At 37.6% G+C, this 72089-nt stretch overlaps 1 protein-coding gene across 1 annotated transcript; it reads right to left on the bottom strand.

The window, feature by feature from the left end:
- Positions 1-2332: 2332 nt before the first annotated feature.
- On the bottom strand, positions 2333-56442 carry LOC149256385 (Prefoldin chaperone subunit family protein). Its single transcript, XM_089457416.1, has 4 exons — positions 56229-56442; positions 56071-56124; positions 17699-17768; positions 2333-2817 (listed from the first exon to the last, which is right to left on the bottom strand). Exons 1-4 carry the CDS (start codon positions 56298-56300, stop codon positions 2777-2779), a joined length of 237 nt encoding a protein of 78 aa, XP_089313542.1. The 5' UTR covers positions 56301-56442; the 3' UTR covers positions 2333-2776.
- Positions 56443-72089: the final 15647 nt, after the last annotated feature.

Raw genomic sequence — 72089 nt, forward strand, 5'->3', positions numbered from 1 at the left:
TTTCCCAATAGGCAGGCATTGGTCTAGAAATCCTTGGTGATCACCTTCTCATTGACAAATCTCTTTTTCTTCACCTTCTTCTCTCTTTTTTCCTCGTCCCTCAAGGCTAAGGGAGCCTCTCTAGGGCTTGGTGTGAAATTTTAGGGAGGAGGAATTTTTGGATTTTGTCCAGACAAGACTCTTCCTTAGTGTCTCCTCTAGGCATCCACAAGTTTTGAATGAATTCTGACGGTTGAATCTCATTTTATTTGATGCCCTAGCTATCACACCAAGTGGGAACCCTTGAAGTTGCCCTTCAACTTAGGGATTTCTTGAAGGTTTATGCTTGAGTAGATTATCACTTGAAAACTTTTCTCCCAACTATCTTGAACTTGGATGAGCTCCCAACTCGTCAAATATCTCAACCGTAGGTCTCGTATAGTCTTTTCTCTCAAGGGATTTTTCGTGGAAAGTCATCCTAGCTTCTCCCAAAGCTCACACTTTAATTTAACTTTCCATTGAATGAGCTATCCTTGCCTCACTTCAAACCCCATCATAGACACATTAACCACAAGTGAGGGGCATTGGGACTCCTCCCTTCAATGAAAATCCGAGAAGACAAGGGGACATAGGTTGTGGTGACAGTGGGCCTTTGTCCCAAATTGTTGTTGTGCTTTCTAGCTCTAGCCTATATATTAGCCCTGCTAGTTTGTGTGGCAACAGGCACCACCCTTAAGCTTGGATTGTACAATGATGGAACATAAATACATTCGACACTTGAAATGACTTTCATATTATACCACATGCTCCTTCCAATTGCGAAAGTCATGACACAAATTGCTCATATCTCCTCTAATTCCTCAGTAGGTTATAATCTATATTAATTAGACATTAAGTAATATGCAATTCAATATATATTTTGTATTCTTACAATCGAATATGGGAATCAAAATAAACTCTAAAAAGTAGCAGAAGTTATCTTATCACTATGAATTAAAAATACATTTCACCAAACGAATTTGTAACAATAGCCATAAAGAAACCCATGTAGCATGATAAGTGAGATACCTTGAGCAAGTCCACAAGTAGATGTGCAGCAACATCAAAATATTTAATAAAAAAATCTTAAATTATTGCTTTATTGAAGGTTGTTAAAAGATCATGATTCTATATGAATATGCAAGAGCATAGATCCATTGCTTATGTTTAGAATTTTTTAGAGCGTACAGGCCTATTAAGTTATGTACGGTTATTTTTGTTTTAACGTTCAGAAGAAATTCACTTTAGTGTAAGCTCAATTGCGGGTAAAAATACAAGGAGTTCATCATTCACTAGTTTGTAATATTTTTTCAAGAGAATCAGCATCCCAAGTATTTAAGATTTTAAGGCTTTTATTTCCAGATCTCACAACAATGACGCCACACTATTTTCTATGAGAGTTAATTATGGAGGTTGAGTGTCAAAGTGATTCACAAGGAATGCATACAAATTTTAATATCTGTTCCCAACTGCACATGCGATCACTTTTGTGCCATGGAACTTGGAGTTCGTAATCCATACAGAAAAATTTCTAGAAACAATGTTTGGTGGAATTCACCAATAATTTTTTCGTGGATGGATAAGTTTAACAGCAGTCAGTGGACTGTAAATCCAAGAAAATGTTAGTTAACAGTGAACATTTTATAAGAGTTACTTCAAAGGCTTCAAATATTCAGGTGTGTTCAGAGGCAACCTGACAAATATCATAGAGACCTCAAGCAGGTCCTTGTTAGAATTGTTTCTCTAGAATTAACATAGTTTTTACTCAAAGTGTGTCACATGGACCTGGGAATAGTTTGGTGTCTTGATTTGCTACTACTGAAACCTTGTTGGCTTGACATCATGATGGTTAGGACGATTGAGGCATAATTATCTCTGTTATGTCTTTAAAGAAATCGGCTATTCAGCTATGCACTCATCCTCTCTTTAATTGAGTTAAAATTTAACAAAATCCATATGTCACTAATAGAAAGTCCCTCCACGATTATGATGATGTTGAGAGGACGAAGAAAAGGCATTTTTTAATGCACAGCATTCACCCATTCGTATACAAGCCCTAAAAGACTAGACTCAAAAGTAAGCTTAATAATGTTTTAGAAACATACCGATAACATATAAAGAGAGACATCTTTAAACACAAATAATGAACTGAATGAGGTACTATATCCCATAGCATAAGGCAAATCCCGATTAACCTTTGGAGAACAAAACTGTAATTAATAAATTGTCCCAATCACGTCAACCTGGTATAAAATACATATCACGGACAGCATTTGAAAAGCATGCAGACTAGTGACTAACTGCTGTACAACTCTAAACCAAAACATTATGCGATCAACTGAATTTAGACAAGAAACCAGAACTAGGATTTAACCAATGGATAGGCTTTCTTTCAACCTCTAATCAGAGAAGGATATGCAGTTAACTGTACTTCCCGAACAATTCTCTGGTTAAACCAATTGTACACAACGTCAGAACAGTATTTCTCTTATGTATTTTAACATAAATAATAGGTGTATATTCCTACCTCTAATGACAGAAAGAGGGATTTAGAGAGAGATAGCTAAGCTCCTGGTTGCTCAGAGAGATTGTGTCAAACAAAAGGATCATGTTATAATGTCAGTAGGAGAACAACAAAACATGTAATTTGTCTCTTTTGATGAGCTTTCACACCTAAAACTTTCACGATTACCCATGATTGCCATATGCTCAATATTGAAACACCCGGTTCTGCCACCCAAGTATCAACACATATAGTTTACATCTTCTGCAGCCGCGCCTTAGTTTTCTCTAGCTCTCCTGATCAAGATAAAACATGTTCACTTTTAGTTTCCTTCCAAAAAGATCTTTCCTCCATCAAAGCCTAATGTTGCTGTAAACAAGTGTGTTACTACAAAGAAAGGTTGCATACATAACAAGAACAGCAAAGAGGGAATTTTTCTTATAAATATGAAAATATAAAGCAAATATAAACAAACACAGGATAACGTCAAATGAGTTCTCAACAAACACCATGCAGCTGATAGGAACCCAAATCTGTTTCATCAAAACTTCTCTAAATATGTGGAATTATTCTTAATACCTCTTCCTAAAACTGACCTAAAAACTGTAAAACCACTGTAAACCATTAGCTGCCCTAAAGCCTGAAATCTACATATTTTAAACCAGCATTTTGATAAATTCATTATCCATGTTATTGCATAACTGAAAACCCAAACATTTATCCCTAATATCACTGTAGGCCTTGAGCATGAACACATTTTATATAAAATAGGAAGATGTATGAATTGACTTATGATTTTTGCAATATCCTATAAGGTTTCCTAGTTTGATTTGTGTTAGATTTCCAATACAAGCCCAGATTTATTTATAACTCAACAATTATTTATTCCCAAAAAATTATTAAATAAAGTTCTGAATTGTTGTGAAGATAAAATCACTGGTAGTTAACTTCTCGAATAAAATATTTGCAATCGAAAAAAATAAAACCAAAGAGATCAATCACATCACAACAGTAAGTATAAAACCATAACGATTTTCCTTCATTAAAGTCCTCAGGAAAATCGGGGCCTAGACCCACAGAGAAATGCACTGCAGGAACCTGTAATTCAGCCCCAGTGGAAAACTCAGCCCAAGGAATTTGGCCCACCAGAAAACCGACATCCTGAATAATTCGGCCCTGTAGAAACTTGACCTTAACCACCAGCAAATCGGCCCTCTCCTTTCCTCGTATGGATCCTGTGCACTCAAGAAAATTAGCCTCTCCACAACTCGGCCTCCTCTACGCTTCAGAGACTCAGCCTCTCTTACAAACGAAGTTCATATACTTTAGAGGAATGCTCTGATACCAATGTTACGAACAAAGTTCGTATACTCAGAGGAATGCTTTGATACCAATGTAATGAACAAAGTTCGTAAATGCTCTGATACCAATGTAACAAACAAGGTTTGTATACTCAGAGGAATGCTCTGGTACCAATGTTATGAACAAAATTCATAAATGTAGCAGAATACTTAGAATGTCTGGTATATAAGAATGTCCATCATGGAATAGGTAATATAATATAGAAGAAGAAGAAAGAAGTAGAAATTATTTTAACGCCCACGAGGCTAAAGATAGCCTACGGGACAAATCGCTTCTTCGTTTGCTTGATGTATTCGGCCCTTTTTCTGTGAAGCTTCAAAATAAATGCTCCTTTCGACAAACCCCTCGCTAAATAGATAATCCCAAGAGATAGCTGTCAGCATATCTGCAAACTTTCCCTATTGTCTTTGAAGGCTTCACATTCTAAAATGAAGTATGTTTTTGTTTCCACTTTTCTGGAAGAACAAAAAAAGCATACTCTTTCCTCCCACACTTCTTTTAGCCTTTTCCAACGCCCTGTTTCACAACGGAGTTGATGAGAATTAGTCCTTAACTGAGCAATAAGAATTTTGGCTCTCCAAGAGATATTAGCCTCTATGTATGTGTTTGGTTGATGACTATGAGTGGGATTAAACACTTCAATATAGTACTTTTTCTTTCTTCCTAGCTCCTTATCCCAAGTACGCTTGTGGAACTTTTCCATAACAAAAGCTTTTATCTCTTTGTTGTTTATGGGACACGCATTCAAGCAAATACCCCATTTACTAAACCATTTGTTATTTTGCTGCATCCAAGTTTTTTTTCTCTTGCACAATCTGTCATTAAAGACAACCTTAGGCCATCTACCCTCTTCCATTTGCTCAATTTTTTTTAAATACCTTATGACTCGCACCATAGCAATTGCTTCAATAGGAGCAGTCCCTGTTTCACTTAACAAGATAGCATAAGGAACTGCACTTTTAATCTTGAATTTGTTTGTAATCAAACACTTATGAATTTTCTCAATTTGTCTCCACTGCATGTCGGATGTACTGCTAGCCCATAGTTCACAACCATAGAAAATCACCAGAATCACTAGAAGCCCAAAAAGAGTTTGAGTGGTTTTCCAGTCCCATAACTCTGCCTCTCTACACCTATTTTGAAAAGCATAAAATGCTTTCCAACCCGCCAAAGTTCTTTTCTTTCTACAACCATTCCAACTTAGATTTTTGTTGAAGTCAATTCCAAGGTATTGGTAATCCGCAGCTTCTTCCAGAATGTTGCCTTCAAAGTAGAACTTATGCTCGTTATGTTTTCTTTTCTTAGACAAAACCACTACTTTCGTTTTGCTAATATTGACTTGCATCCCCACACTTCTACAAAAATGCTCAAGGGATAGTGAGTGCTCTTGCAAACCAAGAGTCAATTTAGCAATCAGAATAAGGTCATTTGCATACAAAAGAAGCCTTATAACAAACTTGCCCAAATAGATACCATCACCCCCTTGCGAATTTAACCACTCAAGCTTGTGGATATATAAACCAAAAAGGTAGGAGACAGTGAGCAACCTTGCTTGACCTCGATATCGCTTCTAAAACTTTCAAAAATGCTTGTTGAAATTCTAATTTTGACTTTGCCTGCTGAAGTTCTAATTTTGACTTTCACCTCTTCATAGAGCCTATGCACAGTTGCTCTCAAATGTTTAGGAACCCCAAGTTCCTCCATTCTATGCCAAAGCTTATCCCTAGGAACCGAGTCAAACGCTTTTATGAAATCAACAAAACAACAAAAGACTTCTTCCTTTTTCTCCTAAACTTTTTCAATGATGTGCCTTAAAGTTATACAATGATCAAATGTGGAATGTTTAGGTGCAAAACATGTTTTCCCTTTAACACGCTTATCTCTTTCTTCTGCCCACTTGCTAATTTTGTTTTCTAGCATGCTTCCAAATAGCTTTGCAAACAAAGGGTTTATCATGATGGTCCTATAATTGGAGGGATTATTGACGTCACCGCTCTTGAAAAGAGGTATTGCCAAACTAGTTGTCCAATTTGTGGGGAGCCCCTGTTGTATGATGTTGTTGAAAATTTTTGTAATGTGAGGTGCAAGAATCTTTGAGCCCCAATTTAGATATTATGCTTGGAGTTCAACTAAGTCTTTTGCTTTTCCAACACCCAACTTCTTGATACCCATCTCTACCGCTTGCACCGTGAAGAGTTTAGTATTAATGTTGACCAAAGGGGGAGGTCAACCTTGGGATCCTGCTCATAGAGTTGTCTTGCATAGTCAAACCATTTAGAAGTTGTAATACTATTTCCAGTTTGTATCTTTTTCGATTGGAGCTCCTTCCAAAATAATCTGGGATTATTTTTCCCAAGGAAGATTACTTCTTCCCTCCTTGAAACCATGAAATCGGCCCTTTTTTTGCTTAATAACTACTTGTAAGCTTTGAACTTCATATTATCCTTGTTTGACTCTTTCCATATTCTCCTTGCCTTTTTGCATTTGTCATCAAACCAAGCATTAAGCGGAAAGCAATTTGTTTTAGACTTCTTAATTTTTGCACTTTGCAAGTGCGCATTGAATTAAATGTGTTAATTAATGACTATGATGGCTGTGAATTGTGATTTTCTCCTTCTCGAAGAACCTCCCTAGCGTCATTTTGAAGGTATTACAATTTTCTGAGCTCAAAAGAATTCTGCCTTGTGGAAGATTTTGTTGGACATGCTGAATTTTTTACTCTAATTGTTTCTTTCCAATCCAAGAGAAACATAAATAAATTGGCTTGTGATCTGATTTTAAGTCCCATAGCTGATCTCCAATCAAAACTTCCTCCATTTTCTCACACAAACCATGCGAGCAAATTACATAATCTACTACACTTGCTCCATTGTAAGTATTGCAAGTGAAATTACCAGAATTTTCCCATTTAGTCAAGCCATTACAAATGACTAAATCAAAGGCCCCACATAGAGTAAGCAATTGTTCACCAAAGAGATTGCAGCCCTTGTCCTCTGAAATTCTTTCCCACTGATGATTACTCTCTTCTGTAAGCCAAATAGGGTCGCAATCATCTTTACAGCAAAGAATGCTAGCTTGCTCACTTGCAGTCCTAGCATTGAAATCACCCACTATAAGGACTTCACCTAACTACGAATATGTTGCAATATCCGATTTTAAGGCTGCAAATGGATCTTTGTGGTCAAGCCCTCCACCTATGTAGATTTTTGAACCTTGCGGTGCGAAATAGCATGCTGCAATTCTGATGTGGTTTCCATTTTCTGATATTTTAAACCAAATGAATTGCTTATTTGAGTCTTATTTTTCTAACTGAATGAGACGACCTTTTTTCTCCCTTGCTAAAACCATGATACCCTCGTGCCCTTTAACATTCCCTGTTGCCTTGTTCCACACTGCCATCTTCCAGTATCCTTCAAACATAGGTGTTTTGCACCCTTCATGCTCATGTGTTTCTATGAGGCAAATTATGTCTCTATCTTCCTCAATAGGCCCTAACCCAGGTCCTCATCTCCATGTATAACCTCTACAATTCCAAAAAACTATCTTAAATACATGTGAGATGATGATTACAAATAAGGGTGAGAGCTTGCTTATATACTTAGGCAGGTACCCTTTCATGAGCGGCCATGTCTCCTTAGACATGCCCCTTCAGTACTAATTATTATTTAAGTTGTTATTATTATAATCATTATTACTATTTACATTTATATTATTTTTATATAATTTATATTCATCACATTGCCTTCTCTTCAGAAAGTTTTGTCCTCAAAGCTTATTGCTAACAAGGCGTGTCATATGTTTCTTTTCTTGTAATTTGTTCGCATATTTTACGAATTTTTGGAGTTGTCATCTTTGTTCTTCAATGATTTCTTATCATCCTTAAGTTTCTTAATCTGATTAAGCAGATTTTGGTTATGATTTTTTAAAAATGAAAGTTCTTCGTTTTCTAGATTGTTGACTTTATTCTTAGTGTCTTTCTCATCTTTAAATTTTTATTTGTTCAAATAACCTTTGATTAAGGGTTTTTAAGCGCAAATTTTCTTCTTTCTTCTCTGATAGACTCTCATTGAGTTTCTTCTCAGAACTTTCATTTTCTTGCTTTAATTTTTGCTTCTTAACCTTGGACTTCTTGATTTGTTCAAGTAATTTTTTATTATGGTCCCTTAGGCGCAAAATCTCCTTGTCCTTTTCTTTTGATTTATTGTAAAACATGTCTTCGAGATTTTTATATTTCTTTTCTGATGCATTGTTTTTTAGTTCAAGCTTTGCGAATTCTTCCTCTAATCTTTTCATTTGTGTCCTTGTATTACCTTGATGTTCTTCGGTACTAAATAATCTCCCACATGTTGGACAACATAATTTGCAAAAAAAATTAATATATATATATATATACCCAATTTCCATTAAACAAAATGGACATTTAGTCCAAAATGTTGACTTGTTTATGGAACTCGTCTTTTGTTCCTTCTCGACTTCTTTAAAATATATTTCTTGCAATTTATAAATTATTTTATTTATTTATTAAACTTTGTACCTTGTTGTTTTAATATTAACTTAACCAATTTCAAAAAAAAAAAACTATAATTACTCCTTCCTTTAACATTTATACCCTTTAACTATTGGATAACTTTGAATAACCCCTTTCGTAATTCAAAACTTGAACTTTCAATGACTTGAATGTTTTTTTCTGTAAATATCCCTTAATTTTAGACTCTTTTATGAATATATTAAAACTATATTATATAACTAATGTATATGACTTATATTATATAACCTACGAAACATAAGTCGATAATAAATATCAATTATATTATGTAACCAAGCGGGGCTTATATATTATGTAATCCAAAGTAGGGGATACAATGGAACGGATGGTGGATACGAAACAACGGTTGGAAGGGATTGTGGATACAGAACAACAATTGGACAGCGGATTGATCAGGGTTGAATTGTGAAATGATGGTGGCGTCTGGCCAGCAACTCCGATGTATATGACGCAAGAACTAAGCGCAAACAGGACGGTAACTGGTCAATGGGTGAGACAGAGTCGTAAGGTTGTTCCATGACTGTGCAGAGAAGAGGTGTGGTTGATGGTGGGGTTGTGCCAGTCGTGCGGCTCAGCAGTTGCAAAATGTTGTGGGTTGTCGTTGAGCCCAGTTAGAGGTATCTCAGATGGTCAGTTTGTCGTCTTTGATGTACCGGTTCAACGACGGTGGGTCCAGAGGCTCTGACGGCATATGGCATAGAAGCAGTTACAGAGAGGGTTGGGTCTCCAGTGGCGGCAGCACGGACAGGCGGAGTAGCAGGGGAATAGACGGAAGGGAAGACAACCGCGACGGTGCTATAGAACCGGCAAGGCGAAACTGCAAGCTCAGGCTATGGTGGCTCGAGCAGTGGCATTTGTGGTATGCCCGGTCTAGTAGTGATCCGCAAATGTGCGTTTGTTCAAAATCAACTAGGTTAATTTAATTTAGACTTCTTTTTTTGTTTTCATTTTTTTATTTTTTTATTTTTCAATTTTTATTTTGTTTTTCCTCTAACTCTTTTTTTTTAATATACAGTCTGTCTTCCTTTCCTTTCCTCTTTTGTATTTTTTTATTTTATATATAACTTCCTTTCCTTTTTTTTCTTTTTTTCTTCTTCTTTCTTTCTTTTTTTTTTAATAAATGTATAGCCAAAGGCCTAAATCACGAGCTAGCAGCATGGAGAAACTCCATATAAACTCTATAGCGAAACGCTTTGATCACGATGATAACCACGTTGATAGAGACTTTAATGGCCAATTGTCGGGATCGGAGAACGTGGCTCTAATACCAATGTTACGAACAAAGTTCATAAACTCGGAGGAATGCTCTAATATCAATATTACGAACAAATTTTGTACACTCATAGGAATGCTCTGATGCCAATGTAACGAACAAAGTTCGTAAACACTCTGATACCAACGTAACGAACAAAGTTCGTATACTCAGAGGAACGCTCTGATATCAATGTTATGAACAAAATTCATAAATGTAGCAGAATACTCAGAATGTCTTAGTATATAAGAATTTCCATCAAGGAACAAATACTATATTATATAAAAATATTTGAATACAAGTGAGATGATGATTACAAATGACGGTGAGGACTTGCTTATATACTTACAGGTACCCTTTCATGAGCAGCCATGTCTCCTTAGACATGCCCCTTCAATACTAATTATTATTTAATTGTTATTACTAGAATCATTATTACTATTTACATTTATATTATTTTTATATAGTTCATATTCATAACAACCTCTTGGAAATACTCCCGAAATTTCCCTACACTCTTCCTCCCTTCTCTTCAATCTAGTTGAGCCTCTTTCTCTAGAGAAAATCGCAACCTTCACTTGAATGTTATGTCACAGGGTTCTTCGAATTTGAACTTTGAGGTTCGAAATTCGAAAAACATCAAAAAGATTTTTCAAAGTTTGCTTATGTATGTGTATGGTAAGTGACCGCCCCAAGCATTCACAGAGGAACCACATAAATTTTCACCTAGTAAATTCACGGACCGATCCAGGTGCTATTTAATAATTGATTTTCAATCTACGTTTTAATCACTACCAAATAAAATGATGCAGAATATGTTAATGTCCCTTGACCAATTTGCCTAGTTATCAAACTGTCGTTTCCATTGGTTTGTTTTTGGACATGTCAGTGAAATGCCCTCCATTTGTATATAGCTATGTTTTGGTGTTGTTTGTTTGCATATGCAGTTGTTGAATAACTCACACTTCACCCAGTTGTCACACAGAATGTCTAGGCACCGCAACAACGGCTCAGATCGGAGGCTGTCACCCTGATCCCCAATCTCTCTGATTAAGCTGTCTCCCTACAACAGGCTAAGGCGGGTAGACCCTATGGAAAAGTGGAATGAAGAAGAACTAGTTGGGAACCAACTAGTTCGGGAGACACAGTGAAGCGATCAAGTACTTGATTAAGATTTAGCAAGACTTATAGGATTTGATTAGATTTTAAACGATTGATACCAGTGCCTTATGGAGTCAACGATCTTGCTAGAAAAATTAAGACTAAGTAATCGATTAGCAACTGCTGCTTAGATGAATGACTATTTTATATAAAATGCAGATCCTAAAACTAATGTGAGATGCAAGAATCTTGGTTAATTTTAGTTAATGCCTATTTAAATGTGAACCCTTCAATCCTTTCTGTGTTGAGCCTAATTTCGTAGTAATTGGCAGAGAGAAGATCAGGAAAAGCACACTAAGGTGTGATTAACGATACCTCTCCTGAACTTCTAACATACCTGGTGCTTCTGGCGCTGCAAAGAACTGTGACTCTGACGACTGCAAGGTCACCGTTTTAAGTACTATTCAAGCAAGCTTCTCAAGAAAAGACGGATGGAGATATCTCTGTCTATCGACCAAGCTTATGCTTGGAAGTAAATTTTATTTATGCAAAACTAACTTATATGAAAATGCACCAGATGATGAGAAGATGAGATGAAGTTAGATTCAAGGATGAAAAGATGCTTATGTCACAGAAACTTCCAATACCCAAATGAAATGTTCGCTTTATTAAAGGAAGACTCGAAATTAAACCCCTGAAGATATTACAATTAGAACACAAGCTTATTTCAAATCTTTCTGATACAGTTATAGCTCAAAGAGAACAAAAACTTCTTTGCAATTAATATCAACAGATGCTCAAAAAATACTCAGTTTTATGAAACAAAAGATATGCATTTTATCACAATTCCATGAGAGAGTACTTAATTTTCAGAAATTAATTTTTAGGACAGCAGTAAGAAAATCTTTATGACAGCAGCAATATGACAATGAAAACAGTAAGCTATCAATGAATCTTTATACCAAAAATTTTTCCAAACTTGCTCACATGAATTATCAAAAAATTTCAGCCTGTTATGATGTGATTTCTGGAATTATATCAAAACTGATATACTTATTACAGTCAGAAATTAAAACATGAAATAAGCCTAATGATGAATGCCCAACTCAAGAAATTAATTCCTTAATGTATTAGACAACTTAGGAATTGATTTTAGGCTAACCCACATGAAATTTTTCCACTGTTATATTTCAGACTTCAGAAACAGAATTATTCAGAGATAACAGTGACCCAAAATGTAGATCTAGGCCAAATTCTTAATACACATCAAACATAAATGACTTGTTAATGTATTTAGCAATTTTTTTAGTTAATTTCAAACCACTTAGATGTGTTTTTCACCATTTTTAGAAAAGTATATGACTGTTGTAGCAAACAGTGAGGAAAAATATGGTTTAGAGATCAAACCCTTAGGCCCTAGGTCTTGAAGATCACTTGCCCAAGTTGCCAAAAAAAATTCAATATCTGAAACACAAATTTTTACCAAATTTTCTGCAAAAACCCACCAATGATTAGCTTCAGAAAATCAAATATTCAAATCAGAAATGGAGCAAGGGAATCTAGGGCCAATGAGAGCTAGCACTAGGCCCAATAGAACTAGCGTTGGGCTAGGAGAAGGCAGATTTGGGCTTAGGAGCCCCAAAACTTGAAACCCTTATTCTAAAAAAAATTATTTTGCTTTAGATCTTCAAATTTATTGCAAAATCTTTAATGGTTGGCTTTGTAAAAAGATTTGGAATAAGATATTGCCCTCCAAGGCCTAGATCTGTCTCAAAACCCCCAGATCTGCTTGAAAAATCTCAGATCTGAAGATTTACTTGGTTGATTTCTCAAATCTATTCCTGCAAACAATCTTTGAGTCCAGATCTTGCCCTCCAAGGTCTAGATCTAGCTCAGATCTGAAAATTTTCTTGGCTGATTTCTCAAATCTATTCCTGCACAAGTAAAAAGAAAAAAACCCAATACCCAATATGTACAAAAATAGATAAAATCTCAAAAACCCAAGTGTTAAAATTCAAAATTATGTTACAAACATTTCAAATCTACACAAGTAAATAATAGATCTATACAAATAACTTACAGATATATACAAATAAATAACAGATCTATCAGATCTGAGAAGTACGAGTCCAACTCCGCTCCCAGATCTGATAATCTAAGGCTCTTAATAGCCAGATCTATCAAAATGTCCACAAAATATTTAAAAGATTTTGAAATTTTAGAGAGGTACTACCCCAAAAACGCCCTGCAGAAAAAATATTATCATTAGATAAATCTGGAGGCTTATATGAAGTAGGCTCTTTAGAAAATATGTGTTGAAAGTTGGTTGGTCCAACCGAGGACTATCCCCAAACGCTCAATGAGAACCTGAGAGATCTTCTGCAAACACTAGATCAACCATCAAATCAAGTAGAGAAATAGAACAATAAAATTCTGAAGAAATAGAGATACCTGCTACTTCAATCAAAATTAAAATTGTTACCCTAGATCCAACAAACTGAATAAGATACCTGTATTCAGATTATTCTGAAGGGATAAATCATTTTTCTAACCCTCAAGACACTTTACATCATGATTTTTATATTTTTTACATCTCAAGGGGGAAAACCCATCTGAAATAGACCCTCACAGACTACCCAGTTCTGCGACACAAATATAATCTAGCAAATCAAGCAATTTGTAATAAAATAACATAACCAAATAGTTAGGATTATTCCCAAATCACTTTTACATAGACTCGATCTAGAATACTAAGACTCCCCTAAGATCCCAGTGACAAAATCCATTCCGGCTTTGGGGTAACGCTGAAGAAAAACTCTGTCGACCATCCGAGAAGGGATCGGTGAGACAAAAAACCTCTCGAAAAGTAGGTTTACCTAGGTGATTACATACACGACACGCATTTGTTGAGATTATTTGCATTATACACATGCAGACTGGGTTTACATTATAAGATGATCCTCAGGCTGATGATGATAGCTGGATGGTAGGAAAACATCGATCAGGCGCTATCCCTTTTGCGAAAAAAGGGGGTATATTGCTATGGGTTGTTGACACGTAGTGGTCAACACACCCATGATATGATGGTATGTGCAATGACCACCCTTTGATTTCATATATCGGGTCACCTTGTCAAGATGTGTTCACTCTCCAACGGAATAACGGAGAATTTTAATTTTTCATTATCCACATTCATTAATATATTAATTTAATATATAACTTTTAGCACACACGACTATTGAAGTGGTTTATTAATACAATACATATGGTATATAATATAAATATTTATTATATAAGTTATATATAAATTTAAATATTATTTTATAAAATGAGTATAATATTTAATATATTTAAATTTTGGTATAGTTTAGAAATATTTTAATTAGAAAATTAATCAACTTATATAAGTTGAATATGTTGATTTTACATAGCATTGAATGTGCTCTAGCTCCGAAATTTTGTGAAGAGACTAGAACACATGAAATCTCCAAGATTTGGAAATTGTTTGGAGAAATTCCACCCGAATGAGAAATTATTGAGAAAATTAATGGGTTCCTAAGTCTAAGCTTAGGAAAATTAAAATATTAATGGGTATTAATAAAGATATGGGTGAGAAGCTTTTAAGAGACGAGGATCAAGTCTTTTTTAATCTTAGCCGTTGATTAGACACTTAAGCTCAATGGTTGATTCATCAACAGGAAAAGTATAAGAGAAGACTTGAGAGTCATTTGGAGACACACCGAGCAAACACTCAATAACCCAAGGGAAATCGATTCTCAAGGAGGAGGAGTTCGATTTCAGAGGGAGAGTTGCAAGGTGAAAGAAGAGGAGGGTTTCAGCATCAGTCAGAGACTGAGGAGGAGGTGACACAGTGCCTCAGAGAGAGTGCAGAGGGAGAGCTTTGAGAGACAGCGCAGGCAGGAACGAGATTTCATGCAGTCCTCACGCAGATGATGCAAGGAGGACGCAATCCTCACCTGCGCAAAGTCTGATTTAGCCCATAAAGGGCCTTCTTCAACCTACATACATGAGACACTCTCCCATGCACATCAAAGCCTTGAGGCTGCTCAATATACACTTCTTCCTCAATAACTCCATTGAGGAAGGCAGTGTTCACATCCATCTGATGTATCTTCACTTCATCTCTGAAGCAATAGATATGACCACTCTAATAGATGCATATCTGGAAACAGGAGCAAATGTCTCCTCATTGTCCACTCCCTCCTTCTAGGAGGACCCTCTCACCACGAACCTCGTTTTGTGCTTCTTGACACTGCCATCAGTTGCATGCTTGATCTTGAATATCCATCAAAAAGTGACCATTGACTTCCCCTTAGGCCTCAGCACTATGTCCCACCCATCATTCCTCGTGATGGAGCTATACTCCACCATGGCATCCCTCCAGACATGCTCATCTGCAGCCTCCTCAAAAGTGGAAGGCTTGGACTCACTGATGCTGCTCGTCAAGGCCAACGAACTCAAAAATCTCGTTGATGGTCTACTCTACCTCAAAGTGTTGCTAGGTGCCTCCACATGCTCCTCAGTAGTGTATAGTCTGTGTATGCAGCTACAGCAGTATGGCCTGCTATGTTTCTGCCTTTTGTAGACATCAAACTGTTCTCGACACTGGAGCACACTCAATACAGTATATGGCCAGATCTGAGGGAGTGTAGGCTGTGCATAAAGAAAAGGTAGCTACAGCAGAGGTACAGCCTTTAAGGCCTGCTGGCATCTCGCTGGTCACCTTAGCAATTCGCCCTTCTTATCCTTGAATGCAGTCTTCCTTCCTTTTGCTCTCTTGCTCTCTTCTCATGTGATCAACTTCTCCTATCTTGTCTTCTTTATGCTTTGAGAAAAGATAACTAATCTCCTCAATCATAGCTGCCACCTATCTCAATCTTGTGATATACAACTATGATTAAATCCTAACCTAAGTCACTAGTGTTCCAAAACTTCTATAACATTTTGTTTAGATCCTTGAGACTAAGTTGACTTCAAAAAACTAGACTTTCATTTTTCTTTTTCTTCTTTTCAAATGAAATTACAAGAAACCATTAGTGGCCACCTTTCCAAGGTGATCCCCACTAACATGTCTCAAACTACTTAATGTACCTGCACACTAAGACCTGTGCAAGAGGTTCCTGCTTCAGTTATATTTCTGCACAGATGGTGGGTAGCTTTCCCAAGTCACTCAAAACTAACCCCTTGATGCTTGGGAATTTGCATCATTTGCCGGTGCTAAATAACACACAGCACCTAAGCACAAGTTTTGTCTCTGCTCTTACTTTGGGTTGCTCTCCTGGAGTATCCTTTTACTCCTGAATGTTAAGCAATGGTCCAAATCAGTTGTTTGAAATTTGAAGGTGTCCCCACCAGATTTGAAAATACTATCTGGTAATACTGGTCAATTAAAACTATTTCTTTTTCTGTTTAAGACAGACAAGATTCCACATTTTGGCTGTATTTAATTCAATTACAATTATGTGACAAATAGTTATCGGAGACAGCTAGTAGCATTGTTACAATTAGGTAGAACTACAGCTTGGAAGCCAATCTCAAAACAGCATGTACATCACCCAATAAGAAACTACATCCAAGCACCAATCTTAATGGTAGCACAGTGGTTAGTCACAGAAATGAGACAACTCATCATTTCTGATGTGATAAACATGGAGAACAGAATCCGCAGAGGAAACTAAAAGAGATGAATTTGTTTGAGATTGAAATGCAGTATGAAAGCATCAAGCATAGGCATGGTACTGCCAAGTATGTAGGGAAAATATATCAAAGTCATCCTTGACTGTGCACAGATTCAACATTTGGGAGGTAAATCATAAATAGATAAAAGCAAGGAAAAGGTAGAGGAAAGGTCAATAGCCCAACCAAGATAGAAGCCTGCTTGAGAAAACTATGAAGCATTGCCCAAAACAACCTCAGCAAAAGGAACACTTGCAGAGCAGACCAGAAGTTAAACACCATGCTTTTCCTTTTTCCTCTAGTTTTCTTCAACCTAACCCTCAATTAATTGCGAGTTACCATTTTTCTCATAAAAAAGCAGAGGATAATTTCCTTTTGGGAGGTCATTTGATAATAATCCCAATGGACCAATTGGTAATGCTAAAATCTAAGGGGATCAAAGACTAGTTGTCTTAATCATGCCAATATAATACGAAGGAATTTTTCTTAATTATAATGTGTGTAAACTTATATTTTCCCCAAAATTACTAATGATGCTTTGATTGTGGGGTTCATATCATGACATCCAATAAAGTCACTAACACTGCTCAAACTTGAGAACCTCAAGAGACTGCTTGTGAGGTAACTGTTTGAGACAAAGAATCGAATTGCAACATATGGTAGAGAGAATTTCTTACCACCAGTCTCTTTAAAGCCATTGAAAGAGATTCAATCTTGAATGGTGAGTTACTGACTCACTACTATAGATGTTGATCATGCAGTACAGTATCTTTATAGCTAACAGATGCTCTATCATCAATGACTACACAGAAAAAATATTATTTGTCAGGGCTCGAGTGATTTATAGATTTGCAACACCCAGAAATCAGATCAACTGATATTTGCCCCAGGTCTGTCTTGCTGTTGACAGTTGTACCACATATGCTGTCTACAGCTATACAACATTTCCAGTCATTTTGTAATTTCTTTATTTACCCACCGCCCAGATTGAGATGCATTTTGCACTCTTCTAAAATGTTGCTTCAATATCTAGTCGTTGCCAGAGTCTAGACATGCTAAATGTCCATACCCATCATCAGCTTCTGTATCTCCCTTTCCTCCCCTACAGATATGCCCCTACCCGAGTCTCTATAATATATATCAATCACACAGACACAAACACAAACAAAAGAGAAATTTTGTTTCAAAAATAAATAAATAAGGGAATGGAGAGACTCACTTTCTTGTGAAGCCGTGGCTGATTTTATGTCTGTACGAAAGAAAAGTCCACATCTTTTCTCATAAACAGGCTGTAACAAAAAGAAATAACATTCACTGTCAGAAAAGTGTTTCAAGGAAGAACAACTGGCATAATAATTAAAACAATACAACTGATCCGTGCACCATAATATTGTTCTGAAAAATCCCTTATAGGGATGGTACATCCATAACATGACTACTGTCCACATAACCTTAAGTATATACTATAAACTAAGTTGAAAAAGGAAAATAAATGAAGTCGTATGTCCAGCTAGATGTTTCCATTTTCCAAAGTGCAATTAACAGAAAAACAAAAAAAATTGCATTGAAAAACAACCCGTCACCTTAATTACTACTGTATTATAACTATTTATGGTAAAATCCCAAATTGCTAAAACTAAAAAAGCTTTTATGGAATATAAATGGCTTTGTGATATTTATAGTCCACTGCCAAATCTACCATCTAAAGTATAGGGTAGCAGTCAGCCAAAGTTGTTTCTATCAGAAATAGTCGTTCCCTAGCTCTGATTAGACAATCATAAACAAAGTGGGTAAGCCCAAAGTTCAAAACCATGATTGAGAAAGTGATCAAGCTTGTCAAACAGTGAAGTTCTATGTTATGTAAAATTATTTTGTAAAAGATTATTTAGTGTAATTAGACGAAAGGGCATGATCATAAGAGCATGCCCTTTCCCTAAAAGGTACCCACGGCAGTATATAAGCCAGGGACCCTCATTGTAAAATCCCATCATTCAAGTAATTAACAAAATATAAATATTTTTATCATATCTGAAGTTTATATGCTCCATTTGGTATCAGAGTTGGTTTACAAGTCTCAGCAAAAATTCGTGCTGCACAGTTCACTGTTCCACGCTGCATCATCCTTCTCCATCATCCACGTCTCTACTATTTCCAGTCCCCTGTTTCTAGCCGCCGGCCATTTCCGTCCACTCTATTGATTTTTGGGTAGCATTGGATGTGCTCTAGCTCCAAAATTTTGTGGAGCGGTTAGAACACATGAGATCTCCAAGACCCAGAAATCGTTTGGTGAATTCCACCCGGATTGCATTTTATTAAAATAATTAATATTTTTAATGTTCCTAAGTCTAAACTTAGGAAAATTAAATATTTATGGGTATTAATGAAAATATGGGTGAGAAGCTTCTAAGAAACAAGGATCAAGTCTAATTTAATTTTAGCCGTTGATTAGAGACTTAATCTTGGTCGTTGATATCACTACAGAAAAAGTATAAAAGAAGACTTGAGAGTCATTTGGAGATACACCGGGCAAATACGCAGTAACCTGAGAGAAATCGATTCTCAAGAAGTACGAGTTTGATTTCAGAGGGAGAGTTGCAGGGTGAAGGAAGAGGAGGGTACCAACAGCAGTCGGAGACTAAGGAAGAGGAGTCACAGTGCATCAAAGGGGCAGTGCAGAGGGGCAACTCAAAGAGGCAGGGCAGCAAGGGACGCAGTCCTCACGTAGAGATGACAGAGAGGTGACGCAATGAAGGTTGGAGGGTCTCTTGGGTGTCAGAATTTCTCCAAAGGGTGGAGGAAAATTATCTCAGGTGTTTTCTCAGAGATTTCTCTATGTTCTACAAATTATTTCTTGTAAAGAGATTGTTGCTGAAGAATAATAAATTTACCCTCATCTGCTGCACCAGTTTTACCGCATTGGGCTTTTCTAGGGACTATTGTCCAAAAATAATTGTGTTGACGTGATTGATTCTTGTGCTTGTATTTATTTGTTCTCTTCTCTATGTTATTATGTGACAACTGCAATAGAATTTAATTTGATGTTTATTGAAGGGTTTGTAAATAACTTATTGTGGAAAATAAGTAGGAGAAATAAATCAGTTACTGCAGTAGAATTTCGTGTTAGAAATTTTCACATGGTATCGGAGCTGAGATCGAACAAGAGGATTAGAGAATCTGCAATGAGTCGTGAGCATGATGCTAGAGCAGCAACTCAAAAGGACTCACGCAATTCTCCTGGGAAAGAGGAAAGAACGAAGAATTTAATGGATAACAACAGTTCTGTGTTGGCTTCCAGACTGGAAGAAGAAGTCGTTTGCTTCGCAAGTTTTGCTTCCTCTAAGGTTTGGTATATTGATAGTGGGGATTATGTGCACATAACAGGAATACGAAAATGTTTCTCGAGCTATCAAGAAGAACAGATGAACTTCAAAATCACCATGGGAAAGTCAAAATGTACCCCTGTAGGAAGAGGTGCTGTAGTTTTTCAAACAGAATCAAAGGGTCAGCTTCGAGCTACCAATGTGTTACATGTGCCTAGATTGGGAATGAACTTACTCTCTGTATATTAGTTACATAACAAGGGCTATGATGTTTACTTCATTGGGAAGAAAGTATGTGTTAAACATCTGAGTTGGAAGAAGAAGGCCCAAATTGAAGTCAGAAGTAACAAATTGTATAAGTTACAGCTAGAATCTCCAATGGCACTGATAGGCAACAGTGATGAAAAAGATTTGAATCAACTATGGCACAGAAGCATGGGGCACTTACACCATGGGGCTCTAAGAATTCTCGAAGGAACCATCACAGAAGTTCTATCATTAAGTACCAAACGAGATGATGTATGCAGAGGTTGCGCACTGGGCAAGTACCCCAAAGCGGCTTATTCCAGAAGTAATAGTAGGGCAAAGAGTGTTCTGGGATTGATACACTCAGATATCTGCGGACCCATGTCCACAAAAGCTCTTAGTGGTGCCGAATACTTCGTCACCTTCATTGATGACCACTCCAGGAAAACTTGGATCTACTTTCTAAAAACCAAGGATGAGGTTTTTGATCGACTCAAAGAGTTTAAAGCTCTGGTTGCGAATCTGACAGGGAAGAGGATAAAAGTGTTGCGCTCAGACAATGGTGGAGAATATATTGATAAGGACTTCACTAATTTCTGCGCAAGGGAAAGCATCAAAAGAGAATGGACAGCTCCATATAATCCGGAGAAAATGGAGTAGCAGAGAGGAAGAACAGAACTATTGTTGAAGCAGCAAGGGCAATGTTGTATGATTAGGATATGCCCAAATTTCTATAGGCAGAAGCATGCAGAATAGCAGTATATGTTCAGAACAAGACTCCTCACAGGGCATTAGGTAAGATTACTCCAGAGAGTGTCTTCACCGGCAAAAAGCCTGAAGTGAGTCAATTCAGGATATTTGGGAGCTTGGCATACTGCCATATACCCAAAGAAAAGAGGAAAAAATTGCATTAAACAGCAGAAAAAGGATATCTTGTGGGATATAGCGAGAATGCTAAGTCATATAGAATCTACCTTCCGGGAAATAGAAAGATCGTAGTATGACGGGATGTAAAGTTTATGAAGGACAGAGCTTTTAGGAAATCCTGAGAAATGTCTTCCGATGAGTAGTCAAAGGATGATCCATTGGTCCAGCCACTTCGACCAGCCGGGAACATCAACAGATACTACAAGATGCAGAGGAGTTCATTGGAGCTCCTAGGGATGAGAAAAGGGAGCGTATACAACCAGATAGATACCAAGCTTTGGTGGCTCATGTTGGAGAACCCTCTAGTTTTCAGGAGGTCGTTCAACATCAAGCAGTGCCACAGGGTTCGCCGAACTTGAACCTTGAGGTTCGAAATTCGGCGAACCTCAAAAAAATTTAGGTTCGGGTTAAGTTCGATAAATTTTGGTTCATGTTCGATTTTTTGCATGCCTTATTTTACGTGTTAAGTTCGATAAATTTATGTGCATGTTCGATTTTTTGCGTGCCTTATTTTGCGTTGCAGGGTCCGTCGTATTTCAACTTTGGAGTTCCAATCTCTTCGCGTTATAGGGTTTGCCCACCATATTTCAATTTTAGAGTTCCAATCCCTTTTCGTTTGGGTTGTCAAGCATGCAAATGAAAACATGCGCATACATCTAGTATATCCTGTATGGGAGCCATCGTGAAAAATCTGACAGTTTCAGAAGCCATCGGGCGGTTCTCCCAGAAAACATGGGTTGTTATAAGAGAGCCTTCAACGTATCGGCCTTCGATGATTTGTACATAAAAAAAATAAAAAATACCATTGACGAAACAGCAATTGCTTAGAGACGCAACTGCAAACTTCGGTAGGTTATGCCCTCGCCAAGAGAGACACGATGGTAAGTTAGTCAACAAACTTTTAACTTTTTCATTTTTGCCCCTTTTTAAAAAAAAATGAATCACATTCATATACTTTTATAATTTGCTTTTAGATACGTATTCTTTTATACATACATATATATATATATATATATATATATATATTCATAATAATGAATTATATATTAAATTTTATTTGAATATATTTTCTCATTAAAATTGTTTTATAAAAAATTTACTTTATTTATTTATTATTCTTTTACATATATTAAAAACTAATATATTAATATGATAATGAGATGCATATTAAGTTCAATTAAATTTTATGTTAAATATAATAATTTTTGTGTATATAAAGGATTACAAATTTAATATATAAATATTATATTGGATTATATTAAAAATATTATATATATATATATATATATATATATATATATATATTCGAATTTAATGGCGAACCCCATTCGAACTTTATCAGAAAATTCGAATTCAAATCAAACTTAATCTTTGTCGAACTCGAATTCAAACGTGAACCATGTGACATTGGCGTCAAGTATGGGTAGATGCTATGGTGGAGGAATACAATTCCATAATGATCAATGATCTTTGGGAAGTGGTACCTAGGCCTCAAGACAGATCAGTTGTAGGTTCGAGACGGGTCTACAAGGTCAAATATGTTGCAGATGGCAGTGTGGAAAAATACAAAGCTAGGTTCGTGGCTGAGGGGTATACTCAGAAAGAAGGGATAGACTATGAAGAAACCTTCGCCCCAGCAGCCAGGTATACTTCTATCAGATCCGCGATATCCCTTGCAGCACAGATGGGGTGAGAGATTCACGAGGTGATAGAAGAAGAAGTATACATTGAACAACCAGAGGGTTTTGAGACACATGAGAAGAAAACTCATGTATGTAGGTTGAAGAAAGCCTTGTATTGGCTTAAACAAGCGCCTAGAGCATGGTACAGTCGAATTGATGGTTACTTGGAGAAGATGGGATTCGTCAAGAGTGACGCAGATCCCAACCTCTACTATCTGATTGTAGAGAATGAGCCTCTAATTCTGGTGTTATATGTGGATGACCTTTTCTTGACAGGTTCATCCAAGGTCATCAAAGATTGCAAGGAAAACCTAGCTACAGAATTTGACATGAAGGATTTGGGACGAATGCATTATTTTCTGGGGTTGGAAGTTTGGCAACAGAAGGGTGGAATTTTCCTTGGACAAGGAAGATACGCTACAGAAATTTTAAAAAGGTTTAGAATGCAGGACTGTAGACCCATGGCTACTCCAATGATTACCAACTGGAAGAAGATTGATGCATCTGAAGATAAAGAAGTAGATCCCACCTTGTACAGGCAGCTCATAGAGTCCTTGATGTATCTAGTCAATACCAGGCCAGACATTTGTTACCCTGTCAACACCCTCAGTCAGTGCATGGTGGAACCCAAGAGGGCACACTGAGCAGTAGCCAAGCATGCTCTCAGATATATACGAGGAATAGTGGAGCATGGATTAATGTACACCCGAGGCAATGATATCAGGTTGAGTGGGTTGACTAATGCAGATTGGGCTGGAAGTTCAATGGATCAGAAAAGTACCATTGGGTACAGTTTCAACATTGGATCAAGAATGACCTCTTGGTGTAGTAGGAAACAAAAATCCATAGCTCTGAGCTCAGCAGAAGCTGAATATATGGCAGCTAGCACAGCATCGTGTGAAGCCATATGGCCTAGGAATTTGCTTGTGCATCTATTCATGAGAAGGATGGAAGCAACCAATATTTTGTGTGATAACCAGAGTTGCATCAAGCTCTCTAAGAATCCAGTTTTTCATGATCGGTCGAAGCACATTGACATCAGGTGTCACTTTATTAGAGACTGTGTCCAGCGAGGGGCAGTACAGTTACAGTACACTCCGACAGGAGAACAGGTGGCAGACATTCTCACCAAGGCTCTAGGAAGAACAAAGTTTGTTTATTTCAGGGAGAAGATGGGGATGATTGAGAATTCGTTTCAGTAGCAGAAGCGAATAATGCAGTTCTTAAGAGGGAGCTGCAGTGCAATAGTTAGCAATGGCAGTGCTATGGGCAGCATGATGCAACATTTGAGAGGGAGTTGCAGTATAGATGCAACAGTGACAGTGGCAGTGTAATGGGCAACAGTACAGATTGCAGCAGCGCAGTGGATGAGAGGCAGGAGGCCGAGCATCAGCAGCGCAGAGGACCGATGTCATGGATCAATGTGATACTGTTGTTGGGAAGAATTGCTCAAGCACATTCCTCGCTAAGAGAGAGTGTTGATTTTTGGGTAGCATCGGATGTGCTCTAGCTCCGAAATTTTGTGGAGGGGCTAGAACACATGAGATCTCCAAGACCCAAAAATTGTTTGGTAAAATTCCACCCGAATTGTATTTTATTAAAATAATTAATATTTTTAATGGTTTACCTAAGTCTAAACTTAGGAAAATTAAAATATTAATGGGTTTTTAATGAAAATATGGGTGAGAAGCTTCTAAGAGACGAGGATCAAGTCTAATTTAATCTTAGTCCTTGATTAGAGACTTAATCTCGACCGTTGATATCTCAACAGGAAAAGTATAAAGTAAGACTTGAGAGTCATTTGGAGATACACCGAGCAAATACTCAGTAACCCGAGGGAAATCGATTTCAAAGGGAGAGTCGCAGGGTGAAGGAAGAGGAGGGCATCAGCATCAGTCGGAGACTAAGGAAGAGGGGACGCAGTGCATCAGAGGGACAGCGCAGAGGGACAACTCAAAGAGGCAGCGTAGCAAGGGATGCAGTCCTCACGCAAAGATGATGCACAGGTGACGTAGTGAAGGCTGGAGGGTTTCTCGGGTGTCAGAATTTCTACAAAGGGTGGAGGAAAATTATCTCAGGTGTTTTCTCAGAGATTTCTCTATGTTCTGCAAATCATTCCTTGTAAAGAGATTGTTGTTGAAGAATAATAAATAAACCCTCATCTGCTGCACTGATTTTCCCACATTGGTTTTTTTCGGGAACTACTATCCAAAAATAATTGTGTTGATGTGATTGATTCTTGTGATGGTATTTCTCTGTTCTCTTCTCTATGTTATTATGTGACAACTGCAGTAGAATTTGCTTTGATGTTTACTGAATGGTTTTGTAAATAACTTATTGTAAAAAATAAGTAGGAGAAATAAATTAGTCACTGCAGTAGAATTTCGTGTTTGAAATTTTCACATACTCGACACCATGTTTTCCCTTATACACATTGTATATACACTAGAGAATGGGAAACCTTAGCTACACGAATTCTTAGATTATCAGAAACTTGTCTCATTCAATCATACATCATGAGACTTAAACCCCATCTCCAAGTTGAGCTTGAGCTTCATGACATCACTTCTAGAGAAGAAGCAAGACAGAAAGAAAAAGATGCTGAGAAGAAGCATGAAAAGATGCAGAGGCCAAAAGTTGAAAGAGTATATCCAAGACGAATATTTTCCCAAACTGCGAACACGGATAATACAAAATATGTTCCACCACATCTTTAGGAAGGAGAAAAAACTAATGTGGAAATTCAAAGAATGGAAGAAGTTAAGTGCAAATGTTGTGGCAAAAAATGGGACCCTAAACATAGATGTGCTAAGGGAAAAGAAACCAAGAACCTGTATACATGTGAAGCAACCAATGATTCAGACAGTGAAGAATCAGACATAGAAGAAATTGAAGATTCTCCACAATTTTCACCAGAACCAGACAACGAGAATATTCCGCAAGTGTCATTATCGGCCATGACAGGTATATCTCAACGCCAGACATTAAAGTTAAAAGGACATATCAAAAAGAGCAACGTAATGGTTCTAATCGATACCGGTAGCACCCACAACTTTTTGGACTCAACTATGGCGAAAAGGCTCAACATTTTCACATTTCCTATGCACAACATGAAAGTTATGGTAGCTAACTGTAAGAAAATTGAAAAAATAGGGAAAGACCATAAAGTCGAATTACATATTCAAGACTATAATCTATAATCTTTGTTCTACACTATACCATTAGGAGGAGTGGATGTGGTCCTAGGTATCCAATGGCTACAAACCCTAGGCACTTACTCTGCCAACCATCAAAAGCAATTTATAAATTTAAATGGGAAGGGCAGAAATACAAGTTATATGGGTTCCAGCGACCTGAGAATCAAATTGTATCATCATCCCAGATGATGAAAATGATCCAAAAGGGAGCACCAGCTTATTTAGTGCAGTGTCATCAATTTGAAATGCTAGCTTCAAATCTAGTTAAAGAAGAGTGACCTGAAGTTCAAGAACTAATTCAAAAGCATGAAAAAGTGTTCCAAGACCTTCCAATGAAGATGCCTCCTAAAAGAGAAATCGAGCACACAATCGAAGTCAAATCAAGATCAAATACAGTCAGCATCAAACCCTATCGATATCCACATCATCAAAAAACTAAAACTGAGAGATTAGTCCAGGATCTTTTAAAATGTGGTATTATCACAAAAAGTAGAAGTCCATATGTTGCTCTAGTTGTATTAGTTCACAAAAAAGATTCATCATTTAGACTATGCGTAGATTACTGAGGGCTAAACAAGATAACAATTAAGAACAAATTTCCAATTCCTTTTACTGATGAAATGTTGGATGAACTAATTGGAGCTAAATACTTTTCAAAATTAGATTTGAGATCAAGGTACTACCAAATAAGGATAAGGTTGGAAGACAACAAAAACTACGTTTCATACACATGAAGGTCACTATGAGTTTAAAGTAATGCCTAAGATAACTTACATGATCAATACAATTCTTAGAAAAAACAGTAAGCTCATCTTGATATATTTCAATGAATTTTCCAATTAAACCCTTAAAAGCATAGTCCATAGCCCTTTGGAAAGTAGCCCCAATATTTGTTAAACCGAAAGGCATTTTTATGTATTCAAATGTTCCCCATGGTGTGGTGAAAGTTGTTTTATGTCGATCCTCCTTTTTTACCCAGACTTGATTATACCCGAAAAAACTATCTAACAATGACATCATCTTGGATCGCGTCACTCTTTGCAACATGGTCTCCTTTTCACAAGCTAAATTAAGGTTTCTGAAATCAACACACAATCTGATCGTACCGTTCTTTTTCCTAACAATCACCAAATTTGAGCACCATGTAAAATGCCTTGTTTGAGCAATAATGCCAGCAGCAAGCATCTTTGTGAGTTCCTTTTGGACTAAGGGGGGCAATTTTAGATTTATTTATTTAAGTTTCTGACGAAATGGCTTAGCATTTTCATCTTTTAAGGGAATACTATGTTCCATAACATCTTCCCTATAGCCTTATAATTCATCGTAAGAAAAAGCTAAAACATCCCTATACTCGCGAAGTAAGTTTATTAATTTCTTTCATCATCATTAGTACCTTTACCAATTTTAATAATTTTAGGATCTTTAGATGTACTAATGTTTACTCCAACAAACTCTCTAGGATCAATTTTATTTTCCTCTTTCTTCTTAACAGCATCATGTCGGTCAAAGTGTTGCTCAAGAGCAACAACATTCCAAGGAGTAGGATTTAAAATATCTTCATCGTTACTAGGTCTATCCTCCTTAGAATTTACTTGAAAACCCTGAAACTCATCCAAATTGTCTAAGAAGCGAATAATCTATCTTTCATCATCAAAGACCTGCCAATGCTCAGACTTATCTAGGACAGAAGGTCTAAAAATAATTTCCATCTTAATTTTATCTTCAATTAAATTATCAGATAATTGCATGGTGGAAGCATCAACAGCTAACTCATCGGCCAAACTATTTTACACCCTTGGGATAGCTTCAAGGTTAATGGCATCAAAATACTCCATGGTATCCCACACAGCATTTCTATAATTTTCTCTGATTTTTACATGTAAATTTATTTTTAATTTGCAGAATAACTAAATCCGAATCACCCTTGATACTTTGCAATTTAACTTTCAAAGCTTTTGCCAGTGCAATACCCAACAACAAGGCTTCATATTCAGCCACATTGTTGGTCGCTTCAAATTCTAACCGATTGGAAATTTTGAAAATATGACCAAGGGGAGATTTTAAGACAATTCCCGCACCTTTACCATGCCTAGATGCTGCACCATCAAAGTATAAATGCCAAACCTTATCTTTTAAATTACCCACTTTTTCTTCAACCTTAGCCTCCAAGGGAATGATAGAGTTAGACAGGATAGCATGATTCCCAAGGCTAGGTTGTTCACTTATGATTTCATTGTGGTGACTTTTAGGATCTTCCACATGGAATCTTCTTTCAGGCTCTCTTTTTAATTTAAGATATCTTTGACTATTAAGGGAAGGAATCATAGCATATGACCAGTTCATTTGTATGCTTCCTCCTAAATCAGAGGCCCATTTCCTAGACAACAGCATACCCCAAGCATCAGGCACATCAACCACAACTATATCCATGACAATCATGATATCAGGGTAGACAGACAGATGGACTTGTAAGTCTTTAATCAACCCATGAACTTCAATTTTCTTTGAACCCATGGCACATATGTTATAGTAAGGCCTAAATATCCTTAAGTTAAGTTGTTCCATGACTCTCTTAGTCATCACACAAGCGGAAGCACCAAAGTCAAGCATGCAGTTATATAAGCGATAATTGTTCACAAGCAAAGTAATGAAGAACGAAGAGTGTTCTTTATTATCAGAATCCATACTCTGCAAGTATATGGGAGCATCTTGATAGAAAGCCTCATGAGGTCCCTCTTGAGCCACATTTATCTGGGTGCCACTAATAGCATTCAATAACTTAGTCCTTTGGGAGGGCATCTTTACTATTTTGGTGACAGGGACCAAAACTTTAGAGTTATTAAACCAACCTCCTAAATCAATATTCATGCCAGAAGCTAGCCCAAAGTTAAGACTTCGAGAATTAACCAGATTATCATTTTGATTTCTCCTTTGATAAGTTAACCCCTTATCCTTAGTGATTTCAAGGACTCGCTCAGGCAGAGGTTTCTCACCAAAGAGTTTAACTAAGACACCAATGCCTTAACCAAAATTATTGATACTATATGAAGACATGAAAGGTTTGACGGGTTGACTATTTCCCTTGACCTCTTCCCAATTTTCCTACGATAAACGATATTCTTTACCAACCACGTTTATCTAGTTGCTTGTCCCAAGCATCTCATGATGCATGATTCTCTTGATAACAGGACAAGTGGCTTCTTCATGAAGCTCATAACATGCTCTACAATAAGGCGCGGTCTCCTCCACAAGATTATTTGTTTCAAGAGGGTGAGAAGGCCTCTTCTCACTAGACTGACCTTTCTTCTGCCAATTATTTCGATTATTATTATTATTTTGACCCCTAGGTTGATGATTTTGTATTTGAGCTCTTTCCATTTGAATCAACCTAAATTGTAATGTAGTTATTTCCTTAGCATGATCAACAATCATCCTAGCTTGATTTAACTACATATTTACCAACTTCTTAAGCAGTTTTTGCATAGGTTCTTCTTCGGATTCCTTTTCCTTTCCTTTAGGTTCTTTTAATTTAACAACAGATCTATCAAACCCAAGAATTTCCAATCTGCCAAAATCCCTCTTATCTTTTTCTAGCTCTTCAGCTGTGATTTGACAAGCCTTGTAGTCACCAGGCTTGGACCTCCTTAGCTCATAAGAAGTGTCAAGATTGAAAGCATCGAGATAATATTCTAGAAGCATTTTCTCAGTTGGTTTGTAATTAGTAGATATGTCTTTAAGCACACCATTAAACCTTTTATTAAATTCTTCGCACATCTCATTTTCTTTCTTTTTAATGACGCTAATGGCTTTTGCTAGAAAACGATCTTCTTTCTTATCACCAAATTTCTCTCTAAAAGCATTAAGGAGGGAATTAAATGAATCAATGTTATGATCAGGCCTATCCCTAAACCAATCCATAGCATCCTGCTCAAGGGTAAAGACAAAGCATTTCATTTGCACATCCTCATAATTATGAGCATTAGCAAATTTAGCCCACCAAGTCTGAAAAGCATATAAATGATTTTTAACAATGATTGCATTATTTCCTTGGAAGGTGGGCAACTTGTCTATATCAATATTAGGAAGGTTACAGGGATAACTCTGGATGTTAGCAAAGTTAAGAGGCTCATAGATATCCATGATGTCTGGAACAGGAGGATTTAAGAAGAGTGAATGGATGTCACAGAGAGCTTCCTAGCCGAGATTGTCAAGGAGTGTACAAGAAGAGAGCTTGTGTAATCTAGCTCTGAGAGCCCTTTCAAGATCTGGAGCAGGATTAGCCAAGCTGCTTGGGTTCCTCCTAGTACACGCCCCTGTAGAAGATGAAGGAAGTGGAGTCGCCACCCGGACAGAAATCTAACTTAGACACAGAAGATGATATGATGAAAATGAGATGAAGATGAATGGGTGAAGATGAAAGGATCAAATGATGAGAAGAGATTGAGAGGACCAAGGACAAAAAAAACTCTATCCCCGGCAACGGCACCAAAAAATGTTGTCGCACAAAGTGTCTAGGCACCGTGACAATGCTCAAAGTAAGGGTTGTCCCTCTTATCCTTACTCACTCCGTTTAGACTCTCTCCTAAACAAGTCAAGGGGGTAGTCCCTAAGGTGAATGAATGAGGATAGCTTGTGGAACACAGGCTCTAGGAGACTTAAAGATGAACAACTTGATGAATGTAAATGAGTCCTGGTTAACGGAAATGGATAGACCTAATAAAATAAGACACAACCACAAGATAAAAATGATTTTAGACCAGTGCCTTTATATTCAATTAACCATAAACTAGATAAAAACAAGTTATCCAGAGCAATTTATAAATGTGACGAAAGTGACGATCATGAACGATTAAATGTAAATGCCCAAAACTTTATCATGCAATATATTCTAGCAATTAAATACTATGAAGAATTATGAAAATTAACTACTAAGCAATGATTCTAGATTTAAAATGGTTTGCTTCAATAGCCCAAATCTAGAATTTGTCTTTCTCCTATAGTCGATCTTTAGATAGGATTCTAAAACATCAATTGCACTTGTCAATAGAGAAATCACACTACCACAAAATTTAAAATTTTACACTTAACACACAAATAGACACCAAGGAACTTTAGATTAGAATTTAATTATCCCTTAGGTAATTTTTTACATGCTAAGCTTATGAAGCAAAGTTTAATGTAGCAAATGTTTAATAAAAAATAATAATATGACCAAAAATAAAAATCAAAAGTACTTAATTAAATTTAAATTTTTTATGGGTCGTAGACCACATAAAAATTAAAAAAATTTAAATGTGAGAGCATAAATTCTCCTTTTGATTTAATTCCTTAGTAATCTAGGAGTCACAAAAATGAAAAAAAAATAGTTTTTTAGATTTTTAAATGTTTTTGAATGTTTTAAGCAAAGCAAAATCAAAATAAAATAAATGAAATGAAATCCAAACAAAAAACCCAAAATCATAAGATAAAAAAATGCAAAACAAAACAATTAAAATTAAATCAAAATAAAACAAATAATATGAAATCGAATTTTATTTTTGCAACAAACCTAAACCTAACTCATAAATATGAAACAAACAAAAAAATCAAATTTGTGTGTTGTGTGTGCAGGTGTGGCAACGGCGAAAGGGAGCACCTCAAGGGAGGTGCAATGGAATTGCAGCAGGAGGAGCTCGACGAAGCTTTGAGATGGAGTAAGGGATAGCAACGACGGAGAGTACGCGGTTTTGAGGAGGCAGTGAGCCACGAGAGGAGCAAGGGAGTTGCAGCGGGCAACGACGAGGGAGTTGAGAGAGGGAGAGGAGCACGCAGGTCGCAGCGAGGAAGGGAAGGAAAGAGGGTCGCGGAGGTGTAGTGTTGGAGGGTTTGCAAGAAAGGAACCGTGGCAACAGATGTAGCGACTGCAAGTTTGAAGCTGCAGCGGATAGGGGATAGCGAGGATTCGCGGGTTAGGGAGCAGCGAAGGATGGCAGCATTTCAAGTTGGATGCAAGTCGAAGAGCAAAAGAGGGGGCCGCGAATGGCAATGTTTGACGCTGCGGACTTGATGCAGGTGTGGCAGCAGTAAGGAGCTCGATAATGGAGGATCGTGAAGAGGAAATGGGAGGAGTTGGGAGCAGCAGAGAATGGAGAAATAAGGGGTTTCTAAAAAAAACGAAATTTGTAGCAAATCAAAAACCCCAGGCAGCAGAGAAATGGTAGCCTAGAAAACTAAAAAAAAATCCCAGAAAATTTTGATTAAAATGATGTATCCTTTTGCTTCAAATTTATCCTTGAAACACTTGTAAAATCCTCAAATCTAAAAAATTTTAAACCCTTTGGATTGTAAAAATTTTCTTAAAAAAATGTCCCTGCAAAATGATATTGAGGTCAGATCTTACACTCTAAGGCCTAGATCTGGCTTCAAACAAAATTTATCCTTCAGATTTGTACCTACAATGACAAAAAGAAAACACCCAGAAACGATATATACAATGATGAAATTATGAACAAGACAACCAAGAAAAAAAAACACAAAAACCAAGAAACCCAGTTAAATTACAAGTTGAAGGCTCTAAGTAGCCAGATCTATCACTATGCCACAAAAAGAAAAAAAATTCAAATTTTAAAGGAGGTGTTAACTCGAAACCCTTCGTGTATCATCAACAAAAATCTTGTGATAGGCCCGGAGCTAATTTAGCTAGGCTCTTCAGAAAATACGGATCAAGAGTTGGTTGGTTCAACTGAAAACTTCCCCTAACGCCAAAGGATCTAAATCAAAATTTCCCTGCAAAACTCAATCCAACCATCAAAAATAGAGTGAGAAAATAATAATAAATTCAGAAAAATAGAGATACCTGCTATTACGTTCAAACTTTAAATTATTATTCAAACCCCAACGACTGAGCAAGATACCTGTACTCAAATCACTCTTCAAAAACTATCATCAATGGCTTTAGAAAAAATTATGCATGAAAACAACACATCTTACAGTATTCCCATGAAGAGTAACACCAACAGAATTTAACCACAAAGTCTTTCTTTATTATCCAGAAAAAATTTACACCAGAGCTTTTTGTTAAACACACGACTCAAAGATCGGATGGATCGACTGACAAATGACTTCTTATTTAAAGATAAATCCTCCAATGGCTAGTTCGAGTGATCCTCGTCAAAGCAATCTTGATCGTTGATGAAGATTAAAATTTCTTTTAATCTCATCCATCGAAATATTTAAATATTGAGGAAATTCGAAATTTTTATTTAAATGCATTTTAATTAACTCAAAAATAGAATTTTTGAGTTAATTTCCCCAAAATTTTGACTTTGACTTAACCCCCAGGGATCAAAGGTTTAAAATTTATCAAAATAATTAATTTACCTTAGTCCTGGGACCTTTTAAAATTTATTTTTTTAAGACCGACGAATTTTGCCTTTGGAGAATTTAAATTTACCTAAAACCTAGAATTAATTAAACTTCTCGCTTAGGATTTTAACTAATTTTTGGCCAAAAAATTTAATTAATTACCCTATGAGGGGATAAATTATTTTTCCAACCCTCAAGACAAGTTACATCATGATTTTCATATTTTTTACATCATAAGGGAGAAAACTCATTTGTAAAAGACCCTCACAGACTACCCACTTCTGCGACACAAATATAATCCAGCAAACTAAGTAATTTGTAATAAAATAATCTAACCAGATAGTTAGGATTATTCCCAAATTACTTTTACATAGACTCAATCTAGAACACTAGGACTCGACTAAGATCCTAGCGACAAAATCCATTATAGTTTTGGGGTAAGACTAGAGAGGAAAATTCTACCGACAATCCGAGAATGAATCGGTGAGACAAAAAACTTTCCAGAATGGAAATCGTCACTAGAAAGGTACGTTTACCTAGGTTGTTACATACATGACATGGTTCCGCTGAGATTATTTACATCATATACATGCAGAATGGGTTTACATTATAACATGATGATTAAGCTGATGATGATAGCTGGACGGCACAGACATATCAATTAGACAATATCGCTTTTGCAAAAAAAGGGGTGTACTGCTATAGGGTCGTTGACATGAAGTGGTCAACAAGATAGATAAAAACTACAAAGTAGGTCGAAAAAGTATTAGGTGGAGTTATTTTATAGTATAAATTCTTACAAGATTTTTAAAGCTAAGAAAATAAGTTACACAGTTCTAAACACTAATCAAGCCATAAAGACATTATAATCGGCATTTGTGTCAACCAAAAAAACAACGCAACATTAAATTGGTAAATCAGCATTTTTCCAGCAAAGTCTCTAAACAAGCACTCTAGTTCTTCATTTACTATTTCAAAACAGACACGTTCACACCCAAAACTTAAGACAAGGACAACAAAAATGATTGTTTACAATAGTCGGCCCACAGTCATAACTCAATGCATAGAGAATGCTAGAATATAGTTGACGATGCAAGAAGTGGTATAGGAGCTTTGACCATGGTCCCAAAATGATATTGCATGGTGTGAACAAAGTGAAGGATAGAATGAAGGAACAAGAGCGAAGAAAACATATGGTTGCCTTAATCTCTCCCTTGCAACCCCAGTGCCAAACCCAATTAGGGTTTTTCTTGCATGGCAAGGTATGCATGCCAGTGACCAGATAAAAAGGGAAGGAGGCTTTTGTTATCACAGATACCTCTGGTGCATATAGCTTGGAGCTAGGTTTTGTATTTCCTTGGCAGCAAACTCAATGAAGGGTCTTTGTTTTTTGTTATTGCAGCATGTGGGTGTGCTACCTGTGGAGGGATTGCTAGGTTTCTTATCCTCATTATGTAGCATGGGATTGTCCAGACCTGGTGGTGGCAAACCATTCTAAGCCTCTGCAAGGAGGGTTTCATTCCCCTGGTTTATTGTGGATGGCTCTGTGCTTTCGTTGTGCAAGCATACTATTGGTGGTATCATGTTGCTCACTGGTTGTACAGGGGCCTGTTCTAGTGCCTGGACATGCGTCTTATGAGTGATTATGAAAGTTTCCCCTATGACAGCCCTTGTGAACTACTGTGGCATTGTTTTTCAGACGTCTCCCCCATAGATTATCTGTTGAAGAATCTAGGGCAAAGGGGTGTAGTGTGATTCTTCGTTACTTGATAAAAATTTGTGGAGTCTTTTTACTTTTTCTTGTTAGCTTAATCTTCTTAATATTATTATTATTAATGCATGTGTGTGTACTTCATAAAATTGCTACTAAAACATACGACAAGAACACAAGATGTTGGCTCTCGGCCAAGGCCAAAACCTCTCTTCTCTTGAGCGGAAAACCCTTTCGTGAATTTATCTTATTGAAACTTCTATTGATCAATGCCAAACCCTAGACCCTTGATAAGAATGTCCTCCAAGCAAAAGTCACATCCTCTCCTCTTTCTTGCACTTTGTTCCCCGGCACATAGGCTTCCTCCTTTCGGCACTTTGCTCCTCAGCACTTCGTCTTCCTTCTTTGTTTCTTGTCTAGAGATAGACCTTCCTTGAGTGAGCCTTCTAGATGAGGTGTTCCTCTTCTATCCCTTGCTCAAGTAGACTTCTTCTTTGACCAAACGAGATCCTTCTTGAGATATGGGTGTATGACTGTACTGTTGTTCTGCTGCCCTAGTTTCTCGCACGTGTGGGAGGTTCACTTGGTGTTGTATGCCCTTCTCTCCTTCGCTTGAGTGTCTTTCTTCTATGCTTGAGTAGGAGGCCTTGTAGGCCTAGATTTAGCCCCAAACAAAGATAGATGGGTGACTATGAATTGTTGTTGTCCTAGCCGCAGGGACAACCCTCTGTTTCCTCGCACGTGTGACTGTAGCTGCCCTAAAACAAGCCTCTTTATCTTTAGTTGTATACTCTTCTTCATACCCTTCTTCCTCGCTGCCCTTAGAAACCCTTTTCCTTCGCTCTTTCTTACCTTTTTCCTTCATAGATTTCAAAGAGGAGTGCATTCTCTTTTGAGGGAGTGGACAACCTCTATATATAGAGGTTTGTCCCTCCTTTAGGCCGACTTGTTAACTTGTTTGCAGGCCGACTTGCTATCTTGCTTTGGATGGCTTCTTTGGTGGTGTCACATGCTTGAAGGATCCTCTTTGATGGTGCCTTTGCATAGGAGGAAACTTGACTTTGCTTGGAGGTATTCTCGACTTTAAATACATATTCATACATGGTGTAACATGCCCTTAAGGTCTTCAACCTTTTTCTTTCTATTTGACTCGCCTATAGCACTTTAACTAGTGCTAGACCTATTTCAATGAGCAAGAAACTCATTGACATACATTATAAAAAATAATATTTCTTTTTCTTGAATAAGTACAAATATGAAAAGTACATTTATGAAGACTGAACCTAGTTACATTTCATTCAACACTCCCTCTTAACTATGGAGGTATTCATACAACATTACAAGGTGTTTGGCTATTATCAATCTTGAAGAATTCACATAAGAGAAGCCGGATTTGCAATCCATCTGTTATAGCATCATATCCATCAGCATTGTCATAGTGCAAGGCCTTGACTAACAGCTCCATCTCTTCATGAGATCATGAGCTACAGTGTTGGTGAGACCAATGATTTATAGACACCTTCATCATTGTCTCTCAAGGTACATACCCACCTGGGTGTTCTCTAAGTATGACCTTCTAGGACTATTCTTGTCTTGGGTTCCCAGCCCTCACAGAATATCGGTCCTCTTGCCTACTCTTGTCTTGGATACCCTACACATCCTCAAAGAGTATCGAATGCCAGATGATTACCTAATCCTCCCATTCTTTCTTCCCAAGAGAAGACAAGAATGTTGTGTCTATCTTGTGTCTACATTTCCATTCATGGCCTTCATCTAGACTTACGGTTGTTAGTCCTAGTCTAGTGCATGACCCATGAAATGGAAAAACACAATTGTCACTCCTTTGTAATCAAGGGTGATCCAAAACTCCCTCTTGATCAAGGACTTGTCAAAGCTCCCTCTTAACTAGGGACTCTTTCATTCATCAGCAACTTCTTCTTCGTGGGTCCTTCAGCTGCTTGATCTCCTTCCTTGCTTGATGTCATGAAGTCTTTGTTTGAACTTCTTCTAGGTAGGGCACCATCCATCGATCACTTTCCTTCCTGGTTTGTCATGTCATTGCTTCCTTCGTGGAAAGTGTCTTTCTTGTCATACATCAGGTTTTCTTGTCATCTAACTACTCATTTGTCATCTATCCATGCTTCGGAATACTTTTCTCATGGATGCTTCATTGTACTTGTTTGTTTACATGCTCCGACCTAGTAGCCCATCATGACTTCATCCTGATATTGCTTCAATATTGCTTTTTCTTTTGCTGGATGGCTTCTTCATCACGACATCTTCGTAGAGTAGAATCAGTTATCTGCATCTTTTATATCTCCAAGGCCTTCATAGGTGTTAAGCATCCTTCCTTCCTTTATTAGAGTTGTCCTGCCTTCTTTCGAGAGATATCCTCAAAGTATCTTGTCAAATAGTGATTCTTGGTGATCATGGTGTTCTTCACATGCTTGATCCCTTTCTTCATTTGCTTCTTAGATAGATAGTTCAACCATTTTATGCTTCTTGTGAGAGCATTTCTTCATTGCTTGCTTTCTGGACTAGTCAGCATTTCTTCTTGCTTCATAGTCAACAATCTTATACTCCTTATGTGAGCACATTCTTTTGTTGACCTTCATTGCATTGTAGTACATGTCTTCAAACATGTTCTTGGTGAAAGAGATTATTTCATACTTGATCATGTTATAGAACTATTCCCATGACTCAATAGTATACAAATGATAACACGACTAAACTTTGATGCATACATACTTCATCTTGATTCTCCTTTGATCATCTTAGCTTCATTTGGTTGTCCTTGGTGTGGCCCTTCTTAGCTTGCCTGCATATCATCATTTTTTGAATCCCATAAATGAGATTCCCAATGAGACATCTGCTTTGGTTCATGAACCTTCTTTTGAAGAGTCCATCATAGGATCTTAGAGACCCTTGCCTTGCAAATGTTCTCTTTCTATTGATGATGGAGGTCTCCTAAAATTCTTAATCATGATCAATTTTTCTTTCATCGTGGATGAGAACCTATACTAGGTATGCTCCTTTTATATGAATATCTTAAGCTATATTTACCAAGCTCCTATATTCTAGAAGATGTTTTTAACCATGCATTTTGTTCTTATTTATAAATGCTTCTTCTACATGAGTATTTTGAACTCTATGTACATCATGCTTCTAGATTCTGGAGGATGTTTCTAGCCATGCAATTTTATTCTATTCCTACATGCTCCTATACTACTCAAAAACTTGAAAGAAGACTTGAAGTAAATAGTTTGACTTAGTCATAGTAGAGATCCGAGGATCTTCCTTCTTTTGCTTCTTTCCTTCTTCTTTCACCTCTTGAGTTATGTGAGCTTCTTCCCTCTTTCTTTTGTTGTTGTTGTCCTTCTTAAGCTTAGGACAATTCCTTTTGTAATGTCCATATTCTTGGCATCCAAAACATTGGATTTTGGACATGTCTTTGTTGTTTGTTCTTCATGGACCAAATTTGCCAAATTTTCCCTTTCTCTTGGCTATGGTAGCAAATGTTTGCTCCTTTGATCCCACATCTTCCTTTGCTTTAAGTCTGGTTTCCTCTGTCTTGCATAGAGACCACATTTCACTGAGTGTGGTTGCTTCCTTCTTGGCATATATGCTTGATGTGAAGTTGCCCCAATCCTCAGGTAGAGCATTGAGTACTACAGTTGTCATCTCTCTGTCAGACATGACTTCCCCAAGCTCTTGAAGTTGATCTCTCATTTCAGAGATTTTCATGAAGTAGGGAGCTATTCCTTCCTTTGTTATCTTCATCTTGTACAGTTCATTCCTTAGAGATATTACTTCTCTGGCTGTGGATACCGAGAATAGCTCTACTAGCTTATCATAAATTTCTTTTGATGTTTCAAATTTGGAGACATAAGGAATGAGAGAGTCTTTGATTGATTATATCAGAATCCTTTGAGCTCTTGTCTCATCCTTATTGTACTTAGCTAAGGCTTGAGTTTGTTCCTTAGCAGGGATAGTGATATTCCCTTTGACATGTTCTAGAAGTTCATTCTCCTTGAGAAGTAAATCAGTCCTCTTCTTCCATGCAAGAAAGTTATTGGTACCTACCAATTTATTGTTTTCCTTGCAAAAATACATTGATGTATATTCAGAAGGGGACATGTAATTGATAGATTTTGAGATGTAGTGGATTTGCTTTCTCCTTGAAGACTTGATGGCTTGCCTTCCTAGGATCTTGATGTTCTTCAAGTTGCCTTCTCCAAGTGGACTTGCTTGATGATGAGATTTGCTTGATGACTTGTAGCTTGATGTAGGTCCTGCTTCAATTTGCTCTTCTTTGTAGGTGCCTTTATGTAAGGCTCTTCTTCTAGCTTTGTAGACTTCCTTAATGAATGATGGATTGTAGACCTTCTTGTCCTTGAAGTGATTGAGACTTCTAGGCTTGATGCTTCAACCTTGTAGATGTCCTTCCTTGATGAGTGTTCTTGAGATGCCCTTTCCTTAATGTGTTACCTTAGCTCTAATACCATGTTGAAGAATCTAGGGCAAATAGGTGTAGTGTGATTCTTTGTTACTTGATAGCAATTTGTGGAGTATTTTTGCTTTTTCTTGTTAGCTTAATCTTCTTCTTATTATTAATGCATGTGTGTGTACTTCATCAAACTGCTACCAAAACATAAGACAAGAACACAAGATGTTGGCTCTCTGCCAAGGCCAAAACCTCTCTTCTCTTGAGAGGAAAACCCTTTCATGAATTTCTCTTATTGAAGCTTTTATTGATCAATGCCAAACCTTAGGCCCTTGATAAGAATGTCCTCCAAGCAAAAGTCAAGTCCTCTCCTCTTTCCTGCACTTTGTTCCCTAGCACATAGGCTTCCTCCTTCCGGCACTTTGCTCCCCAGCACTTCGTCTTCCTTCTTTGTTTCTTGTCTAGAGATAGACCTTCCAGGAGTGAGCCTTCTAGATGAGGTGTTCCTCTTCTATCCCTTGCTCAAGTAGACTTCTTATTTGACCAAACGAGATCCTTCTTGAGATATGGGTGTATGACTGTACTGTTGTTCTACTGCCCTAGTTTCTCGCACGTGTGTGAGGTTCACTTGGTGTTGTATGCCATTCTCTCCTTCGCTTGAGTGTATTTCTTCTATGCTTGAGTAGAAGTTCTTGTAGGCCTAGATTTAGCCCCAAACAAAGATAGATGGTGACTATGAATTGTTGTTGTCCTAGCTGCAAGGACAGCCCTTTGTTTCATCGCAGGTGTGACTGCAACTGCCCTAGAGCAGACCTCTTTATCTTTGGTTGTATACCCTTCTTCCTCGCTTCCTTTAGAGACCCTTTTCCTTCGCTCTTTCTTGCCTTTTTCCTTCGCAGATTTCAGAGAGGAGTGTGTTCTCTTTTGAGGGAGTGGACAACCTCTATATATAGAGGTTTGTCCCTCCTTTAGGCGAACTAGAAGGTCGACTTGTTAACTTGTTTGCAGAATGACTTGAGGACTATTTGGAGGTTGACCTATTGTCTTGCTCTGGATGGCTTCTTTGGTGGTGTCACATGCTTGAAGGATCCTCTTTGATGGTGCCTTTTCATAGGAGGAGACTTGACTTTGCTTGGAAGTATTCTCTTGACTTTAATACATATTCATACATGGTGTAACATGCCCTTAAGGTCTTCAACCTTTTTCTTTTGACTATTTGACTCACCTATAGCACTTTAACTAGTGCTAGACCTATTTCAATGAGCAAGAAACTCATTGACATACATTATAAAAATAATATTTCTTTTTCTTGAATAAGTACAAATATCAAAAGTACATTTATGAAGACCAAACCTAGTTACATTTCCTTCACCATTATCTTCTACAAGTCACTGGTGGATGGTAGGCCTTTTTCCTGGCTGCCATCCTCTCATTGTAATGTGTTTGTAGCTTCCTTTGTTGTGGTTTTGCATCCAATGGTTTAGCCGAAATATATCCTAGTCGATGTGTCTCTCCCTACATACCTCATTCGCATTTTGTAGGAGGAATTTTACAACTGTTTTTTGGTGCAACAAGCACGTGTTGCTCCCTTGCCTATTGTTTGAGATTTTGTAAACCAATGGTTTCTTTGTTTTTGCTTCATCGTAGGGAATGGTTTAGTCACTATTATCATACTATGGTGGTTTATCAGACTGGAGCTGGCTCATGTTGCTCCCTTGTATGAAAGGACCAGGGCCTGAGAAATTACATATGGAAGGAGAAATTATTGTGCTCTTGTGGTTCTTCCGTTTTGTCATTCAAGATATTTTGTTATGGTGTGATGTGTAAGAGTCTTGTTTTCAATTAGGGGCTTAGTTTTTAGTTCTTTGGACCATAGTTTTAAAAATCGGAACTAGTTTTCGAAATGGCCGCCTATCTAACTGTGATTCAAACCAGAACTGCATCAAACCGGAACCAGAACTGGATCAAACCGGATTCAATAAACCGGAATTGGAAAAATAGTTAGAATATTAATTTTAATGAAAAAAATTATTTTTAAGACTACAAACCATGATTCCAAACCATTAGAGACAAAATATGGAAACTCTTCTCATGTATATACCATGTAAGGGTGCATATATCAAAATGGCACCTAGTGCAATACATATCAATGATATCGTTGACAAAATACATAACCAATGAGGCTCTAAATGGCCTCATGAATCCAAAAACAATGCTACAACTCAAGCTACTAGGCCACTAGCCTACTACAAATCACTAATCGACATGATCACTCATCACCACTACTACACATGGGATCATCACCAGGAGCTACATAAACATCATCTAGCTCAGAGTTTGAGGACTCCTCACACTCCTTTTTAGCCTCAATAGCAGTACTAGTAGTAGCATGAGCAACAACACTAGGCCTCGTGGAACTAGAAGCATGAGTTCGTTGAGCTACACGACTATTGATTCCCTCACAAGTCACCGTGTGCCATGCTTGGTCTTGTTGGTTCACTTCCTTCCGCTCTTGATTCAACTACCAGATCTACATTAAAATCAACACCCCCAACTCCACTAGCCAGCTCCAAACTAGCTCCAAGATGACAAAAGAACAACCAAACTTGTTGTTGCTCCAAAACTCAATGTTGTTGCAAAACTGTCTAAGCTTTCATATGAACACAAACACTAGAAAACGAATGTGTGAGGGAAATAGGAGTTTAGGCATCCTTTTATAAGCTTAAGGGGCCAAATTTAGAAGGGAACCTACCATGCTTTGCTAAAAACCACCGAGGAGTCCCATCAACATGCCAAACCATGTGGCTTCCTAAACCGCTCATTTGGTACCCAATCGGTCCTAACCAACCAACCAATCAAATTTGTTGGGCCGGTTTGATATCTCAAGGAGCTAACCGGCTAGTTCGACCAATTTTCGATTCGATCGAACCGTTTTTCAAAACTATGCTTTGGACAGATTCTGTGGTGATCGCCAACCCGCTGTCCATTTTTTTTAAATTATATGTAATGTCCCCTATGAATTAATTGCCCACGGGAGGATGAAGTCGACTATCCAACCCCATATGCTATAGTCTTGATAAAAGGGGGAAAACCCAATTATCGTAAATTTTGGGTCGACTGGGGCAAAATCCCAAATTGGCGGTGGCACTTGCAACCCTTCACATAAGAGTAAAACCCATGAGAAAATCTATAAATAGAGGAGAGTTGGAATCACTTTTCATCATGGATTTGGATTTGATATCTTTGTTTTCTTGGGTTGAGGCTTTGAGGGTTTTAAGACACCTCTTTTGATTAGCTTCGGTGGAGGTGATCCCACCATATCCAATCCTTTGTCTAGTTTCGGTGGAGCGGATCTGTTGCTACACAACCTAGTAGGCCTAGTTTGTAGGTTAAAACTAGAGGTCACAACAACACTTTGGGACTAAGGCCCACTGTCACCACTGAAGTAATTTCAACCCCCACTCTAGTTATCAGTTTTCCTTATCACTCCATGCATTTAGTTTTAAATCCAAGCATGATAAAAATTCTAAAATCGGGAAATGACAATATTTTCTGAAAACACAAATTTAGAGATTTCACAACTGCTGAAATTGCAGAAATAAAACATAGCAAAATTATGATAGCCATACACAGAAAATAACACGGTGCTTTTTGGTCAATGTGACCTTAAAAAAACCCCCTACAACTCTTGGGAAAACCAGTTTGAGAGCTCTTATTTATTTCTGAAAATGCTTTTACAAAGAAACTGAAATACATTGTAAAAAATTCCAACAACCACAAATTACAACTTATCTTGATTTCCGTGCTTGAACTCCACATGGAAAATCGTGCCAATCAGCAAACAGCGAAAACAGAAATTTTCTAGCAATAAAACAGCATTTTAATGTTGTACGGCCTGCCTCAAAAAATGTGCCCAAAACTTGTTGTATGGATTGTACAGATTTCGCCTGTACGGTTGCCTCAAAAATCATGTCCAAATCTGCCTTGAAATTCGTGCCCTTACTGCTGTCCCTCTTCCTCGATTTTTGTGCCTTTCTCCTGTTGTACAGTTTTGCCTTGATATGCGTGCCAATAAATGTTGTTGCCCATATTTGCTGAAATGTCTTCTTGTTGCTCTCCTTGTTATGGAGTTTCAAGGATGCAAATTATCCCCTAGAAGCATCCATTCATTCATCATCTTATGAGTAACACATGCAAAAGTTTCCAATAGTATCAAGGCCTTAACCAATTTTTCATGAATTAGGGCACAATAATAACCATAAGAATAAAATTCCATGCATTAGACATTCATTGTTTCAAAAATATAGCATTAAAAAGGCACTTATAACACAATGAAGAGTATATCCATCCACAAGAATGCCAAAAAGAAGCTCGAAGATAGAATACGAACTTTTCCAAATATCAAAATGCATTAGCTTCATCCAAATCTCTCCACAAAATTGCAGGCCGAAAATCCTCTAATGAGGTAGTCGAAAATCCCAAGTGTGATGATCAAACACAAATGAGGTCTCTCTTATTTATATGGGCATCTCATTCAAATTGACCTAAATGCCCCTAAATTTACTTTAATGTGTAAGATAGCATGTGTTTGGTGACCAACCCACCAAATAGCTACTAAAGTGAATGATAAGCCATCCCAAGAGGGCCGAATTAGTGCAAAATGTAGTGGGAAGGGTCGTTGGAAGGCCAAAATGAGCCCTCAATGTGCTATGATGAAAGCGAGGGCCTCAAACATAATGAATAAGAGGGAGACACCCTCCAAATGCTACAAAACATCTCCAAACCCCATCTTGGGCTCTGTGGGTTGCAAATGGGTCTCATGGGTCTCCAAATGGCTCAAGATCAAGTCAATGCTCCATCAATGAGGGCTAGAAGATGACACATACCCTCCCATGTCTCTCCCAGTGAGACAAAAGCTCCTATGGGCCCTCGATCAGATGCCAAGTGTTGGGTGCAATGTGTAGTTGAAGTGCATCATCATCTCTGTATAACTGGGGCACGAACAAGCAATATGGTGGTGCTAAAGAAGCCCATGGTTGTTGGAAACCTTGAACACTACTTGGGGGGGTGGGAATCAGTAGTGTGATCTTCTTAGCAATTTTACCAATTAAAACTTCTCTACTGAATCATGCATATATTAACCAACAACACATTAAATTGTCTCATAAACACAAACCATATATGCATCTAAAACAACATAACCATGAGAGCAACAATAAACAACACATCAACACACATCCACACAAGAGACACAAGATATTTGGTGTATAACCCTTCTCCGAGCAAAAAACCACCCTTCTTGTTGTTGCGTTGCTCTGAATCTCTATTATGTCAAGCAATGGTCTTTTACATAGATTTGTTGACTCCCATCAGCTAGGAGACTCGACCTCATATACAATCAGCTGCTCCCATCAGCCAGAAGACTCAATTCTACTGATCATCACGGAAGACTATCTTCTCACACAAATCTATGGACTACCATCCGCTGAAAGCCACCACGATCAACGATCCTTGCCCAACTCTGATTGAACTATCCAACTCCGATTGGATGGACAAAACAAATTGTTCCTTTCGTTGAAGCTTCGAAATCATTGCTCCACTCTCATGAAGTCACTGCTCCTCTACACTATGCGGACCTCATTTCATATATTTTTACACCGGATCCCAAAACTTTCTACTAACTCAGTTCAGCTCTGCGATACGATCTCCAGCAACAAGACACCATCAACAAATAAAATCACATCATATGCTCTCCACTCAAGCAAAGTAGTGGTCATAACATATGCATCAACTCTGAATAACATAATCAACTAGCAGGATAAACATAGCTCATATTAAGTCATAATAACAAATCCTGACTCCAAAACAATAATTACTACATAAGACAATCAACAACATAAAACACAATGGCTATGTGCCAAATGCACGAGCAACACCTGCAAAAGAAATGTGAGAGTCATAAACTTGGAGCTATATCAAGCTCTCCATCTGTACCAACAACTCTACTATAGCTCTTTGCATCTCTGATCTGCAATCTAAAACTCTGCATCAATACTATGCTTCAGCAAATAGATTTGCTCATTCTGTTGCCATTAGCACCCATGCACAAGCTATTATTGCTCTCCACTAGGTCTAAAGCATTCCTCTAATTCTCTACATCCTTCTCACTCACATGCTCACTTCATCAACCTCACCCAACTCCAAAATGAAGTATATAAAACATGTTGGGCGAAATTCACCTTTGGCCTGGGATCAAGAGTGCAAAAATTTGACGAAATCAATCCTCAACCATCACTACTTGTGCACTAAATGCATTCACACCCATTGGAAGACTTTTCAAACCAATTCTGACCTTTTTCAATTAATCTAGAAGCCTCTCGATATTTCCAAGTTGAATTACTCTGCATGTGCATGAGGAATGCGAATGAATTTTCATGTTAAGCCATAACTGCACCAACAAGACTAGCAATTCTCAGTTGTAACCACACGCACAAAACTGTCTCCCGATACCTAGCAGTTGGAGCCCTTCAACCACATGCATAAGGTTATCACCATGCGGTTAGGGTAGAGCATATGGAAAAAACATAAGAACCTCTGCCACTTGTTGGATCACCTTCTCCAGCATTTGTACATGCCTCCAAACCACTTCCAAGACTTGTGACACTTATGTAAATGGATCAAACATGCCTCCCAAGTGCCACTGCCAAGTTGACCCAGAAGCCAACAAACAAGGATTGACTTGTCTACCAACAAGTCCTCTACTCTGTAGTGTCACAATTGAAATAAATTTGGAACAACTCAGATTTTAACTCAAAAAATCTCCAGATAAAAATTCTATTCATAAACAGAAGATTGCCATGTATAATAAAACATATAAAATGCATGCAATTCTATAATCACAATAAGCAGAAACAATCTCAACCTTATTATAATATATAAACTGGGGTTTTACATGCTAGAATAACAAAATAGCTGAGATAGCTAGCCTCAACAGATCTACAATAATGCCACAATGAGCCTCACAAATCACATTAAAAATCAAATAACTGCAACCTGTGAACCCTGAATGGATCCACCAAGGGAAGATGGATGCTCGCCCAATCTCTATAAATTCACCGGAGGGTTTCCGTCCTGGGGCTACCAATGGACTAGAGAACCGAGTTCTCAACTTCTCATACAAGCAACAATACTCAATCCCAGATGTCCCCAAATGATCTCCTCCTCCTCTTTTATAGATCTGATGGATAGATCTCCAAGCCTCTAGAAGCATCTTATTTTATTATTTTATTATTATTCTAGAAGCTCCTCCATTGACTTTATCTTAAGTGACCTTTAATTTTATTTTATTTCACTTAAGTCACTTTTGGCCCTTTTTCTCCAATTAATTATTTTTCTTAATTAAATGACTAATTAAAGTCATTTTTAACTAAGGAAAATGGAAAATCAGCCACCATACTGTCTTTGGCCACTGGAAGTCTCTTCTCAGCATCCCATCCTGTAGATCTTCTCGTTTCGGTTCCAATGAGCTATTACACTGAGGTGTTCCATCAATTAATCTCCCCGGAATGCCACCTTGAGCATAATTAATTAAGTTATGCCCAATAATAATGTTGATTTCTAAAAGTTGTCGGAATGTGATGGAACGAAAGGAAAATTGTGTGGATGATGGGATATTCCAAGCGAATGCCATCAAATCCCATAAGAACTCCTCAAAATGTCATCAAGACCCCTGATGACATAAACCTGCTCCATTGACCTGGCCATCTCCTACCTTGGAAATCCACCCTGGTTGTACTATGAAGAAGAATAAAAATGGGGACATGACAGTCCTCCCGCCCCAAGATTGCTTGCCCTCAAGCAATCCAAATCTGTGGACCAATCTGGTGGCCCAACGCAACTGAGACCCAATGCCCGATCCCATACAAACCACTGGTCCACGTCATGCCTCCAAGCTATCGAAACATGACAGGATCCTCCAATACCTGGATCCCATGTCCATCTCTAACTCAACCTGCTACTAGTAGATCCACCTGGATCCCAATGCCACCAAGAAGGAGCACCAATGCTCCATGGCTCTGGCTGTGCTATAGCTCCGGTTGTGAATGTTGTCCCACCAACTGCGTACCAGCTCATCACTTCCCTCCAATCCAACCTCGGGCATAGGCCAAGGTCATCACCACTCTGTTGATGCAGGGAAAATGCTATGGAAACACTAGTGAACTGTCGATCCACCTCCCACTACTCACTGAAACATATAGTAACCTCCTCATCTAAGTGCCCCTGTTGTATTGTGTCCCGAGCTAAGGTTGATACTCCATCAAAAGTATACCAACTCATGATCTCTCGCCAATCCAATGCATGGACTCTTGTGCAAGGGATACGTCTGTTATGCTAATACTGGTCCAGGCTCAACTCCTTATGCTCTACCTGGACAATCAAAACATGTCCAAGAAATCATGCCTCTCTCCCTCTAATGGGAAAAAGTGAGCAAACTGTGTTGCAAGCCTCATCTATGTACTCCCGGAGAGGGCTGCTGCCTAAAAATGTTGCAACTCCGCTGACTGCCACTACATCGATTTGCACCTCATCAATGGGTAGACCCAAAGATGGATGCACTGCCATCTCCCTCGCCTAATAGGAAACTCCACGCTCATCCAGTCCACCAATCTCCTGCCAAACTATCCTGTCACTCCAGCATCTCCTGAGGACAAGTGTCAAAGAACCTCGTCACCCTGCCAGTTGTCTGTACATCTGTCTGCTCCTCATCAACGACTATCCCCAAGGGTGGTTGCTCATCCTCCATCATCACGAGTTCAATATGAACCTCCAACTGGCTCTCCCAAAGAGGCCCATCATGCATACTGTGTGCCTCATCCTCCTCAGCCAACTCACACTCCATCATATGCTGCTCATGCTGACTCATCACTGGTGACACACTATCCTGAATGTCTCTCCTAGGACCCATGGACTGCTCATCATATGAATCTAGCCTAATGTCAATGACTCACCATGACTCATGCTCCTCTATGTGCTCTCTATGTTGAATCATCAGCCGCTCATCTACTCCCTGATCTCTTTCCCACATGGGAACAATCAATTGCTCCTCGTACTCCTCTACCACACATGGATGCATATCTGGGCTATTGTCATCAACTCCATATGACTGTTCGTGCTCCTCTAAGGTATCATCGTATGAACCCATGGACTCGTCCAACGAAGAGTCATCATCCTGACAGACATAAAGAATATCTCCATGCTCTATCGTTGTCATCTCCTTAGTGTCACTCAAGCATGAGTGTTCAGGTCCCCAAGGTCCTTTGCAGATGAAGCAAAGACCCTTCCCCCTCAGCTCATTCTTGTTGCATGATCCACCAAACTTGAGTTGCTCCTCCCTAGCCAACTGCCTCCTGAACAGCTCAATGTTCTGCTCAACCAACCTCTCGGCTAGCTCATAAGTAGCAAGTGATACCAACTGCTCTCTCCTCCAAACAGAAAACAATCGAGACTGCAACTCCCAACAAATGGCATCACGGCCTCTCATACATGAGGACAAGATGGATTGCATGTGTGTTATGACTCTGTCGGGATGATGTTTCCTAATGCTGAAGAAGCATTGGAACATCTGTAGGATCAAATCATTACACTCTAGATCAAACATGATCTCATAAGTCCTAGTCATGGCCATGACTCCTAAAATATCAAGCTTCTTCCTAAAGGTAGAGCTTGCACTGTTGTCCAAGTCCTGGAAAGACTCTACTATCAGTTTGAAAACTCTCCTCATAACACCATTAGTGTAAGGCACTATAGGGGTAGTTAGTCTCATGATGTTATTGAGACAAGACGCAACTAGAAGTCTAACCCCTTCACAAGGTTCCTCTAAGAACTTATGTTGTATGAGAGCAAGCATCGCTAGTTTTAGAGCCCAAATTAATTTCCTCCCTTCTAACTAGATCACTTTGGAAAGGAGGGCATCTAGTTCATCAAGTTTGAAGAGAATTTTCCATTTGACCCTCATGTGCTTCAAATCTATTCCAAGTGCAAATATTTTGTGCCCAATCTCCAACTCTTTTTGCAGATCCCTTGGCTGTTCTTTTTGAAGGATTGCATAAGATTCCTCTTGATAAAGGTCTGTTGTCTTGCTTGGGTTTTTGGTCCAATGATGCATGAAAGTTCCAAGGGTCATTGTTTAATTTTTCCAATTTATTTAGGAGTTTTGTGAGTTTCTCCATGTCTTCAGCTCAATGAGGGCAATTACATGTTAATACAGCAATAATAGTACAACAATTCCCTCACAAGTCATACTCAACAACTACATAGAGGTTCAAATATAATATGAACACCTCTTGTAGGCCCAACACCCCAACAACTTAAAATTTTACTGTAGCAATAATATATGAGACATTTGGCAAATACAAGTATTCAACTCAACAAATGCACTTAAGGGCAAACTTACTGCAATCTATATCTCACACATAACTCATCATGCCCAATACACCAACAACATTACACTAACCTACAATGCCTCTCATTCTGTAGCATATATTTATAATGACAGACCAATGTCAGCAGATACTCAAGTTTTGGTCACAGGCAATAGTACTGGCAACAACTTTCACACATTCTAGCAGCAATGATATTTCTGCTACTTAATCTCTTAGCAGCAGATTAGTTGTATGTCAATAAACTATATAACTGTAGTGTCCCACATATGATAAAAGAAAGAGAATAACTCATATGATGCGTACTCAAGCATTGACAGCAATAGGAAATCTGACCTTCCATTACAGCAATTTCCTTCATTCATTCATTGTTTGGAAAACGGATGCCAATTCGATGCAGACAAAGTACACCTCTTTCCGCGCCTTCACGTGGCTCCCACTCAACTTCTTTGTGTAAATTTCTTCTACTCTTTTCAGAATTGCGTAGAATGATTTGCTACATGTGGTTACCACATTCTTAGCGTCGCCATTGCACCCAAAGACGTTTGCATCGTTTGGTCATTGTGCACGATGCTTATGCCGACTTTAGTTCCTCGAATTCTGCGTGCAACCAGTGCCTTGACCCCTATTCCCGGTCACTACAACGCTTCCTTAACTCACGTCGACCTCAGGCAACAATTGACGTCTTGCATGCATCGATCTAATTTGTCGCTCCTCTACGTTATTTCTCCGATGAAGGTCCCCTATCACATAGCCACCACGATCGATCTAGCAACTTCTGATATGGCCCACGTGACCCGAAATCTACTCATGGAGCAGTCAGCAATCAATCGCTATCCATAATCACATTTCGTTCCTCCACAGGCTGCATACATCCAATGACCTGCTAGCGGCTTCAACTCAGTCCCAAAACTCGTGATTGGTCAACGTAATAGGTAATTTGGCTTTCCCCCAGTCGACCATCCTGCTTCACATGAGTGGATTACATGAACGACTTCGACGTGTGGCTCTTCGTGCATTGCTAATAATGCAACGTGACCCGTAGAGATGAGTAAATCGGCCCCCACAACACTCTGTCTCAGAGTGGCAAATACAAGAAAACACTATATACGGGTCAATCAATGCCTTCGTCCCAACACCTTTAACCTGAACGTCACATCGATTGCCTACGATTCAACCTTGATTTCTGTGGGGTTGGACGTCTTGTTTGCTGGTGCCATTGACTGAATCATTTAAGAATACCATATCCGTGTGGAAGGGTTGTCTTCTTCCTTAAGAAAGCGCAATGATTCTTTAATGGGTTAACTATTGTTTGGGGAGTCGCAGCAAACCCAAACAGAGTACCCTCCTCGTACTGCCTAAAAATGATGGATTGTTTAAAGAGTAACAGATCTTTGAGTTCAAGGAAGCTTCAACTTGTTCGAATAGTAGCGCGCAGGACATATTGAGATCAACCCCTCAGGTGACTTGGCTGGATTAATTATACGGCCTCAAATATGCGCCTTAGGTTGATATCTCAATTTACGAATGAATAAATTACTCCTTTGATCTCCTCTTTGATGGTACCTTCCCGCATTCAACCATAGCAATATTGATAGAGATGACACTGCCTCAATAATAGGAACCCTGGAAATGACACTGCAACTTCACGATGAGATCTTTATCTCCCCTTTTTAATAATAAAGTTTGATTCAAATAATCATTTTCACACAAAAATAGTTGCAATTGAATCCTGAAAACCCTCAGGCTAAGCCAAGACCAAGGCTCTGATACCATTGTAGTGTCCCAATTGAAATAAATTTGGAACAACTCGAATTTTAACTCAAAAAATCTCTAGATAAAAATTATATTCATAAACAAAAGATTGCCATGTAAAATAAAACATATAAAATGCATGCAATTCTATAATCACAATAAGCGGAAACAATCTCAGCTTTATTATAATATATAAATTGGGGTTTTACATGTTGGAATAACAAAATAGCTGAGATAGTTGGCCTCAACAGATCTACAATAATGCCACAGTGGGCCTCCCAAATCACACTAAAAATCAAATAATTGCAACTTGTGAACCCTGAATGGATCCACCAAGGGAAGATGGGTGCTCGCCCAATCTCTCTAAATCACCCGAGGGTTTCCGTCTTGGGGCTACCAATGGAGTAGAGAATCAGGTTCTCAACTTCTCATACAAGAAATAATACTCAATCCCAGATGTCCCTAAATGATCTCCTCCCCTTTTATAGATCTATGGATAGATCTCCAAGCCTCTAGAAGCATCTTATTTTATTATTATTCTAGAAGCTCCTCCTTTGACTTTATCTTAAGTGACCTTTAATTTTATTTTATTTCACTTAAGTCACTTTTGGCCCTTTTTCTCCAATTAAATATTTCCCTTAATTAAATGACTGATTAAAGTCATTTTTAACTAAAGAAATGGCAAATCGCCCACCATACTCTCTTCAGCTACTAGAAGTCTCTTCTTAGCATCCCATCCTGTAGATCTTCTCGTTTTGGTTCCAACGAGCTATTACACTAAGGTGTTCCATCAATTAATCTCCCCGGAATGCCACCTCGAGCATAATTAATTAAGTTATGCCCAATAATAATGTTGATTTCTGAAAGTTGTCGGAATGCGATGGAATGAAAGGCAAACTGTGTGGATGATGGGATATGCCAAGCAAATGCCATCAAATTCCATAAAAACTCCTCAAAATTCCATCGGGACCCCTAATGACATAAACCTGCTCCACTGACCTGGCCATCTCCTGCCCTGGAAATCCACCCTCATTGTACTACGAAGAAGAATAAAAATGGGGACATGAAATACTCCCCTCAAACACCTGCACAAGTTGCAACATATTTGAACAAACCTGCAACACACTGTAGCACCTCAGCAACATCCTCATCAAGCTAACACACAGCTACAAGAAGTCAACCATAGTTCCTGCACTAAGTCATGAGCACCAATAGCACATGAGCAACCATCATCCTACATCAAGGTTGACATCAATGCCAACACAATCAGCTCAATGCCGAGACAACCAGCTGCAACCATACTACAAGGAAGGCATCAATGCATCAATTAGTCTACATAGAGTTTACATCAATGCCAACATGAGCTAGCTGCCATCATGAACCAATACCAACATCAACTAACTGGAACCATGCACACCATAATGCCAACAATGGTGTGGCAATCAATGCTCTACAATGTTGAAGGCCCACGGCTCTCAACGCTCACCCTACAAGTGGCTTGGATCCCGTATAAGGAGACCAAGTCCAAGATGAAAACCCATATGCAATCATGTATAAGATCCAATGTGTCTCATCACCTTCAGTACAATAATTCATTAGTATAATTGAGTATATAAGCTTGCTAATCAAGGGCAGAAGTGGGCACTTCATAGTGGCATGCCCTTCCAAATGGGCTTTACACATGTACTAATGTTACCTTTCTCGACAAGAGAGTTAATGAAGGACCCTATTAGGTGGTTGCAACCTCTAAGGGAGTGATAGGTTCGTGGTAAGAGGTACACCCATCAAATGGTCGTTGTCATGTGAAATAGTGATGGAATGGAGTGGGGACAGGAGGGAAGGCTCCAAACCATATGCCATGGTACAAGGGTTGCTATAATAAAGGAAGCCCATACCTTGGGTGTATGAATGTAGGAGGGAGCAATCATGGTACATGAGTTACCCCGCCCGTTTTTTTAGGAAGGAGGCATTTTGGGATTCCATCTGAACAAAATTCTTCCCTTGTGTCTCCTCTAGGCATCCATAAGTTTTGAACAAATTCCAACGGTGGAATTTTGATTAAATTGATGCCCTAGCTATCACACTAAGTGGGAACCCTAGGGGCTATCCTTCAACTTAGGGATTTCTTGAAGGTTTGTACTTTAGTAGCACATCATTCATAGTCTTTTCTTTTGCCTACCTTGACCTTGGATGTGCCTATATATAGTCATATATTTCAACCCTAGGTCTCATGTAGGATCTTTTTCATGGGGTTCTTCTTGTAAAGTCTTTCTAGCTCTCCCAAAGCTCACATATTTATTGAACCTTTCCATTTAATGAGCCATCCTTGCCTCACTTTGAAATGTATTATAGATACATCAATCACAAGTGAGGGACACTAGGACTCCCCCCATTGGTGAAAATTTGAGAAGAGAAGGGGACTTAGGCTGTGGTGACAGTGGGTCTTTGTCCCAAATTGTTGTTGTGCCCTCTAGCTCTAGCCACTAGGCTTGCTAGTTTTTGCAGCAACAGATCCCACCCTACCTAGACACCATTTTCCTTGTCCCGGCATAGCAATGGAGCAGTTCTAGTTTGGGTCTGAAGATTGACAATTTTTCCTTGTTCTTGCACAACGATTCTTCTTGAGCAACTCAAATCAGTTTTGGCACAGCGAGGTCAAGGTTCTGTATGGATATTTTCAATGATCAACCCATTCTACCCAACGACCAACGAAGCATCTCCCACTTTTATTTAGGGAAAAACCTTGATAAATTATTTGGTGCGAATTGAGGGTTTGAAGCAACGAAGTGTTGATCCCATCTAAGGAGATTTTGGACCACAGGCCGTAGGGCAAAGCTGCAGACTCTGTTTCTAACAGAAAATTCCTAGTCCGAAGCTACTTAGGTCTATCGAGTTGTGTGACTTCCCAACCAAAGTTCATGGCTTGTTTTAAGGACCAGCATAGATCCATCTTAAGTACGAATCTAACATGAGCCGAGAGGGATCAAATTTCTTCACGTGCAAACTTCTTTAGAGTGCAAAATACAATGTGTAATTTTTCATTGCTTAAATTGTATTTTTGATTACTATATATAGTATATATAGGACCAAATAAATGTTTTAACCATACAAATTTATTTTTTCATGATATATACATAAAAAAATTTAAATATATAATAAATACATAATTGCCATTAAAATATTTTACATGACATGTACATCGAGACATTTTATCAGCCCAAATTAGAATGGTGATATGGACATAAATTAGTTAACATAGATCTTCAAATAGTTTATGTAAATCTCTTGCTGACATATTTTTGAAAAGTATAAGGTTTAAAAATCTTACTCGGATACTTTTTTACTTCTAATTACTTTGCAGCATAATCATTTTTTTTTATTATAGCCAACATTGTTTTTCTATTTAGAGCATAATTATTTTCCTTTTAAAGGGGCACATGCCAACTCGACGAACAGACAGACTTAAACATCCCCTCATACTGGGCTGTAGAATGAGACTCTTGGCCCAATAATCTGTTGATCATTTAGGACAGTCAAGGACATAACAAAAAACAGTAAAGTAGCCAGTCTAATACAGTAATTGATAGCAAGCTAGCAAGTTAGTAATTAAATTGGACAGTGCAGTTTAGTACTGGTGTATTTAATTTGGCATCTCAGTACTGTTTATGGGAATTTGATTGGTTGAATATATTTGCTGTTGAGGGCAGTGAACCCTCACTTCTGGGAATTTGTTGAATAATCACAATTTCTGTCATCAATAGAGTTGTAATCCACTGTGCATCATTGGTTGGATATATTCTCGGCTATATAACTCTAAATCTGTGAGAATTCACTGAAGGATTGTACTGCTGTTGCAATTTTATATTCATGCCTAAATACTGCTATGAATGGGCCTTACTGTTAATGATTTTTTTTAAAAACCCTAACCAGGAAGGAACCCTAAGGGCAAGAAATTACCCTAGGACATTACACTAGAACATGCTCTGTATCCTAAAGGTTTTCATCGAATAGAATTATAAAGCATACTTCGAAAAATATAGAAGGGCACCGTGCACTTAAAAGGCTACAAAGCCACAAACACCAGTTGGCTCAATGGCTCTGAAAGCCTTCCTAATTCTTTCACCACTATATTTAAATAACGGGTAGTTCCTTGCACTGCAACTATCTGGCCAAATCTGTCGGTGTGGATGAGAGGCAACGTAACCAAAAAAATTGTACTCCTATTACACTGTTTCTTCTACTGCATTTCCTTGTCTCTAAATACATTAGAAGTTGTTCCTCTCAGTGTTCTTTGCACCGAAAGAATCGAGACGCTCTGCAGCCGATACATCAACACTTTTTGTAAAGAGGCATCGAATCTACAATAAATTGGGTGCATTGGATTTGATGGAATGAATACAGACATGAGCACAGATAAAATAGTGAGATAGCTTAACCCTCTGACATCCAATAATTTAAAAAAATTGTATTCTCTATAGATAAATTAAATCCAAAATAGGAAATGAGTCATGGAGGAAAAAACAGACCCTTGAAGACGGAAGACTCTTGAGTTCGGCAATAGCCACCTGCAGTTGCTTCGTCTGAGAGTGAACACATCAAAAGCAAATAATTCAATAACTATCAAACGCAATTATAGCATGATTTCGAAATTAATGTTGTATGGCAAAACAGAAAGCTAAAAAACCTTGAAAGTGAGCTTGCGTTTAGATTCTTCAGTTTCAGTCAAAGGCGCAGAAGACGGGGATGAAGCCGCCATTTGATTCGTACTCGCAGTTGATGTTCCGTTCTGGTTTGGTTTTTGAATGCCTGAACTCCTCAATCGATTATCGTATTATTTATGCGATTTATTTGATTTAAACTTAAACACAATGCCTAAAATCCTGGAGCTCCTTAGCGGGTTATTGTACTATTTATGGGATTTATTTCACTTAAACTGTACCCACGGATTTTATTAATATTATTGTTGATTTATTTTAACCTTCAATTTATCAAGCATTGGATTTTATTAATATTATTTTAGATTTATTTTAATTTTGAATTTATCAAGCATTCAAAAATTCATATTATTTTAGATTTATTTTAACCTTGAATTTATCAAGCATTTAAAGGGATCAAATCCATGTAAATTTCTTCTTTAGTGTAAAATGTGAGAAAAAGTTTGCATCTCGAGACATTTAAACTCATTGGGACATCATAAATTTGGGGTTAAGAAAGTTCGAGGCTAGTTTCAATAGTGTGTATTGTGAGTCTTTTTTTTCTCTCTTCATTTAGATCCTTGGTAAAAATGCATATATTGTGGTTCTTTATAATATTATTTATATTATATAAATTTCTCATATATATATATAAGTATTCTCATTTTTAATTTATTAAAACCTGGATTTAATCTTTATGAGAATATTTTTAGTAGTCATGAGGATGGAGGGTTTAGGTATATCTCAAAAACAATTATAATTATTTTAAACTCTCTTATCCTCCTCTTCTTCTTTGTCTTGCAGGTTGTTCAATAGGTCCAACGCCTGGCCACTGGGCTTACAGTGTCCTCTGCGAGGGTTTCTTGTTTTTAGCTCCAAAAATTGGCTGGTTAAATTATTATCTAGAGGAACCATCCCCCTCGTTAGATGGTGTCTCTTGTAATGTTTTTCTTCTTATCGCTTGACAATGCAGTATATGCTTAGTTTGTTCTCGAAAAACTGAGTAATTGTATCCTTCTATGGTGAATGAACGTTGCATCCATAAATGGACTTGGGAAAAAACAACAGGTATGCCTAAAATCCACTCCATAACAGCAAATATAGGTGAACATACATGCGAATGTTTTTCCTCTGGTTCTGATAATCGCTTTCTGGTTTAAAGTACTTTACACTTCCATATGCCGTTTTGTTTTGGGGCCATTAAAAATACTTTCTCTACTATTTTTTCTTGTTGGCTTTCCAACCCCCATCCCATTTCGCAAAGTTCAATATGGCTTCAAATTACAGAAATTATTGTCATCTCTCGACCTTGCATTGATTTTAGGTTTCAGATATGCAATTTTTGGATTAATTGTATGGGATGTTATTGTTGTTGTTGTGTTGTTTAAATCCTTCGAACTTCATAGCTTTAAATCTGGAAAATTTGGAATTTCTCAAAATACACTCTCTGAATTGTTTTAGTTTTTTGGGGGTTCCATAAACCACAATTCGGTTTCTAAGTTCATGTCCATTATCTGTTCATGTCCTTTTTCTGGTATAGTCTCCACCAACACTCATTGTGAATTTAGCATATGAACTAGTGGCTTTACAGGGACCAATTTCCTCACAGTTTCTTTCTGGTCTGCTCCTGGTTTTTCCGGTTCTCAAAACACCGCTCTCCGATGGTCATCGATACTTTCCGACATAGTAGGTGGAGCGCGTGTCTACAGACACCTCACCTCATAAAAGAAACGCGTCACATGTACGCTTTCCCATGTAAACTCTAACCTCACTTCATTCCATATCCGATCGATATTCTTTTTGTCAGTACACATTCCTTGTTTCCTAATCCGGCTTGTCCAAGTGACAATGTCTTTTTCTCGCGGTGTGCGAACATTAATCCCTCATATGCCCCCTATCTCCTCGATTATGCTGATTGTCATTCCCAACGTAATCTGAGATATAACTCGGATCATTCACACCGGTTCGCTTTAATATCTGGCTTGTCGCCTTTTCCTCCCTGTCAGACTTTCACTTTCATCTCCATACGCCACCCCTCCCTCGCTTTTCCACCCTGGATGGACGTAGACTCTGACGTGTCTGCCAACACGGCTCTTATACGAGCCACCATGGAAGCAGAATCACTTCACATGGGTGGTACTATTCTCGATGTCCACAATGGCCCACGTTCATTGGATGCATGGCATACTACACTCGGGGATGACCGGGTGCCAGTTGTCGATCTATCGCCTCATTCATTGTAGGGTGGCGGACATGCATTTCATGAACGTCGTCACAAGCATCGGTCTATTAAAACCACTCCACCACCTCCGGCTCTAGCTTTAGACAGTGCCACCCTGGTCGACCGCATTAACAGTTTACAGAAGCGTGCTCTAGTTGGCCGATGGTATTTCCCGGCAATGGAGGACTTTGAGATGCAGAATTGGTTAGGGAAGAAATGGAAAACTATGCTCAGATACCTGCCTACTATGGTCAAATTAATGAAAGGTTGGTACAACTTTCATTTTCTCAGTCAAGAGGACTTAGAGAAAATTAAGACCATACCATGGGTTCATGGAAAAAGCTTCCTGGCCCTGCATAATTGGTATATAGGATATAATCCCCTGCACAATACGCCTATCAATAAATTGATCTGGGTAAAATTACCAGGCCTGCCTATCGAACTATGGACCAAACAGGCTCTAATGGACATAGGAAACGCCATTGGAAAATTTGTCTATGTGGACCCGAGATGCCTTGGTGCACAAGACAAGAGAGTCGCTTGGATTCTCATTGAAAAGGAATATCGTGGGGGATTTCCTGATCACATCAAACTGCATTGGGAGGATATTAATCTCCATCAAAGGCTAGATTACTGGGGGGTTCCCTTTCGTTGCTCTTTTTGTCACCGAACAGGGCACCTGCGTGAACAATGTCCTCTTTGACTTGGAGGTCGCCTACATGGACGGAAATGCTACAATGGCTCCACGTTGTCCAACTCAGATAGGGAACGTCCAAGCCTAAAGGGTCAACGGGTTGCGTCACATAATCAGAATATGCCTCAACCAGGTATGCCTAAAAAAAAATCTCTTATCACCCACTTGCTTTTGGATCTTTTGTATCATCTCCAATCTCCGTTCCGTCCTCCCCGAATATCTCTGATAAGTCGGACTTTCCATTACCTGACAGTCCTGCACATTTTAATTGCCTCCCTCCACTGGAACCTACCCCCTGTCAGGATTTACCAGCTCCTTTTCCACTTCCACACCCCTATCATGACATACCATCCACTTCGCATGTCTCATATGTACCCTCCCCAATACCACCCCGTCGTCAACCCAAGGACAAAGGCCCTTGTCTTAGTGTCACCCCCCCCAACTCACCTACTGCCTCCCCTACAAATTCTGTTGGAAGTGACCTGGACTTCCTTTTACAAAGAAAGACCCTAGACCTACATTCTCTCACTATCCATAAACCTAGGGACTCTACCTCCCCACACATCAGCCCTACCTCGGCAGGTAACATTACTGTCCGTCGGAAGTAGAACCGAGGTAGCTGACATTTCTGGGGACGGACTAAGAAAAACCCATTTACCTCCCCAATGGACCGTTTCCTAGTTGATGTTCCAATTGCAGACATTTCTCCCTCAGGGGCCCTTAGAGCACAGCAGCCCAATAATCATCTCACATGACTTGCATCATCTCCCTAAACATCTGGGGTCTGGGGGTTGCCCCAAAATTTTTAGCTCTCAAAAACCTGTTATCCTCTCTTCACCCATATATCATTCTCATCTAGGAATCTATGCATAGTGTCCCACAGGTTGTTCTATACTTTCAGAAAAATGTTTCCGAACTGGTACATTTCTACAACTGCTGCTTCGGGCCTCTCTAGTGGTTTGGTGGCCTTATGGGACCTTGCTTGGGTTACTATAAAGGCCTTTCGGTGTTTTGTGGGTATTCTATTGGAAGCCAGCTTTCGCAGAATACCTGGCCATGTTCACATTCTCAATGTATATGCTCCCTACAAAGACAGATTCATTTTTGGGATCGTCTTTTCTCCTCTGGAATGATGGAATTGGTTTCTCTTATCATTGCGGGTGACCTAAACTGTACCATAAGTCGTGATGAAGTATGGGGCCGCTACAGAAAAATTGACCCCTTGGCAGGATTGATTCAAGATGCCATCCTCTTGCATAACTTTGTGGACATATGCCCGGCAAAAATTGTTCCAACATGGGATAATGGTCGTACTGGCACGACATATGTGACCAAGAGACTGGATCACTTTCTGATCCACGAACAGTTGTTAGAGCGACTTGGGGATGTACGCGCTGAAACCATCAACAATTTCATTTCTGACCACAGGCCTATCTCACTTCAATGGAGAAAAATAGGCATTCGTATGGGCATCCCTTTCAAATTCAACCGATCCTGGTTGGAAGATCTAGATTTTAATAAGCTAGTACTGGAGACTTGGGGTCGACAATCTCTTCCTGGCACTTCCCCCATGATTAATCTCCTTGACAAATTGGACTCCCTTCGTGGGAATGTCAAACACTGGCAGAAACAGAAGTACAAGGACCTCAAGAAAGAACTTATTGACATACAAAATGAAATGGACCTGATTCTGCCTAAAATGTCCTCCCACTGTCTTCCTGCGAAGATTTGGCTCTGCATTCATACACTTGAACTCCATAAGAAGAACCTTCTTTCTATTGAGGAATCTACTTGGCGATTGAAAAGCAGGGCGACCTGGATAAAGGAAGGAGATCACAATACCAGATTCTTTCACCGTTATGCAAATCATTGCCGCAACATAAACTCCATCTGGGAGATTATGGATGAGGACAGTCAAATTCATCAATCACAAGAAGGAATTTGTAATGTTGTTGTACAATACTATCAAAAGGCATATGACAGGAATGACAATATAATGGCTGAGGATCTAATTTGGGGGATAGAACCTTATCCGACTATGTACGAGGACAAACAAAATGATGATCTCTACAAGGAAGTCACGGAGGAAGAACTACTGAATGTGCTAAAATCTTTTAAGAGTGATAAAAGTCCGGGTCCTGATGGATGGACGATAGAACTTTTTACACATTTTTTTGAACTTCTTAAAAAAGATTTACTGGGCATGGTGGAAGAATCCAAGACCATGGGCTTTATACATCAACATATCACCTCTACATATATCGCCCTCATTCCAAAGAACAACAATGCAAAAAGTTTCTCGGAATTCAGGCCTATATCCCTGTGCAACATTATACAAAATCATTTCAAAGACTATTGCAGGCAGAATGCGCAATACTCTTTCGCGCTATATCTCACTAGAACAACATGGCTTTCTCCAGAACAGGCTCATCCATGATGTTGTTGCAAATACACAGGAGAGTATGCACACGATTCACACCAAGAATCTAAATGCGGCTATTTTTCAAATTGACCTGAGGAAGGCATATGATTGCCTGGATTGGGGCTTCCTTAGGTGCATCCTTATCAAAATTGGACTAAGACCTAGATGTATAGATTGGATAATGGCATGTGTGGACAATGTAAATTATGTTGTCATAATAAATGGTTATCCAACAAAATATTTCCAGGCTGCTAGAGGTTTGCGTCAGGGATGCTCACTCTCCCCCCTTCTCTTCATTCTGGCGATGGATAGCCTAAGTCTGCACATAAAAAGAGCGGTTCTGGAGGAACAGTTCCGGCCACTGAAGATGGGAAGCAACATCAGCATCTCGCACAGTCTTTTTGTCGATGATATCCTTATCCTGGGTATGCTCTGTCACTTTTCCTGGTTATGTCTCTTTAATATCTTCAACAAATTCGCAAATGCTTTAGGATTGCACATGAATAATAACAAATTTGTCTTATATCATGGAAATTGCGACATGGAGGTCATCACATATATAGAAGGTTTATTTGGCATTAAGGCAATGTCAATACAAAAAGGAATGAAATACCTAGGATATCGCATCAAACCCTGCTGCTACAAAATTGTTGATTGGCAATGGATTATTGACTGTTTTTTCAAAAGGATATCTGGGTGGGAGTTCAGATGCCTTTCATTGGGGGGCGAGTCGTTCTCACCCAAGCGGTATTAGCTCAGATGGGGGTTTATTGGGCTCATCTATACCTCATCCCTGCATCCATTGTAAATGAACTAAACCGCTTAACGACAAATTTCATCTGGGGGGAACCATGAAAGGAAAAAATATCATTTGACCAAACTATCCAACATTACTTTCCCCAAGGATATGGGTGGATGGGGGATTATGGACCTTCGTAGATTTGGTGGAACACTGTTGATGAAATCTCTTTGGAGGGGTTTATTTGGAGATGGTACTTGGAGTAAAATCATACAGCATAAGTACCTCAAAGATAAAGATTTCAGGTTTTGGTATAGAAAGGGCACCATTGGCATCAAACAGGGATCTGCCATCTGGCAAAGCTTTCAGAAAATGGAAAAAATATTCTTTCAACAACTTGCATGGAAATTTCAAACAAGAAACTGTATCCTCATTGGTATCGACCCAATCCTTGGAGCTGGAGAGGAATGCTCCATCCCTGTGAACATCAAATTTCACCTAAATGGACAAGGCATTTATTTCTGGGGTCAAGCCATAAATGATTGGCAAGGTCCACTTCCCATTTGGAAAGAAGCTCACACTCTCGATTTCAATGGTCATATGGCTCTGGAATGGAACAAGATTATTGTTGCTATCAAACACATTGGTATTTTCCGCACAGGATCCCGGGACTCAATCACTTGGAAAGGAAAGATGGCAACTGACAATATCATTGTAGCCGATACATATTCTACTCTTTCCAGGATGTTGGCTAGCCAAGCAGAACACCAATTCCTTTTTGCCTTTTGGAAAACAAAAATTCCAAATAAAATCATCATTTTCTCATGGCTGGTCTTCCACAATAAGAATCTGATCTGGGAGAACCTACAGAAAAGGTAATGGCATGGGCCGGGTATATGCTCTATTTGTAAAAGAGACACTGAAAACAACAATCATATTTTTCTGCATTGTCTGCATACTATTCAAGTATGGAAGAAGCTGTCTAATATTATTGGTTTCTAGTATATCCAACATTCTTCCATCAAGGACTCCCTAAAATGGTGGAGCACTCAGAAGTCCTCCTAGAGATCCATTCCACTATTTCTCATATGGGCCATCTAGAACTGGAAAAACAGGTATCTTTTTTAGAACTCATTGGATGATTTCTATCTGGTTATTGATAGAATCATATCTAATTTCACTGTTTACTCTTCACAACCCACTCGTCCCTACAACAGCCCACACATGCACATCAATACACAGTTTCTGTATCCGATGGGATTTTTTGACGGGGCAGCACAAAGAAGTTCCTGCGCATGTGGTGTTTGGATTGCTATATCAGCTGAACTATCCTACAGGATCTTTTGGAACGGAGGTCGCGACACCAACACCAAGGCAGAAGCAATAGCACTATGGGGCCTCTTATGGTTCAACAATTTTCTTAATATTCCCTATTTGCACATATATGGAGACTCGAAGATCATTATTGACCAAGTCTTGGGAAAAGCCTCCATTAACACTCCTATGCTACAAGGATGGCTGGAGCGGATCGATCTTCTTTGGCAACTTCATGAAGGATCCACAATCCAGCATATTGACAGGAACCAAAACAAGGAAGCAGATAGATTATCAAAAAAAGGATTGTTGGGAATGACAGGTAAATGGTATTTGGAGATCACCTGGGAGCACAACACATATGATATGGGGGACTTCCTATTTCCGGGTTAAATCTGAACCTCCCTCTTTTTTCTACAAATTTTGTATATGTCACTTTTTGACTTGTTGTTTTGAACATTATCTGCATATTGTTTAACAAAATGGGGTGCTCCTCCTCTGACCCTGAATATTATAGAATATATGCACCTAGGTTGCTATGATCTCCTTTGTTGGATTATGTATGTTTCAGTCTTATAGCTCACTTTTTTTCTCTTATGAGATGAGGAGAATTAAGTTTCCAAATCATCCTGTGAATGATATGTATGTCAACTATTTTGTATATTTTTCTCAGATAATATAATATACAACTTTTTTCTTCTTGAAAAAAAAAGAGTAATAGAATAATCAAAAGTCTATATCCATAACATAATAATCAAAAGCCTAGATGGACCATGGTATTAGTCCATGGTATTTTTATTTTCTTCCCTTCCCTCTCTCTCTCTCCCTCCCTCTGTCTATCTTTCTCTTCTCGTTATTGGCACATGGTATTTCTCTCCCTCCCTATGTGTATCTTTCTCTTCTGGGTATTGGCCCATGGTATTGTAAAAAGGCATATTTAGAAGTTAATAATATCCATGGTAAATTAAAATATTGTTATATTGTAAAAATTAAATTTTTATCCGATTATTAATTAAACTTAAAGATGGTTATGGAATCATTATTTTAATTTATATGGTAAAATGGATGTTAATTTATTAGTACTATTTATATGTTATATATTTTAATGTGATATGTATATTATATTACATTTTATCTAGAAAAATTGTTTGTAATTTTATTAATAAAAAACAAAATTACAATATAAAAAAAATAAAAATAATAATAATAATATATATATATATATATATATATATATATATATATTAACATCTCACGCCTACACATCTACCCTAGCCTCAATTATAAGTAAACAAATAAAAACAAAGTAGCATAATTACCAGTCTAGATCCATCTTAACTCTCGATCTATCAAGCACTAAGAGGGATCAAATCTCTCGAGGAGCAAACCTCTTTTTTTAGTGCAAAACTTGAGGTAAGGTTTGCACCTCGAGAGATTTGATCCCTCTCGGTGCTTGATAGATCGGAGTTAAAATGGATCTAGGCTGGTTTCAGTCGTGTGCGGCGACAAAAAGATATGTTGAAAATATAATTAATTTGTCATTTCTTCTAGATTTCTCTTTGTTGTGCATTTTCTTCTATTCTTTGTTGTGTCTTTCTTTGTCGATATGCATTTTGATATTCTATTTGACGTTTTCTTCTTCTTCTTCTTCTTTGTGCATTGGTTATTTTTAGTTCCTTTCTGTGTTCATGATGTTCTTTAGTTGTCATTTCCAATGTTTTTCTCTGTTCTTCATGCTCCTTAATTGTCATTTCCTCTAGTTTTTTCTGTTGATTTCCTATTTGTTGTGCATCTTCTTCTATTCTTTGTCGTTTACTTCTTTCTCTATATGCTCTTTGATGTTGTCTATGACGTTCTCTTCTCTCTTCTTCTTCTTGTACACTTGTCATTTCTAGTGCCTTTATTTGGTCTTCATGCTCTTCATTTGTCATATCTTCTAGATTTTTTTGTTGATTTTCTCTTTGTTGTGCACTTTATTCTATTCTTTGTTGCACCTTTCTTTCTTTATATGCTCTTTGATGTTGTCTATGACGTTCTCTTCTCTCTTCTTCTTCTTGTACACTTGTCATTTATAGTGCCTTTATTTGGTCTTCATGCTCTTCATTTGTCATATTCTCTAGATTTTTTTGTTGATTTTCTCTTTGTTGTGCATTTTCTTCTATTCTTTGTTGTGTCTTTCTTTCTCTATATGCTCTTTGATGTTGTCTATGACGTTATCTTCTCTCTTCTTCTTCTTGTACACTTGTCATTTCTAGTGTCTTTATTTGGTCTTCATACTCTTCATTTGTCATATCCTCTAGATTCTTTTGTTGATTTTTTCTATGTTGTGCATTTTATTCTATTCTTTGTTGAGTCTTTATTTCTCAATATGCTCCTTAATGTTGTCTATGACATTATCTTCTCTCTTCTTCTTCTTGCATTGACTTGTCATTATTCTTTGTTATGCATTTTCTTCTATTCTTTGTTGTGTCTTTCTTTGTCGATATGCTCTTTGATATTCTCTTTGATGTTCTCTTCTCTCTTTTTCTTCTTGTGCAGTTGTCCTTTCTGGTGATTTTCTTTGTCGACTTGTGCTGACTTGTTCTTCATGTTCTTCGGCTGTCACTGGTTGCGCCTTTCTTTGTTCATATATTCCTTGATATTCTCTTTGATATGTTTGATTATTTTCTCTTTGTTCTTCATTTTTCTTTTTTTCTTCTATCTTCTCTTTGTTCATCATATATTTTTTCCAAATTTTCCATTTGTTGTTGTTGTTGTTCCCTAAAATGTTCACGTGCTTGTCTTCTTATATCATCAACATGCACATTATCCATCCCGTTTTTATGAGAGGATATGGTAAAGTCAATTATTGTAACATAGAAATCAATGTATTGTCACAAATAATTATTTCTTTAATATCCACTAAAATCAATGCTCAAATCCATTCATTTAATTTGGAAATAGCATAGTGCTGAAATCAATGCATTTAATTAAGATGATAAATATTTCTAAAAGATTTAGAAATCATCATAATGCTGAAATAAATGCATTTAATTTAGATGTTAAATATTTTTGAAAGATTTAGAAAACAACATAATGTTGAAATCAATGCATTTAATTTAGGCGTTAAATATTTCTAAAATATTTAGAAAACAACATAATGTTGAAATCAATGCAATTAATTTAGATGTTAAATATTTCTAAAAGATTTAAAAAATAACATAATGTCGAAATCAATGCATTTATGTTAGATGTTAAATATTTCTAAAAGATTAAGAAACAACAATATTATGGGCCAATACCCGAAGGGAAAGATAGAGAGAGGGAGGAAAAGAGGGAGATGAGGGAAGAAAATCAAAATACCATGAGCTAATACCATGGGTCATCTACGCTTTTGATTATTATGTTATGGATCTAGGTTTTTAATTATTTTGTTACAATGCCATGGACCAATACCATGGCTTATCAATACCACATGCCCAAAAACCATAACTTCCTTGAAATCAATGCATTTATTTTAGATGTTAAATATTTCTAAAAGATTTAGAAATCATCATAATGCTGAAATCAATGCATTTAATTTAGATGTTAAATATTTTTGAAAGATTTAGAAAGCAACATAATGCTGAAATCAATGCATTTAATTTAGATGTTAAATATTTTTAAAAGATTTAGAAAACAACATAATGTTGAAATCAATGCATTTAATTTAGATGTTAAATATTTCTAAAAGATTTAGAAAACAACATAATGTTGAAATCAATGCATGTTAAATATTTCTACAAGATTTAGAAAACAACATAACACTGAAATTAATGCATTTATTTTAGATGTTAAATATTTCTAAAAGATTTAGAAAACAACATAATGTTGAAATCAATGCATTTATTTTAGATATTAAATATTTCTAAAAGATTAAACTAATTTAAAATCTAATTTACTAAGGATCAAAAACTAAATTTAAGAAGTTAATTTATGACAGATTAAAGACTAATTTATAAAAGAAATTAATTTACTAAAGGTTAAAAACTAATTTATTAATGTTTTTTTCCTAAAGTCAACATTACACTCAAAACAAAAACATCATGAAATTAATTTACTAAAGGTTAAAAACTAATTTATTAATGTTTTTTTCCTAAAGTCAACATTACACTCAAAACAAAAACATCATTTTTTTAAACTGTTGTTTTTTCAAACCATTATTTATTTAATAAAATTAATAAGCTTTCTCTCTTTGATATGCTATATAAGATCAAGATATTGGTCTTGTATGTGAATATCGCTAAAAAAGTATTCAAGTTAATGTATCTTTGTCCTCATGTCTCTGATCTTAGTAGTGAATTGTAAGAATAAAAATGTATTCAAGTTGATGTATCTCTGTCCTCATGTCTCTGTCTCATTGTCTATGATCTTAGTGATTCTATGTCTCAGTGTCTCTGATTTTAGTAGTGAATTGTAAGAATAAAAAAGTATACAAGTTAATGTATCTCTGTCCTCATGTCTTTGTCTCAGCGTCTCTAATCTTAGTAGTGAATTGTAAGAATAGTGGATGACAGACTCTTTTTTATAGTTTGTAAAAAGGTATTCCTTTCAAAATGGAAAACATCATATAAAGAAACACCCATTCGTTTCAAATTTTATTATTTAAATATTATAAACTTTTAATTTGTAAATTTGTAAAGTGTAGCTAATATTAATTTATATTAAAATAAAAATATTTGAAATTTATATCTCATCTTTTATAGTTAAAATTAATTAAAATTTGAAAATCAATAACTACACTTTCCCCGACCAAAAAGTGAACAAAATAATAACTCATCTTTCCAGATTCACTTTTTTAATAAGGTCATATTTTATCTTTTCAATGAAAATTGTTATAATAGAAAAAATCACTAATAAATTAAATAAATTAAAAATTAAATAAAAATTATGTTTTTATTTATCATTTTCCATTATTTTTAAATATATTACAGTCTTAAACTTTAACATTATAACGCACATATGTACATGCAGTATAATAATTATTTATATCCATTTGATTTTCTCCGTGAAAATTTAATTTATCCTGGAGTTATTTTTACCAAAAATTCAATTTACCAAATAAACTGGGTTATAGAGTGCCCATTTCGATTTTCATGTATTCACAAAATAGCATTTTTAATCTAGCAATAAAGCAAGAATGTGATTTTTTGTTTTTTAAAATATATTTTTGAATGTATAAATGGATTTAACCTCTTAAAACAAATTCTTATATTAAATCACAATCCAAAATAAAAATTTGAAAGTTACCTTAAATATAACAAAATAGATTTTGGGTTAATCCCACAGGAGACCGCACTTCCCTGGTTCAGAACTGGTGTCATTCCTCTAGCGGGGACATATGATTACTGGGCTAACCCTTTCACTCTTTTTGTGCTAGAGATTTCCTTAATGGGATTTGCAGAACACAAAAGATTATTGGACTACAGAAACCCTAGATCGATGGGAAAACAATATTTATTTCTTGGGATTTCAGAAATACTTGAGTGGTTTAGGTAATCTGCATACCCCAGGTGATCACCATTGTTGCAACAGCTTCTGTGTAAGCTACATAGACAAAATGGTTCATTCCATTTTCCAGAGCAATTCTGGTAATGATATTCATTCCTACAATGCATGCCTGAGCTGCAAGAATAGCGATATGGGGTTTGAATGAGGCCAACCAACTACCCATTTTTTAACAGTCCAGCCCATAAGAACTTAACCAATCAAAATTAACCTTTTCAACTCTTTGGAAAACTATTATGTAAGGGGATTTCATTGAAGTTAATTTCATTCTCTTCAAATGTCATTTGGTGAGGATAGAAATAAGTAGGAGAAGAATCAAGACTATTAGGCTATTTTGTGCATAATGTTTGCAATCACAACACTATAAATAGAGGTGCTCGTCTAAGGATGTCTTCAGTTCAATAATTTTGCTTAGTACATGCTTGATCACTCTGCAATTCTTTCTTGTACTAGTTATGTGACTGATTCCTTTTTATAATGTGATATACCTTGTTGATCTCTCGATAGGATGCATCAAAATTGTTCAAGTGAGAATATGCCCATATTTAAACAACATACTCACAATCCAAGAACAATAACTAAAGGTACTACTATGACTGGTCTAAACATAGAGATTTATTGTTTTCTTACCATGACAAGTGAAACTTCTCCATGTAAGCTTACTAGACTTCAACTGAGGCAATAAGGGCAAGACAAAACAACCCTGTTTAGAGGCCATGGGGAACTAAATCTCAACAACTGAACGGATAAGATCAGATAGTGTCAAAAGGCTTATTGACATGGATGGAGCTCTTCATGCATGCGCTAAGAAAGGCTATAGGTCGAACTAAGGCAATGGACTAATAGAGTAGTCTTTCCTGGAATGGTAGAATGAACCTGCACTAACAACAACTCCTGTTATAGGGGGGTCATGGTAGTGTTGTTGGGAAAATGCAATCTTCGCTGCATATAGGGTCCCATATGGGCTTCCATTTCAATTAGTGGGGACTAACCACACCTTCTGCCTTTGTCTCATGGGTGTGCTACTATTGGGTAGGGGGGTCATGATAGTGTTGTTGGGAAAATGCAATCTTCACTACATATAGGGTCCCATATGGGCTTCCATTTCAATTAGTGGGGACTAACTACAACTTTTGCCTCTGTCTCATGGGTGTGCTACTATTGGGAAGGCAAGTTGTATCCGCTGAACTATGGCAATTATGAACAAGAAGTTATTATGAACGGACAACAATACCTGGGTGTGCTACTATTGGGAAGGCAAGCTGTATTCGTTAAACTATGGCAATTATGAACAAGAAGTTATTATGAATGGACAACAATACCTGAAGATCGACTCCTAGGCCAAAAATATAGAAGGAATATTGCTAGAAATAATACTAATAGGATATTAAAATCAATACATTTAGCACTCAGGTACGTGGATAAGGCATTTCTCAGCAATCCACCAATCATTATTACTTTAAAGCTCTGAATTTTCCTCTTCTATATATATTTCACATATAATTCAAAATTGAATAGAGCACTTACATATCGAAGTCACATGGTATCAACACAATCCTGTAAATAAATTTACTGGTTTTACCATTATTTGAATTAAATTTTGTTGTGCTCTGTGTTGAATTTGTCAAAAATATTTGACATATAATTCAAAATCGCATAGAGCACTTACATATCAAAGTCACATGGTATCAGAACAATCCTGTAAATAAATTTACTGGTTTTACCATTATTTGAATTAGATTTTGTGTGCTCTGTGTTGAATTTATCAAGTATTTTTGCCTGCCAAAGATTTGAGTCCCAAATGAACAAAAAAGGGGCATGGGCAAAGCCACTGAAAGAGTTGCATTTGATTGAAGTACACAAATCTACAAGTGAATGCAGAGGTGTCATTAGGCATATGTGGGGTTAGAAAAGAGGACAACCTTTGACAGAGATTCCAGGTGCAGTTGGACAGGAACAAGTGGATAATGATCTATTTCTGCTCCCCACCACTTGATCCCCTTGTTTTCACTACCCAAACTAAAGTAGAGAAGCACTCCCATGAATGTTGTGCCTGCATCCGTAGATGATGATAAAACATAATTGTATCTCTGCCACCACCCTTTCCGCAATCGAAATATGAAATAATTGAAGATGCTCCTAATGACAATCCATGTACCAATGTTGACAGGAGTTGTAGGAGGCATGCTGGCAAAACCGCTCAAAAGCACTGGTATGTTGATCAATTTCAACCATTCTGCTTTGGGTAATAACTTGCTTAAACTCCACACTACTATCACAGGGAGAATTGCACCCACTAGGAATAACCACACTAAGTTTTTGTATGGCCCAAGTGGGCCGAACAGGCGTTTCGAACCAACTAGACCCATATGATGTTGGGTTGTGTTATATTCTTTCCACGACTAGCCTACGTAGTTAACCGAGGGGTTAGAGGGGGGGCGGAGCCCCCCCCTTTGTTGCGCCATGTTGTAGCATCCATTGTTATTTAAGTTTTATTTTCAGTTTTATCACAAAATGAAAGAAAAATAAAAAAATATGAAAGAAAAACAAAATATTATGTTATAACGGAAATAAAAAGAAATGCGAAGATTTGAAAGAAATGGTTGATTTTATATTATTAATGGCTTTTGAAAGTGATAAACCTGTGAGAAGATCTGGGTCATCCGATCAACAGGCCACAGATCTGACGACAATCGCATGGGTAACTAGAACGAAGTTTATTTCTAAAATCGGACGCGATGGTGTATCAAATACAGTTTAATTCACTGAATTCTGGGCCAATCTCAGCCGTTCATTAAAAGAGACGGGATCTCACGGATATCGGGTCAAAAAGTAATCGGGTTTTATCTTTAAAATCGGACCTGATAAATCATTAACTGGCAGTTTTTATTTCCTATCGGGTCCGTATGGGAGTCAAAGGGGCGTTGAAAAAGCA

The sequence above is a fragment of the Pinus tabuliformis genome, chromosome 7 (genome assembly GCF_031772625.1).
Source record: "Pinus tabuliformis cultivar Carrire ecotype Pingquan chromosome 7, CPIR1, whole genome shotgun sequence".
Classification (NCBI taxonomy): domain Eukaryota; kingdom Viridiplantae; phylum Streptophyta; class Pinopsida; order Pinales; family Pinaceae; genus Pinus; species Pinus tabuliformis.

Coding starts and splice junctions, on each gene's coding strand:
- LOC149256385 (XM_089457416.1), bottom strand. CDS start 56,300: ATGGCGGCTTCATCCCCGTCTTCTGCGCCTTTGACTGAAACTGAAGAA. Junction 17,769..56,070: donor AGAGTCTTCCGTCTTCAAGG/GTCTGTTTTTTC, acceptor TTTTTGTTACAG/CCTGTTTATGAGAAAAGATG. Junction 2,818..17,698: donor AGCCACGGCTTCACAAGAAA/GTGAGTCTCTCC, acceptor TATCTTGATCAG/GAGAGCTAGAGAAAACTAAG.